General features: G+C 51.1%; 2 protein-coding genes and 1 pseudogene across 2 annotated transcripts; 2 read left to right on the top strand and 1 right to left on the bottom strand.

Annotated features, from left to right (window-relative positions):
* Positions 1 to 261: 261 nt before the first annotated feature.
* ELMO2 (engulfment and cell motility 2) lies at positions 262 to 36,502 on the top strand. Its single transcript, XM_049780518.1, has 22 exons — positions 262 to 305; positions 12,962 to 13,088; positions 13,360 to 13,400; positions 14,153 to 14,225; positions 14,745 to 14,795; positions 17,852 to 18,033; positions 19,692 to 19,791; positions 21,040 to 21,191; positions 24,288 to 24,366; positions 25,286 to 25,321; positions 27,067 to 27,117; positions 27,883 to 28,005; positions 28,380 to 28,502; positions 29,024 to 29,128; positions 29,223 to 29,331; positions 29,582 to 29,718; positions 29,821 to 29,984; positions 30,092 to 30,204; positions 30,363 to 30,470; positions 31,882 to 31,964; positions 33,618 to 33,695; positions 35,807 to 36,502. Exons 2-22 carry the CDS (start codon positions 13,011 to 13,013, stop codon positions 36,005 to 36,007), a joined length of 2,187 nt encoding a protein of 728 aa, XP_049636475.1. The 5' UTR covers positions 262 to 305; positions 12,962 to 13,010; the 3' UTR covers positions 36,008 to 36,502.
* LOC126019434 (uncharacterized) lies at positions 34,307 to 34,422 on the bottom strand (annotated as a pseudogene).
* Positions 36,503 to 44,342: 7,840 nt separating the features above from the next.
* SLC35C2 (solute carrier family 35 member C2) lies at positions 44,343 to 49,884 on the top strand. Its single transcript, XM_049780516.1, has 9 exons — positions 44,343 to 44,724; positions 44,912 to 45,062; positions 45,464 to 45,527; positions 45,839 to 45,911; positions 46,186 to 46,354; positions 46,434 to 46,517; positions 48,259 to 48,434; positions 48,762 to 48,891; positions 49,405 to 49,884. Exons 1-9 carry the CDS (start codon positions 44,605 to 44,607, stop codon positions 49,515 to 49,517), a joined length of 1,080 nt encoding a protein of 359 aa, XP_049636473.1. The 5' UTR covers positions 44,343 to 44,604; the 3' UTR covers positions 49,518 to 49,884.
* Positions 49,885 to 60,948: the final 11,064 nt, after the last annotated feature.

Here is a 60,948-nt window from a genome sequence, read left to right as displayed (position 1 = left end):
CAAACGCCTTACCCCTTGCACCACCGCTCCGGTCCCCGAGCATCCTATTTCTTTAAGAGGCCTCCACCGAGAGGGGCGGGCACCGCCGGCGTTTCCCGGGCATCTGAGCCCGCCCCCTTTGAGTGACAGCTCCATAGCCCAATCGAAGAAGGGGATCTCAGATTGACGGCGAAATGGAGCAATAAGCAGCCGGGCTGACCTACGTGTGGGCGGGGTCTCTGGAAGGCGGGGTCGGGCGGAGGCCGAAGGACCCGCGGCCAGGAGACCCGGGCGCGCGGGAGCTGGGCCTAGGTCGGGGGACCCTGGTGAGTTGGGGCGCCCCGGATGCTGGGATATCGCGGGCTCCGAGAGAGGCCAGGCCCGAAGGATGCTGGAAGGAGGCGCCGAGCCGGGAAGGCGCAGGGGGCGGGGGCCGCGGCCTGCTTCGGTGCTGAGGTCTGGGGGCTGCATGCAGACGGAGGGCGGCCTGGGCTGCACCCGAGGAGGGGTCGCGGCCTAGCTGGGGTGACCGGGCGGGATGGAGCATCTGGCTCCGCTGGGAACGGTGTCGGATGGAGAAAGGGCGGGCCAGGCCTTGAGGAATCGGGCTGCGCCGGGCTGGGGCTTGGGGGACAGAGTCTGGAGCCCAGGGGCGCGGTGAGTTGATGGGGGAGGAATGGGGGAGAGTTTGGGACCCGGTACCCCAAAGCCCGATCTCGGTTCGTACTTGCATCGCACCCCTTTCCCTGCATTCCCTCTGCAAGCCGCCCATCTCGCAGCGGTCCTGTCTGCTACTGGAGAGGGATGGATGGATGATGGCTCGAGCTCTGGAGTCTCCCCCACTTCCCAGCCTTCCCACATGCCCTGTCCCAACCGAGGCCCCGGGGGGTGTTTTAAGATCTGCCCCGGGCCCTGGGCTGCTTTGCACCCGGAGCCCGAGCCCGGAGAGATCATCGCCAAATGCAAATCAGGCTCGCCCCCGCGCTGCTGGAAGCTGACCAGCTTCCCATTCTTTGTGGGTGCACCACCCAGTCCCTGCCCTCTCTGGTGGAGATGGGCCCGCCGACCTCTTCTCTTTGGGCCCTGTCGCTAATTCCTTGCTCAACCCTTTCTGGCAATGACCTTTCTGTTCCTTCTTCATGCCGAGCTCTGCAAGGTCTCCAAGCCTTCACCGGTGCTCCTTCCTCTTCTCCGACCACTCTTCCTCAGTATATTTATTATCTTTGTCCTTCTGACCGAGTATTGCTTTCTTGGCCTTAAGGCAGGCTCTCGGACCCTGTGAGTGTGAGAGCAGAGGAGTATTCTCACTTTCAGCCTCGGTCCTATGGTTATTTTGCAAAAAGTACCTTGTCCAGGATCTAGTGGGCAGGGCGCTGCTTGCCTAGCATGTGGCTGCCCCGGGTTTGATCCTCAGTATCCAATATGCATATGGGATATCTCATATTCCATCCTCAGCATACCCCAGCTCTGCCAAGAGTGATCCCTGAATACAAAGCCAGGAGGAGTAAGCTGTCCTGAGCACTGGGGTACTCCCCTCCTCAGATAAAAATAAAAATAACCCACCCCCCAAAAAGTACAGTTTCTCACACCAGATAATAAGACAGGGAGGAAGACTTGTTTTCTTCCTCCCAATTTCATAATAACAAGATATTAATATAATAATAAGATAATAGGTAGGAGTGTCTGGTTTTGCTTCTTGCCTAGGGCCAGGCACTGGGAATACTCTGGGAGAAATGGGCGGTGAACTGGGATTGTGGGAGGATGGGGGAGTGGCAAGGCGTAGGTTGTCCCATCTGGGGAAGGAAGCTGGCATTTGGAATCAATCCCCTCTGTGCTGGCTCTGCTGGAGTGCAGCTGCCCAACAGAACTATCATGCCACACAGGTAATTTGCAGCTTTTTAGTAACTGCATTTATAAAGTAAAAAGGAGCGGGTGAAATCAATCTTCATAATGCATTTTACCTCGCCTGGTCGTTTCCAAAATAATGTTATTTGGACATGTAATCGATATAACTACGTTGTTTATGAGATTTTCCTCACTTTGTGCGTGTATGTGAGCATGTGTGTGCTCAGTCTTTGCCATCTGGTGTGTGTGTGTGTGTGTGTGTGTGTGTGTGTGTGTGTGATGCTTAAAGCTCATTTAAGTGTGTGTGTGTGTGTGTGTGTGTGTGTGTGTGTGTGTGTGTGTGTGTGTGTGATGCTTAAAGCCCATTTCAGTTCTTGGAGCCACTTCCCAAGTGCTCAGAAGCTGCAGGAGAAGTGCTGTGTGGAGCTGAGCACATCATAAACTGGGGTCTTTAATGATCCAGACAGTCTTTGGAGGTTATTACTGTTATCTGATTATTATTAGTAAAAATAATGAAGCTCCTAAAAGTTAAGCTGCCTATCAGTGATCATCCTAGAGTTTGTAAAAGGAGGAAGCAGTATTATTTAGACCTCTACCCCATCTATTCATCTGAAGCCTGGTCTTGTTATACTTTTTGATAATTTTAGGAGGTATCAGGGGTGTTTGGGGTATTGGGAGTGGAGATTCGTAATGTGGAGAGCTGTCTCATTCCCAGTCTTTTCTAGGACTCAAAAAAACATACTGGATGCTACTGAAGGAGAAAACCTGCAAAGTGAGTGCTCTGACCCTGTCATCACTCCTGAAGCAGTCTATTCTAGCACATGGGTTCCCAGGTGCTGGGGGAATGTTTGGTTCCCCCACCCACAACCCCAGCATTCCTCAGCTGTGAGGAGAACCTTGGCTTGAGTTAACCAAACTATCAGACTGTTCAGTTCAGCAATGAATCCCCGAGTGAGGCCCAGCTCTGTTCTAGGCATCAAGGTGCTGGAGTGATGAGTCCAAGCCTTGTCCTTAGGGTGCCCAAGGGTGCATTTGGAAAGGCCAGAGCAAATGACAGAATCACAGGGTGTCTTGAGGAGGCATGTACATGTCTGGGTGGAGCCAGAAGTTGCAGAGACCACATAGCCTGCTCAACTGGTAATGTGTTAGATTTAAGATTTAGCTCCTCTGGACATGAAATATTTTGCTGACAGTAGCCCCTATAGATTGCTTCCTTACCACTTGCCTGTTTACTTACCTGCCTGCTTAGATCCCTAACGGCATGCTACTTTTATTGTCGACCCTAGAAAACTTTGTCAAGCACAAGTGACCCATGTTTTTTTGTGTGTGTGTTTTTGTTTGTTTGTTTGTTTGTTTTGGGGTCACACCCAGCATCGCTCAAGGGTTACTCCTGGCTCAATGCTCAGAAATCCCTCCTGGCAGGCTCGGGGGACCATATGGGATGCCGGGATTCAAATCACCATCCTTTTGTATGCAAGGCAAACACCCTACCTTCATGCTATCTCTCCAGCCCTGAGGCCCCATGTTTTGCACTGGCCCTTGCTTACCCTAATGCTGACACCAGTGATAGCTCTCCCAGCCATGTGCACTGCACACATCTCCAGTTGCTTTTCTCCTTGCTTGCTTTCAAATCTATCCTCTTTCCTGTGTCACATTGTTGTTGTTGTTGGTGGTGGTGGGGTGTTCCATATTTTTTAGATTGAGAGGAGACATAGCTCAGTAGTATCAGGTTTCTGTAACTTTGGCATTGTGCCAGTCAGACCTTCTGCAGAAGCGCTTACATGGATGAACCATATCATATTCACTTGCAGTATTTACTTGGGGAGTGTGAAGGGGGTTGAACCATACATGATGATGCTCAGGACTTAATTTTGGCTCCGTAGTCCGTAATTACTCCTGGTGGTGGGGCATATGGGGTGCCAGGGAGCAAACCTGGGCCTGTCATATGCAAGGCAAATGGTCTCCTACTGTTCTGTCTCTCTGTCTCTCTCTCAAACCCACCACTTTTGAGATCAGGATTCACTTATATCCCCGTTCCACAGAGAATTTTGTTAGTGCTGGGTCCAAACCCTTGTTACCCCAGTGCAGAACATAGCTCCTGAGAAGCTCCTTCAGTCCCCCACCTCTTTTGGTCAAAGTGGTGCAAGACCTACCTCCCCAAATCAGGGCCTGAGGAAGAAAGTGTGCTGTGTGTAGAGTTGCTCTGCCTAGTGTCCTGTGCTGCAGGGGAGAGTTGGGCCTGAAAGGAGTGGCCTCGGCCCCTTGTCCCTTCTGGGCAGGGCTGCCTGGCTAGCTTCTCTGGACCACAGTTCCCTTCTTTAGAAAACAAGGGGCCTGGCTGCCTTTCCTCTGTGCACAATGCTGGGTTATTATGCTCAGCCCTGAAAAGGGCTCCACACCCTGGGATTTCCGTCCTAACCCGGGGCGCTCCTCAGCTCCCCACACTCCCTCCCAGCAGTGCCTCTGGCAGGGAACAGATCTTCTGTGCTGGGGCACCTCCTGCCTGCCAGAGCTGAGAGCAGAGGGAAGTGGGGGCCAGCAGTCATCTCCAGGTTGGAGGATTCCAGCATTCATCCTCTGTTTTTGTTCACTTGAAAGACAGGTCGCAGGACCTCTTGAGAGGTTTTGGAAGTAGAATTTCTCAGACTCCTCTGTGGGTCTGACTCTGCCCTGCAAACTTCAAGGAAGAGCAAGTAGGGAGCTGTTGGCACAGGTTTGATGAGGCTGCTGACGGCTCTCAGGCGAGCTGATGGGGTGCTGAGATTCTGACCACTGGTGAATATCACCCGGGGGCCCTTTGCAGGCCACTTGGTGGGTGTTGATGACACCCCAGCAGAGTTGAGAAGCCCTGTCCAGAAAATAGCTTCTGGCTTTTACATGCAGCGAACTGCCAAACTGTCGTGGGAACCACAGGGCAGGTCCGGTTCTATACATCCAGGCTGGAGTGAGGGAGGGTTCTACACAAGCACAGAACTGACCAGGGAGAGGTCAGAGTACAAGTTACAAAATGACCAAGAAGTGCTCAGAGTCACGGAACACGGAAATGAACAGGGAGTATTCGGAGTAATAAACCACAGAATGAACCAGGGAGAACCCAGAGTAACAAGCCACAGAGAACTCAGTGTAACAAGCCACAGAAATGAATAAATAGGGAGACTCCGGAGTAATAAGCCATGGAAATGACCAGGGAGAGCCCAGAGTAGCAGACCACTGAACTAACTCAGAATAATAAGCCACAGAATTGGAGGAAGATGGCAGAGTAACAAGCCACAGAACTGACCTAGGAGAGTGAACAGTTAAGGGGAAAGAAGGTGGCCCATGAGGTGCTTTCTATGTGACTGCAGGACTGGAGGAAACAAATGCCCTCTACCTAAGGAGCTGCTCTATTTTGAGGTCTGGGGGACTGGCCAGGCACTACTCAAGGTTGCTAAGTAGGATAAACAGAGTTGTGGGCAAGTCTTAGATGGGGAGAAGCTAAGTCCTGCTCCCCACCCTACTTCCTCTCTGAACTTCTGCCTCTGCCCACGTTAGTGACTTATAATCCTATGTTTTTGCACATGTCCTGTGTTGATTCTCACCAGATGACTTGACAGCCACCTTGTGTGCTCTGAACCTTCTCTGCATTTCCAACAGCAGATGTCCGACCCGGAATCTCTGCCCACCCAGGTCCCCTCTCCTGACACTTGCTCTGTGGTCTGCAGTCACCTCTGAGGTGAGAAGTACTCAAGGGAGATGCTGGAGAAGGAGGGTGCGACCTCTAGATGTCTTCCTGGTGTGGTGTGTGCTGTGGCAGGAAGCACAGACCAGCCTTTCTCATGCCCTCACCCCTACCCCCACCCACACCAAGAATCAAAAGCAAAACTGCAACTGAGCAAGAAGCACTCACATGTCCCTTCACATCCTCTGGAAGGGCCTGGAGCCTGGTGCTTGCATTCCAAATTCTTGCTAACACATGGGAGCATCTTTCACTGCCTTTCTTAGAAGTGCAAAGCTCCCACCTTCCTACCCTGTCAGGAGAAGTAGGTACTGCTGGGGTGATTGGCAGAGCTCCACAAGCCTTTGGCTAGGTACCCATTCCATTTTTTTCCTCCCGTTTTTGTGTACTCAGGGATCACTCTTTGTAGGCTTAGGGTACCATACAAGAAGCTAGGGATCAAGTTCAGGTCAGCCGCAATGCAAGGCAATTATTCTATTTACTGTATTATCATTCTTCCCTACATATTTTTTTGGGGGAACCACACCTACCAGTGGTCGAGGATTAATCCCAGCAGGTGATGGGGAGGCAAGCCCTGGGAACAAACCTGAACCTTCCACATGCAGAGCCTGCACTCACTGCCTCCATTTAGCTCTCCTGCCCAGGAGACCCATCCATTGCACACCTTTCAGAAGCCATGTGGAGAAGGCTCCTTTGGAGACAATAATTCTCTGCTTTTTCTTGGGCTTTCATCTTCCTGCCTGATAAATGGTAGAATTCTCTTCTTCCAGTGTCTGCCCCTGCCCTTGTTGTGTCTGATACTCTGACAGGGCTAAGGCTTGTCTTGTCTGAAAGGGCATATTATTACTTCCTTGCCTCATGGGCCTAGCCGGGAAATTCTATAGTACTGCTGAGTGGTACTGCAAGAGGCTATTTATAACCCTGAGAATTTTGCAATGTTATTGAATTGCTTCGACCTAATTTCCACTTCCTTTCTAGAATGAGAGTGGAAAGAGTAAGCAGACTGGCACTGGGAGAGCTCTCCACAAGCAGAGTCTTTCTATCCTGGGACTATTCTTGGGGGACTATTTCCCCTCTTCTCTTACCTCCTGATGTGTCCACAGGGAGGAAAATCAGATAAATGACCCCTCCCCTTTTAATTAGATTTGGATGTACTCAACCTGATTTTCCAATGAAACACGTTCTAATGATGGGGAAGTGAAAATTCCGGCACTTTGTAGTCCTTGGGGCACTGCCAAGAGGAGCCTGGGCAGCCCAGGAGCAGCACCAAGTGGACCCTCCACAAAAGCAACATTTTTCAGCGATGGAATAAGAGTGTCAATCTAAGGTAGCAGAACGCAGGGTGGATATCAACCAAGGTACCAGTAGCACCAGGGCCCCTCTTTAGACAGGGCCTAGTCTTTAGAGGGAGGCATAACCTCTGGGTTTGAGCAGACACTGGAGCTCACTGGACTGATTGGTTTCCAGCTGATGTGCCAGGGTTCAAGTATAAAGCCTGGTAACTGCCCTCCCTATAGAGAAGATGGATGGATAGGTATATCCATACTATCCAAGAGTATGACATGAGCCTTGGGCACAGAATGCCCATGGGGACACAGGCCCTTATCCCACTTCATTTGCAAGGGAAGAGTATTAGGGAGCTAAGATTGGAATAAGGGAACCTTAGTATGGTGCTTTGCAGATCTTCTGGCAGCCAAAGGGATGGTGTGTGCAAAGGTGGAGAAGCAATGAAAGAATGAATTTTGTTGTCCCATAAAAATCACAGACAGGGGCCGAAGCAATAGCACAGCAAGTAGGACATTTGTCTTGTGCCCAACTGATCTGGGTTCGATTCCTGGCACCCCATATAGTCCCGAGTCTGCCAAGAGTGATTCCTGAGTGCAGAGCCAGGAGTAACCCAGGGGTAACCACACTGCCAGGTGTGGCCCCCAAACCAGAGGAAAACAAAATCACAGTCTGGGGAGTAGAGTCTGGTTCACCAGCCAGGAAGACTCAAGGCCTCCTGAAGAAGCCTGAGCTCCTCATTAGACTCTGGGGTAAGGGCCCTAAGCTCTTGATCTGTAGGACTCTCTACTCTTCTTTAGCTTTGGGGACAGTAAAGCTAAAGTGTCCACTGAGCACCTGCCATAGGTCAGGTGCAGTGAGACCTGTTTTTAGGCACCTTTCAAACAACAGCCTCGTACATCAGCTCTGTGCTTCTATTTAGAAAGAGAGAAACACAGGTCTGGTCTGACAGGTGAGGGCAAGAACGCCACACACAGGGCGGGTGTGGGGAATTACTTGGGACCTACATGTATTTCTAGGGGACCCTGTCCTTATGAGCTGATGTCATTACTTTGAAGGAAATTATGTTTAGTGTGAAGACTACCGACCCTCAAATCCCAAGTCCTGGTTCTGTTTCTTTTTTGGGGAGGACGTTGCAGTGAAGATGAAGAATTTATAAGGAGGATTAACTTCTCAGCCATCTTGCCTGTGCAATCAGGAGCTTTCTGGGGTTCAGAGTGACTAATACAGTGTGTTCAGGGCATTCTATAGCCCATTGCAAAGAATTCTCCAACACCCCTCTGGAACCTCTGCAGATCTATTGTGGGATATAGTGGATATGGCCTCAGTTGGTTCAGCAGAGCAGGATATAGTGGATCTGGCCTCTGTTGGTTCAGCCTGTTCCCATCCTCCTGGGCTGCTGTCTCAGACACCCAGATCTCCACTGCAGATTCCTTCAGAGGTGGGGGTAAATCTTAAAATTGGGTTTGTTTTGATGGGAATGAACAGAAGCTCGAGCCAGTTTATGGAAAGATTTCTCAGGACTGGGATCGGAACAATAGCAAAGTGATAGGTCGTTTGCCTTGCAAGCAGGCGACCCAGGACCAATGTTGGTTTGAATACTGGCATCCTATATGGTCCCCTGAGGCTGCCAGGAGTGACTTTTGAGCACAGAGCCAGGAGTATCCCCTGAGAGCTGCTGGGTGTGATACTCCCCCCCCACCCCCCAAAAAAAAGATTTGGCAGAGGGACTGGAGAGATAGCACAGCGGTAAGGTGTTTGCCTTAAATGCAGAAGGATGGTGGTTCGAAGCCCGGCATCCAATATGGTCCCCAAGCCTGCCAGGAGCGATTTCTGAGTGTAGAGCCAGGAGTAACCCTTGAGTGCTGCCGGGTGTGACCCAAAAACAAAAACAATAAACAAAACAAAAAGAAAAGATTTTGCAGGATTGACTTGAGGAAGCAAGATTCAGGCCTGCCAAGCATGATAAGTGTGGATCCTGGAAACTTGTTGGATTGTGACCTTTTCCGTCTTCCTGGAACCTGGCCTTGAGTTTTGATTATGTGTCTTTCTGTTGTGTTTTTACTTTTGAGCTACACCTGGTGTGCTGTGATGTTATTAGGAATTACTCCTGGCTGTGCTCAGGAGACCATAGGGTGCTGGGGATCAAACTCAGGTTGCCATTGTACAAGACAAGTTCCCTCCCTACTGTCCTATCTCTCCGACCCATTTACTTTGTGCATTTCTGGATTCTTCCTACAGAAATGCTTCTTCGCTGAAGCTTTCTCTCTTGGTTTCTCTGTGGCTTTAGCTTGCCTACCTTCCTGCCTCTGTCTCCCCCCTCCCCCCTGCCAAGTCTGTGCTTTTAGTTAAGGAGGAAAAATGGATGGAGGCTAGAGGTTGCCTTGGTGCAGTGCCTGGGATGGTGTTGGGGTGGGGGTGGGGATTGTCCCTCTGTGCTGAGAGGCTGTCGTGGCTGGAGAGGAAAGACTGAGTTGCTGGAAATGGGGCCTTGTTCTCTCCTATGGGCTCAGTGGTTGCACATTTCCATGCTTCAAAATGGAAGTGAATTTTTGGAACAGCCAAGAATGACTCAACTTAAAAAAAGAGATGCTCAACCTAGGGTTGACACGAAGTGTAACTGTACAACTAATGAGTGTTCGCTAGTCTATCTCCAAAGATAGTATCTGGGAAGAAGTTCAAAAAAAAAAAAAAGTAGGGGGTGGGGGGACTTGTTCCTTAGCAGCGGTGCTGAAACCAGGACATAGATTCTTTCAGTGAGGACTTTGCAAGGCGCAAAGCTCCTCTGTAGAACTCTGGTATTTTCACTGAAGTGGCACTGTGAGAACACACATGCCTTGGGTCAGCACTTACACGTCACAGTAGAAAAGAACCAAGACCTGAGTTAAGGGGCAGGTGCACAGTCCAGATATAGAGATAGCACACTGAGCCTAACATCTAGCTGAGCTTCCTCAGGGAGACCCCAGCTCTCTGTTCAGCTGGATGCTCCATCTGGAAAGATTCCCCCCAGTTCTGAGTCCAGCTTTGTGCTTCATTGGGGAAGGTCCTTCCAGCCTTGGACCCCACTCCAGCACCCACACCACATGCTTATTTTCAAAGGAAGAAACTGAGCTAAGGAACAAATGGCATATAGAATTTGGTCCCCACCCCTCATAAGGAGTACAGGAGTGGGCCTACTAAATGGTGTGGGTGGAGGCCAGAAAGAAGGTATCTCCCGAGGCTGGAGAGATACTACAGCCAATTGCAAGGCAAGTGCCCAACCTGGGGTTGATCCCTGTCACCACTTGTGATCTCCCTTGTTCTGCCAGGAATGATTCCTAAGCATAGAACTGAGAATAAGCCCTGAGCACTGGGCATGGCTGAAAAAAAAAATTAAAAAAGAAGAAAATCTCGTACTGGAGAGTGATTGGAAGGAGATGAGAGTAATTTCTGAGGGGAGGGGAATTTCTTTTGGGGAACAGTGACAGGGAGATATATGTCTGTATATTACATGCATTTTCACATGTATAGACATGTTCATATATACTCTGTATTCTACTAGATGTAAATAGACCCAGGATTGTGAAGGTACTCGCCTTGCATGTGGCTGACCTGGGTTTGATACCTGCCACCCTTAATGGTCCCCTGTGCACTGCCAGGAGTGATTCCTGAATGCAGAGCTGTGAGTAAGTCCCAAGTACCTCCGAAAATGAAAAAAAAGGAAAGAAAACTAATGTACCCATCAAAAAATGGTGAGGAAAAATGAACAGACACTTCCTCAAAGAAGAAATGCAAATGTCCAAGAGGCACATGATCAGGGAGATGCAAATCAAAACAACTATGAGGTACCATCTCATTCTACAGAAACTGGCACACATCATAAAAACCAAGAACCGTCAGTGCTGGCGGGGATGTAGGGAGAAAGGAACTTTCATTCACTGCTGGTAGGAATGCCATCTAGTCCAGCCTTTATGGAAAGCAATACGGAGATTCCCCCCAAAAATTGGAAACATACCACTTCTACAGATATACCCTAGGAACACAAACACAAAACAAAAATGCCTTCTGCACACCTATATTCATTGCAGCACTACTTACAATAGCCAGAATCTGGAAACAACCAAGATGCCCTTCAACAGATGAATGGCTAAAGAAACTGTGGTACATATACACAATAGAATACTATGTAGCCATCAGGAAAGATGAAGTCATGAAATTTCCTTATACATGGAGGACATGGAAACTATTATGCTGAGTGAAATAAGTCAGAGGGAGAGAGATAGACACAGAATAGTCTCACTCATCTATAGGATTTAAGAAAAATAAAAGGCATTATGTAATAACACCCAGAGACAATAGAGATGAGGGCTGGGAGGACTGGCCCATGATATGAAGCTTACCACAAATATTGGCCAGTGCAGTTAGAGAAATAACTACCCTGACAACTATCATGACAATGGTAGTGAGTGAGAGAAACAGAATGCTTGTCTCAAATACAGACAAGGAGTGGAGAAGGAGAAAGATGAGTGGCCTTGGTGGCAGGAAGGTTGCACTGTTAAAGGGAGGTGTGTTTTTTATGACTGAAACTCAAATACAAACGTGTTTGTAATCATATTGCCTAAATAAAGATATTTAAAATAAAAAAAATAAAGTCAAAAGATACTGGTTTCAATTAAAAAAAATAAAGAAAACAAATGCAACAGTGGGATTTTAAAAACTGTATGTACCCACACAGCCCTGTATCCCAAGGTTCCAATTTGTTGGTGTGGATGTGGTCTGTTGTGGCATGAGGAATTTGTAGTTGCCAGCAGCTTCACCATATCACAAGAGCAGGGACTCTTACAGGAGTCACTTTAATGGGATCTTACTTTCAGAAGTTTGTCTGGGCATGTGCAACCCAATTGTGAAAATTTTTGTTGGTTGTAGAGGTGGTAGTCAGTGTCCATCTAGCCTGTGAGGTGGCTTTTGAATTTGGACAAAAGGCCAGACTGGTTGAGCATGATGAGTGGTGCTAGACTCCTGAACTACATGTGGGCTTGGGTGGAGGTCAGTGGCATGACCACGCTCTTTTTCCTGGAAACAAGAATCTTACTTACCTACTTGCCTGCTGGTGGACAGACTTCTTCATAGGATCACCTTCTGGAAATGCCACCAGGTTTGGGGTCAACTGACTTCCGAAGTGGGCTACCCCAAGAAACAGATGGGTGTGTGACCCACCCCACTTTGAGACTTTGACCCTTCACAAAAGACCCTTGGTCTGTCCAGGCTCTGTGTCAGGCACTGAAGAGCTTGGCTTTGCTCAAGTCCAGGTGAGATGGGGCAGGAGTATGTATAGACTATGTAGGAAGGGGGGCCTCTTCATGGAGAGAGGGGCCTCTGCTGCCCTGTCCTACAAGGGCTGTGGTCGCACCTGGAGCAGACTAGACTGGCAGAGTGTACGGCGGTGTTCCAAAGCTTGCCAGGTTGTCTAGATTATGGGTCACATTAGCCTATTATCTGGTCTTGCTCAAGATGGTATTATTTTTCTTGCTTTACAGAGGTATGGGTGAGGGTCTTGCCCCCTCCCTTTGCACTTAGCCCTCAGCAGAAGGGACTAGAATGGCATTTCCTATCCTATCATCATCAGTGCTCTGCTAGGTTTTCTGAACTCTGTACAAAAGAGGTGCCATACTGTGCCCTGGGTTGGCAGGAGTGAGAGATGAGACAGGTGGTGGGGGGCCCAACCCCCCTTGTATTGGTGCGGGTTCTCAGGTCTTGATGAATGCAGAGCGAGACAGGCCAGCCTCACTAGCAGCTTGCCGTGTGCAACCACTGCATGGCTGTCTCTGTCCTCGCCTTGGGCAGATGTGTCTCCACCTGAAGGCCCTAGCTGGGAATTAGCAATAAATATGCTCCTTTACCACTGAATCCTCTTGGCCCTGGAACTAAAGATTTACCCTGGCTGTTGTTCTGATGATAAATCAATTTGTCCCTTTCCTGCTTCCCAACTTAATGTAAAGAGACACAAAAGTACCCAGAGAGGTTGTGGTATGATCTAGAAAAATTCAAGCCAAATAATTCCAGATGGTATTTTGGATACTGCCTGATATCTGATTCTCTGAAATGAAAGAGGGAAGGCTCAGAAGCTAACCCCTTCCTCTTGTCTGACTCTGTCCACAGGCGGTGGTGTCCTGGTGTGTGTCCCAGAGAAGCAGTACTGTAGGGAACAATGCCACCACCATCAGACATTGTCAAAGTGGCCATTGAGTGGCCGGGTGCTAATGCACAGCTATTGGAGATTGACCAGGTAAGAAGGATCTGAGGCTGGATGTGAGGGGCGGGATCTGGGAACTGTGCTGGGGTGGGCCGAGGGATCTGGGATCAGATTGGGTGTTCAAGGCTAATGATGCACATTGGGGCTCATTGGCTTCAGCCAGCTGGGGAAGGTTTGTAGTAGGTGTAGGGGAGATGTTTCCTCCTGCTTACGAGCTGTTGGGGTAGGGTACATATGTGGGGGAGGGGGCCCTCGAGGGTCTCAGCCTCGTATTGCTGACTTAGCACCTCTCTATCTCTTACAGAAACGGCCCCTGGCATCCATCATCAAGGAGGTTTGTGATGGGTAAGTTGGTACTGCCCTTCTGGAGCCCTGACAGACTTCACACTGAAGGGGCCCAACCTGGCCAGGGCCTTTGGAGGATCCTTGGGATCACTGTGGATCGTGCTGACCTTGGATTCATGGGATACTAATGCCAAGCTGTGACGTGGCCCAGAACCTCTGGTCAGTCTCTGGGTCCAGAACTGCCCTGCCTGAGTTCTGGTGGCATTGGGCCCGTGTTTAATGGGACCTGTCACCTTTCGATCTGTGTAGAAGACAGGGTAGATTTCTGTCAGCATCTCAGTCTATAGCTGTGGGTTTTTTATTTGCTTTTATGGGGGATATTTGGATTACACACAGCAGTGCTTAGTGGTACTCCATGATCATTCAATGCTGAGGATCCAACCAGGTAACCAGTTCTGCTATGGGCCAGGAAAACACTGTAGCCCCTGTTCTTTCTCTCTCAGGCCACAGCCTAAAGCTTTATTTATTTGTTATTTTGGGAACAATACCTAGAATGTTCCCATCCAGGCTAGGGATGATCTTGCAGTGTGGGGTTTGAACCTGGGCCTCCTCCATGCAAGTCTGTGCTTTAGCACTCCAAGTCATCTTGTGGGCCTGAAAGTCATGATTTTTCTGTTTAGTTTTGTTTTGCCTTCTCTGCTTTCATCCTCTGCCTCCCACCTGATCCATTCAGCAAATGATTTATTTACAGCTTCTGGACAATGTAGGGGAAAAGCTAGGCAGGCTACATTCTCTCTCTCTCTCTTGCCTAGGTGGTCGCTGCCCAACCCGGAGTATTATACCCTCCGCTATGCAGATGGCCCGCAGTTCTACATTACTGAGCAGGTGTGTGCATAGCTGCCTACCACAGGTAGTTTTCCTCCAAGACCTCACCTCCCTTCTTCCTTAGGTCCGTCCCTTCCTGAAGCTTCCCTTGTCTGGGCAGCAAGCTGCTTTTAGGTGTCTGTTCTCTGGCTCATCTTTCTGAGCACCTGCAACTCCAAAGAAGAGTCTTATGTTGAGCGTTGTCGAGAAAATGAGCCAGTTGTCTTGAGTACAGAGCCCAAAGTGGCCTGGGCTCTTGTCAAGTCAACCTCTCACATGGTTTTGTTTTTGTTTCTGAGCCACATTCTCTCCTCCCCTCTCTCCCCTCCCCTTCATTTCTCCTCCTCCTCTTCATGTCCTATTTTCAAGACTTATTCCTGGCTTTTTGCTCAGGGATCCTGTGTTGTTCCTTGGGATTGAACCTGGGTTGATCTCATCATGCAAGACAAAAACCCTCATGCTGTACTATTGCTTTGGTCCCAACTTAAAATTTTTAAATTTTTTTTTCTCAGTTTCTCTTGTCTCCTCTCTGCTCCCTAGACTCGTAGTGACATCAAGAATGGGACCATCCTCCAGCTGGCCATCTCCCCGGTAGGTGTCTCTCTTGGCTTCTCTGAGCACTTGTCTCCAGCTACACACAGTTCCAGAAACATGCTGAGTTCAGGGAAGTTCAACTCTGCTTTCACAGGCTCTCTAGGAGTTAATAGGCTCTTAGAGCTCTGTCAGGGACAGAGGTCAAATTGCTTAGGGTGTTCTTCACAGGAGGAACCACCTGCCTCTACTGGAGGATTCCTAGAAGGATTCTTGAAGGGGCCACTTGGTTTAAATGCAGGATATGTAATAATGGGCCCAGGAAAAGAAAAGAAGAGAAAGGGGATTTTCCAAGGAGGGATGGGTGACAGGGAGAGCCAGACACGGGCCAACTGTGGGCATGGACTTACTTTCTGACATGTGGAGAAAGTTTAAAGCAGAAGGGTACATTACTTTTAGAAAGACCCTATTACAACATTACAGAAGCTGGTATAAAAGGAGGAAGGCAGGAGGAATCTACAGGAAACTCATGAAAGATGTTGATGGCGTGAAGGCACAAAGCAGAGGAGATGAAGGGGAACCTGAGGGGTGGGCATGCAGGGTGTACAGGAGGGTATGTGCTATGGTGTAGAAGGAAAGGGTTGGACCAGCTTTCTGCAAGCTCAGACCATCCAAGTGTCTGAGGAAGTCCTGGGAAGTCAGAAGAGAAGCAAGCGCAGGAAGTGGTCTCTGAGGGTGCCAGGACCAAGGCTGAGGGGTCTGTCACGACTGAGGAAGTAGTGACTGGACAGGCACATGGAGCGGTCACTGGTGTCCAGGCAACTGGTCTGGGTGGGCATCAGCTTGTATCCATGCCTAGGGGATGCACCCTAGCTCCACACACCATTCAGACACCAGACTGTCCCAGGAGACAGGCAAGGAAGGAATCCTAGGGGTTGGGGGTAGGGGGTGGGAGTGTTTTCACAAGAGCAGGCAGTGGTGGGAAGGACCCCCTTGTCCCCCCCACCCCCTGGGTGTTGTGGCCCCTTCATAGCTCCTAACTCAGCTGGAGCATGTGCTGTGTCCTGGGAAATATGTTTAGAGGAGGCGGAGAATGGGATGGACCCAAGTCCAGGTGCAGAGGTGCAGTCTGCTAGGACACCAGGAAGATGGAGCTGTCAGAAAGAAGGGAATGACGGCAACACACACTGAGTTCCTGGCATTTGCTATATACCCTTTAATCCTGACCAGCACCCTTTGAGGTGGGTCCTTTTACTTTTTAGACCAACATAACTGTTACTGGGGCTGAATTTCCCCGGGAGTGACTCCTGAGTTCAGAGAAAGGAGTGAGTCCTGAAAACTGCTGGATGTAGCCCCAAAACCAAAGACATGAAAAGATGATCGTATTCAATGGTGCTGGAGCCCAGTGGTGCTTAGGGACCTCCGGGGCTTTTCTGGCTGGACTCAGGGACCATGCTGTGTCAGAATGGAATTTATGGCCTCACCCATGTTATGCATGTGGTCCCCCAGCTGAACTTGACTCCTGGCCTTGAGATGGATGTCCTTGCTGGCCTTGCTCAGAGGCCACGAAGTTTGTTTTTGCTCTCTGTGAACAATGCAGAGCCAGCTCTACCCCAGGTCTTTGACCTCTCAGCCTCTCGTCTTCCCAACAGTGCGTCTACCCCAGTCACCTCCAGGTGCCCCTCATTTCTCCCTGAGCTCTCCTGATGTAATGGCACTGCCCAAGCATTTTATGGATCTCGTTCCCTAGCACTTGGCTTACCCAGAAGCTTGTTTCTGGGGCAAGAGCTGGCAGCCTTGACTTGTAAAGTCAGGAGGAAGGTTAGCATTTGGAATCGGAAGTTTCAAAGGTAGAGGCAGCCTTTCAAGTCATTCTCCTCTGTGAATTCTCTCTTTTCTCATGGCATTGCTATGAGAAATCTGTGCTATCAAGAACAATACTGTTAACAACCCATCTTTAAAGTCAGTGTACGAATGTCTGTGTGTGGAGGTAAGAATGGGGATACCACCCCAAGGAAGTGGGGGCTCCTGTAAATAAAAAAACGGGGCGTCTGGAGGCTGGAGATAATAGTGCAGGAGGTGAGGCACTTCCCTTGAATGGGGCTATAGCAGTTGTGCCCCTGGTTTGAACTTCAAGCCCCTGAACACCACTGGGTGGTCTGAAACCCTGTTTTAAAAAGGGATGATGGCCCTAGTAGGGGCCTCCTAAATGCAGGGCTGTTTGCTCCCATCTGAAGAGAAAAAAGGGTCTATTTGGAATTGCAGGTAGGAGCCCTGCAAGATCTTTTTTCTTGCACTGGAAGCAACTTCATCTGAGAGCTCTCTGAAACTAGCTGCCTCTGGCTGGACTGTTTTACCAGGACTATCACTTTTTGGTACTGTGATAAAGTTTTTGAGAGGGGGTTAGGGGCAAAATACTGTCAGGCCTGTTACATCTTCTGGTAGTTTCCTCAGATCAAATTCACCCAGTACAAGAACCTTCAGTAGCCTCTTTGACAGATGACCGCCCTATTCTCCTTAATTGCCTCCAGAGCCCGAGAGCTCAGTACCTCTGCAGACAGCCTCCACTGTTGTCAGGCAGCTTAAATCTAGTGAGGGCATGCCCACCTCGAACCCATCTCCATTCTCTGTAGCTCAGAGATCAGCCACAGTGAGCAGGCTGTCCCCTCTTATCTTCTCTCAGAGGGAAACTCTTTTTTTCTTTCTTTTTTTTTTTTTGGGGGGGGGGGTCACACCTGGTGGTGCTCAGGGCTTACTCCTGGTTCAGTACTCAGGCTGAGTACAATCCACTCCTGGGATTGGGGGAAACCCATAGGGTTCCGGGGTCCAAGACAAGACCCTACCTGCTGTGCTTTTGCTCCAGCCCTCTGTGAGAGTTGATTTCCTCCAAGGAGCAGAGTGGTTCGTGGTTCAGAAAGGATTCATATAACATGCTAGCTATTATTGCTCTGCTAATTCTCAATTGATCCTAATAGAGGTTTCATTTAGCAACTTCTCAGCGGTGTCAGAGTGTAGCTCTGATTCGGACGTGGCTGTCCCCGGTAAGTCCCCTGTGAGTTGGCCTGTGGTTGGGGCCACAAGCAGATGGCAGAGCTCTCGCTCCTGGTCTCTCCCAGTCCCGGGCCGCACGCCAGCTGATGGAGCGGACCCAGTCCTCCAGTATGGACACCCGGCTAGATGCCATGAAGGAGCTCGCCAAGCTCTCTGCAGATGTGACCTTCGCCACCGAGTTCATCAACATGGACGGCATCGTGGTGCTGACCCGGCTGGTGGAGAGTGGCGCCAAGCTCTTGTCCCAGTGAGTATGACCCACTGCTGACCCTTCCTGTATCTCTCAGTTCAACTAGCTTAAGGAGCACATCAGCTTACAGGGCTGTGCCCAAACCCTGGGTTCACCCCTGCTAAGTGACAGTACCAAACCATACTTTGCCAAGTGAGCATGAAGAATCAGGGACAGAGAAATGAGCAAGGTGGTATGCCTGGCCTCCTGGAGGTCCTGTACCCAAGCGGGTATTGTCCTGAGCCACTCAGTCCCCCTGCTACTCCATATACGCATAGGCCTGCCTCTGTTTGTGCCCATAGGTCACACACATCCCCATAGCACGCACGCTCACACACACACACACACACACACACACACACTTTTAGTTGTGCCCATAGGTCACACACATCCCCATAGCACGCGCACTCACACACACACACACACACACACACACACACACACACACACACACACACACACACACACTTTTTAGTACTCCGAGGACAGAGATCAGAACTGTGCATCTGTATAACATGAACATCTTTGAAGAAATGTCAGGGTTAAAATGAATCGGTGGGAACTTGGCCTTGTGATCAACAGTGAGGAAAGAAACAGATGTTTTACTTGTCTCCTAAGCTAGCAGAGAGACGCTCACAGAGGGGAGTCAGAAATCATTTAGCCCATGGCTCCGCTATTGAATATTTCAGCCAATCCATGAATCACAGGTCTTTGTTTTAAGCCTCGGCTTTCTAACTGTGCTGAAATCCTGAAGCCCTTGGCTGCCAGGAGCCCATCCCAGCTTTTTTTGCCATTTCCACCTGCTCCTGGGAGATTGGGGCTGGGCCGGGCTGCGTTTCTTCCTGTTGAAAAAGCAGGGATCATATTTCTCTTGCTGCGGAGTGGCCAGGAGAAGTGTGGCTCAGCACCGAAGTGAACGCGCATTGTCAGTGGGCACAGAGCTTATGTATATGTGGCCGGGCTTCATGTTTAAAGCATAAGCCAAGGTAACACTATTTCTGTACTTATTCTTTGTCTGCACACTTTGTCATCTTGCCCACAACCCAGTCCAACAAGTCAAGTCCAGTGAGTTTTGCCCCAGAAGGATTTCAAGTTTGAAAGATAAAGTTTGACCAATGAATAGTTGAGCAGGAATTGGACACAGAGCCAAAATTTGTCCTTTTTCCTGTGTACTGTGACCCTTTGGCCTAAAGAAGATCATGGTTGGGCCTGGAACAATAATACATCAGGGAGTTTATTTGCCTTGCACATTGCCAACATGGGTTTGTTTCCTGATATCACATAGTCCATCCCTGAGTCCACTAGGAATGATCCCTAAGTGCAAAACCAGGAGTAACCCCAGCATTGCCAGTTGTGCCTCAACAACAACAAAATATATGGTTGTGGCACAGAAACTTCTGTAGAGAACCCCCTACCCCTCAAGAATTGGGTGCAGCTGATACCTGGCTGGATTGGGGAATACTTGAACAGTGTCTGCAGTGCGGTGATGTAAAGAGAATGTAATGCCCCTTCCTCTGAACTAGCTCCATGTGGGGACAGCAGAACAGAGGTTCTGAGCCCCCATCCCGTGGCCCAGGGGTGATCCTATGGAAGTCTGTGCCCTGTCCCTTTGGGCCTACCCCCTAATCCTCTGTGAGTCTGGTTCTGAATCTTGGTTTGTTCTGTGTGTGTCTCAGCTACAGCGAGATGCTGGCATTCACCCTGACCGCCTTCTTAGAACTCATGGATCATGGAATCGTCTCCTGGGACATGGTTTCCATCACTTTCATCAAGCAGGTGAGGCCTCCAGACTCACGCCATTCTCTTCTCCCTTGCCTCCCATTGAGCTCAGGTATATGGGGTTCTGCTGACACCAGAAGGCTTGCTGGGCTCTGGGAAGACTGGTCTGAGTTTCCTCACAGGCATATGGCCAGGTGGGCCCCTATGTGGGCATCCAGCCACGGTAGGAACAGCTGTTCTGCCAGGGAGAATTGGGATCACGCCAGCTAGGCCACTAGCTACATCCTGGGCTTCCACTTCTCTTCAGATTTGCATGTCAGACCTGCCTCCCACTCACAGATCTGCCCTGCAACAGGTTGGGGTCAGTGGGCGGAGCTCAGAGATAGAGGAGGCATTTGAAGTCTCCCCTTCTCATTCTTCTCCAGCTGCCAATTTAGAGAGTTGAATTGAAGCCAGCGAGTGGTGCTCTGTTGGTTGCCCTTGAATTTCAGCTCTCCCTGTTTGTTTTTTGTTATTGTTATTGTCTATTGTTTGGGATTTTAGGCCACACCAGTGGTGCTCAGGGGTTTATTTCTGGCTCTGCACTCTGGAATTACTTCTCTGACACTTGGGAGACAGAAAGGGATGTTGGGGATGGAACCCAGTGGTCAGCAGCATGCAAGGCAAGCACCTTGTTCACTGTACTACCACTCTGTCCTTCAGTTCTCTATGGCCAGGATTTTTTTTTTTTTTTTTTTTGCTTTTTCGGGCCACACCCATTTGATGCTCAGGGGTTACTCCTGGCTAGGTGCTCAGAAATTGCCCCTGGCTTGGGGGGACCGTATGGGACGCCGGGGGGGATCGAACCGCGGTTCTTCCTTGGCTAGCTCTTGCAAGGCAGACATCTTACCTCTAGCGTCACCTCGCTGGCCCCCTATGGCCAGGATACTGAGTTTCCCCGAAGTCAGAGGTGTGTAGGCAAAAGTGAAAGGAGCTTGCATCAAGGGTGTTGGATTGGCTGGTGGACTGGAAGACTTAAAGGGCCTTTTTTCAACCTCTCAGGTCTGTGTTGTGGGTGGCAGGTCGAGTTCGGGGCTTGGAGAGAACGTTTACCCTTAGTTTTCTTCAGACCTCTTTATGAAAAGAAGATTCAGATTTAAACTTGGGAGAGGATACAGGGCTATGGACAGTGGTATGAGACGGAGGCATTTGTCCATGCCTAGGGAATTCCTGGCACTTGAGAAAGGACAGCCACCTGCTGGGTGTCTGTCTGCCTGTGGGTAGCTGCCCATGACATGCTGACTGGTTTTCCCCTCCCAACTATAGATTGCGGGGTATGTGAGCCAGCCCATGGTGGATGTGTCTATCCTCCAGAGGTCTCTGGCCATCCTGGAGAGCATGGTCCTGAACAGCCAGAGTCTGTATCAGAAGATCGCTGAGGAGATCACAGTGGGGCAACTCATCTCCCACCTGCAGGTGTGAGTAAGGCACCGAGGCCCCTGCCGACCTCTGTCCTCTGCACTTCCCTCACTGCCTGCCTCCATCCCCTTTTCCCTTTTCCCTCAGCCTCATTCTTCAGTCATGTTTTACCTCTTTATTTCTAGGGCTGGGCTACACATTTCTTCCCTCACCTTCTCTTCCATGCTCTTGTCAGCTTTCCTGCCCTGATTCAGACCCATTGACCATGCCATACTCCCCTATAAATTCCTTGTGCCTCACCTTGCCACTGGGTTAGAGCAGGTGTGGGACACATCTTGGAACGGGTCTGACATATCTGCTGCTGTACAATGCCCACAGCCCATCAGCCTATACGTTCTGCCTCTCAGTGACCATATAGTAAATCTCCAAACAGCCCTTGACAGAGAGCAGGTTTCTTAGCCTGGACAGAGCAGTTTCCCTTAGCCCTCTGCACTATGATGGTTCTAGACCTGGTTAGATGCTTTTGTCCCTCTGGACCATGTCCTGTTTGGTTGCTTCGGGATTTTATTGTTTGGTTTTGGGGTCACGTTTAACTGTACTCAGGAGTTATTCTTGACTGCACTCTGGCAGTGCTTGGAGGAACGTAAGGGATATTGCGGATCGAAACAAGGTCAGCAGTGTGCAAGGCAAATGCCCTATCAAAGGTACTGCTGTACTATCTCTTTATTTTCTTGGGGGTTTTTGTGTTGGTTTTTTTTTTTTTTCAAACAAATTTTTTGTCAGGTGTGTCAAAGGATGGGGAGGGAGGGAGAGGGAGAGGGAGAGGGAGAGGGAGAGGGGGAGAGGGAGAGGGAGGGAGGGAGAGAGAGAGAGAGAGAGAGAGAGAGAGAGAGAGAGAGAGAGAGAGAGAGAGAGAGAGAGAGAGAGGAGATTTTTGTTGTTGTTGTTATTGGTTTGGTTTGGTTTTTTTGAGGGGAGGCACACCCTGCATCGCTCAGGGCTTACTTCTGGATGTGTTCAGAAATTGCTCCTGGTAGGCTCCAGGGATCGAATCCTGGTCCGTCCCTTGTAGGCTGTGTGCAAGGCAAACACCCTACCTCTGTGCTATCACTTCAATCCTTCTTGGGGTTTTTTGTTTTGTTTTGATTTTGAGCCATATCCATCAGTGCTCAGGGTTATACCTATTCTCAGGAATCACTCATAGTAGGCTCAAGGGTTCTGGGGATCAAATCTGAATTGGCCACATACAATGCAAGTGCTTTGCCCACTATACTATCACCCTAGCCCCTTTTGTTTCTTAAAGAAGCATATATCCTCAAATATCCCACTGAATAATGAAACCAGGAGACAGGAGACCTCTTTAGAGAACTGTTCCTCTTATTCCAAATATTTTCCCTTTCAGCCATTCTACACAATTTTAAGTGCTGAACAGCAATATATGATAACTCTCTGGACTTTTCCCTGGGTCTTGTTACGTGCTAGTATCAAAGACATATAATAGCCAGTTTCCCCTTCCAGATGTGGGGGCATGTTCCTGATGCATTTATCTAGGGGACCTCATCTTCACTCAGCTCTGCTTCCTCCCTCTTTCTTTCTACTAAGCTTAGTGAAGACACAGGAGTTGCATTTCTAATTTCTCCTTGGTACCTGAAAAAGGATTTGGTTTTGTTTGGGGCTTAATGATCAGAATCAATTGGCTTAATTATCAGGGATCTTTGGCCTACTTATCAGTGATCACTGCACTTAATTACTGAGCTCACTTGGGATTGTACCTAGGCCTCCTACATGTAAAGCAGAACATCGGCCCTTTGAGACATCTCTCCAGCCCCTTCCTTCTCATACTTATGGAATTCTTTGTCCCTGACTTGGAAATAATGCAGGGCCTCTCTAAGAAGGGTGGAAGAATGTAGCATTTCTCCAGGCTCGATCAATGAGTACTTTTAATCCATAACTGTGACCAGACATTAGGTCCCTTACTCTTGGGAGCTAGGAAGCCTAGTGTCCTTTCTAAGATTTCTAGACACCCCCCACCCCTTCCTGAAAAGGAAGCCATCTGCTTCTGTGGGAAGAGAGCCACAGGATATACTTAACACATGGGCCCAGGACACACCCACTGCGTAACAAGACAAGTCCTGGAACATGCCCACTACATACCCTTACCCAGGATATGCCCATGAAGTACCCCACAGAAATATCTTGGCAAGTGCCAGAAGTTTAGGATTTACATTCACATTTGGAAGACAAAACTGGGATATTTTCTGTATGCTATGTGTACCATGACTTTCATTGAATGATACATCTTGACCATATCCCCATGTTAACTGATTCTTCCAAAAGGGAGTTTTAAGTCTTGCCTGCACCGGAGGTGCCTTTGGAAATCTAGTAACAGCTCTGGACTGTCATCTTTTTTAGAAATAAAAAACTTATCTTGAGCCCGGAGAGATAGCACAGTGGCGTTTGCCTTGCAAGCAGCCTATCCAGGAACAAAGGTGGTTGGTTTGAATCCCGGTGTCCCATATGGTCCCCATGCCTGCCAGGAGCTATTTCTGAGCAGATAGCCAGGAGTAACCCCTGAGCACCTCCGGGTGTGGCCCAAAAACCAAAAACCTAAAAAAAAAAAAAAAATAAACAAAAAAAAACTTGTCATCAACTACATAGTCACATTTCTGAATCACTCTCTTAGAGCTCATACATATTCTGGGCCACTCCTGATATTTGACCATAAAACATGGTTTTTGATGTGGCCATCTGGATTTTCATGTGAAGAGAGGGGCTATTTGAATGAGTTGCTATGCTTTTCTTCTGGAAGGAGAGGGGCACATCTTATGTTGTTCTAAATTTAGGGATCACTCCTGGCAGTGCACAGGGAACCGACCACGTGGGTTCCAGGACTGAACTCAGATTAGCCATGTGCCAGGCAAATGCCCTACCTGCCATATTAGTCTTAGCCCCTGCACTGCTTTTTTTATCAGGACTTCAGGGCACAGTGGCCATTTGCCCATACACAGCTCTGAGCCCTACATTGGCAGAAATAAATGTCCACTGATGGAACTACCCCTTTTAAGGCTTTGGTGACTCATGCAGTGCTGACCCATCTATATCATTATCTCGCTCTCAGCCTCCTAACCCCATTGCTTTTCTCTCTGTTGTTGCAGCTCCAACCAGGAAATCCAGACCTATGCTATTGCACTGATCAACGCACTTTTTCTGAAGGCACCTGAGGACAAGCGACAGGTTTGTGGTTGTCTTCTCAAGCTTTTTACCTGTCATGCCAGAAGAAATAGTACTAGTTGCCCACAGGGAACAGGCCATTATCTCAATCCTTCTTCCTGTCCCTCTCTGGCCAGAGATCCTTAGGGGGCCACATGGGAGAGGACCAGCTGGGTCTTCAAAAGAGAAAACTTTTTTTAGGGAGAGGACCTGAAGCTATTTTGTGTTGTGGGCAGCTAGTTCTCTTTGCTGTGGAAGCCAGCCACAATCTCTGAGGCTTTCCCTTACCCTGACAATACAAACTGGCCTCAGGCCTCACTGATCCCTTTATGCCAAGCCCTGGCTCCTGGATCAAGAAGGTGAGCCGCTTGGAGCCCCTCTGTTGATTCCAGAGACCCATATTGCTCCCTAGGAACAGAAGTAGGAGAGAGGCCCTGGTGTGGCACTTCCATGTAATGGACTAGGTCTAACCTCTCAGTGTCTTCCTTCCCATCTTTGTGCCCTTCTCCTGCTTCTCCAATCCTGTTTCCTCACCAGTCACCTGTGAGGAAGTGGGTGTCTCTGGACCTAAGCAACAGCTGACCCAGTCAGGGCCCCAAGAGTGGAGTTCCCATCAAAAGGGATGGAGCTCAGTTTCCATCTCTGTCAAGTGAGAGGGCCAGAAGGCATGATCTCAAGGTGCTGGCCATACCAACACCCTGGATTTCTCTGCTGAAAACCCATGTGGCTTCACAAAAGAATTTCCATCCTCTCTCCATCTCATGGGCTCCGCCCCTGAGCTCTCTGTAGATCCCAGTGGGCATCTGTGGTTCTGTGTGTCCTCGTCCCTATCAGATGGCTTTGCTCTGCGAATCTCTTTCCCTCCCTTTCCTGCTTTGAATGTCAGCTGAAAGCTCATTCTTCCATCTGCTTCTCTCTGTGCTTTTTTGCTTCCCGCCGGCAGGACAAGCACCTTAACCCACTAGACCTGCCTGTCACTGTAAGTAGCACTGTCATTTACATATGGGGGTTCTTCACCCTCACCCTGGGAATGTAGCCCAGTTTTTCTTTTGTAACTTCCTTTACATTGGGTTTGTGGTTCTTCCAGGGAAGATCAGATTTGGAAATCTCCCATGATTTTCATGTGGGAAGTCCTAAAGTGTATGGAGTTCTGGCCTGTTGACCCCGAGCTCAGGCTGCTTTTGAGATCCAGGGAAGTTTGAAAAGGCTCAGGCTGTTGAGCAAGGGACGCTTGGATGTTGGTTTCATAGTTAGGTCAGTTTTATGAGGCAGTGAAAAGGGACCAGGGGGTTTCCCACCAACCCCATAGAGAAGCTTCTGGATTGAGGCCTCAGTGTGCCCCAGTGGACACAGTTCTCTACCCACCCTGCAGGACTATTTCCTGGCATGACCTTGAGCTACCAGAGGAGTTTCTCACCACCATACTTCTCTGCCAGCCAGTATGTGCTTAGAGTGCACAGTAAAGCTTACTACCTTATGCTGTCAGCCCTGAATATAGCTGGAAATACAGACTTGAGACTTTGGGCTCCTGGGGAAATGGCAGCGCCTCCTGGATCTGCGCTTCTTGGGATACATCTGTGTGACATTTCCCTCAGGCCCATTGATTGGGAATTATCTATAAAAATTAAACTGAGGCAGTAGTTCAGAGAGTGAAGTCATACTAATTAACATTATAAGGGAAAAGTGATGGCTGACATTCTGGGAGGAGACAGGAGAATTAGGAAAAGCTGTCAAATCCAGGACCATTTTGTTTGGGGGGAAGATAGCTCAGCATCGCAATAGCTCCTCAGGGTGCTCTAGTGTCACAACACAGAATAATAACTGCTGTTTGCTTGGAGGAAGCCACGTCCTAGGTGGTGATTAAATCATAACCCATTGTTGGCTCTTCAGAAAGGAAGAATGCATAGGAAATATTTTTTTAAAGATTTGCATAAGAATGATCTAAGATAATGATGCTGAGGCCATGCTTCAAGCTACACACACACACCTGAGAAGAGCACACTTAAAGCTACACACACACACACACACACACACACACACACACACACACACACACACACACACACACACACACACTGAGAAGAGAGGAGGAGCCTCTATTTCCAGGGAGGAGCCTCTATTTCCAGAGTGCTGCATAAATGAGGTGTTACACCAGGCAGTACACACCTGAGAAGAGCACACTTAAAAGTTACACACACACACACACACACACACCTCTGAGAAGAGCACTCAGGAAGGAGCCTCTATTTCCAGAGTGCTGGGGCCCTCTGACAGCCATCGTTCTCCTGGTCAGAGGTGATGTAGACTCTGTACACAGCTGCTCTACAGTGCAGTGCTGCGGCCCATCACAGGGTATAGAGTGTTGAGCTGGGCCTGGCCCTTTCTTCCAGGTCCCTCTGCCACCCTTCCTTTGGATCATGTCTACAGCCACACACGCCTGGGCTTGGCCATGCACACACTGTCCATTCCTGACATCCTGTGACTTGCCTGTCTTGTCCTCTGCGACGTTCGTGCCCTGCCCAGGGCAGGGTCGCTTCGTTTGCATCCATCAATGTTTTCACTCTGAGAGAGTGAGAGGGCTTTCCTGACTCAAGCATGGGAGTGGCGGGTGGAATGTCCCAGCTTATTCAGAGGGAAGCAAGGTCAGCTCTGATCTCGCCTGGCTCCCTTGCTGGGCAGCCTTGTGCTGGCCTCATGCCGTTTCTCTCTTTTCTTTCTTGTCAGGACATGGCTAACGCCTTTGCACAGAAGCACCTTCGCTCCATAATCCTGAATGTAAGTTCCTAGCACAAGCCAGATTTTGTTCCCCTTGTTCTATTACTATGCCTTAAGTCAACTGCTGCTGTTCCAGTCATATTATTATGATAGAAATTTGTGTTGAGTGTTTGGCCATGAGGTCACTTAATAATCACACCAGACACTGCTTAAGCTGGAGAGGTTTTTGTTTTATTTTTTTGTGGATGTTGTTTTTTAAATCATGCTGGGGAATCAACCCCAGTGCCTCCTCCATGCCCACCTAGCATGACCCTAGAAACTGTGAGTCTCAGAGACCTTCCCATTCTGAGCAGAACCCACAGCCTCTGACTCAGGAGGTGCTCCAAAGTCTAGAGCAGCTGGGGTGGCCAGTGGAGTGTCTCCCCTTGTTCAGAGGGGAGCAGGGTCAGTAGAAGTGCATGACACTGACCTTTGTAGAAAACCCCCAGGAAGCACTTGATGTATCTGGGGGATACGGCCCTGTGAGACATGAGGGAGTGGCCTCCACCCCACAGCCTGTCTGTGGTGTGCAATTTTACCACCTGTACCCCTCTCTTAGGCACAGCCTCTGCCTGTCCTTACACTCTGCTCTGCCTAAAGGTGTGCAAAGAAGTAGGGAGGAGGAGGGTGCCTCTCAGAGCCTGCAGTGAATAGGCACAGTCATACTCCAGCCCCCAGCCCCTTCCAGAAAGGGATGCTGGGCCCTATTCCTTCATCTCCAGATCTCCAGCCAAGTGACCCCGTCCCACCCCACACCTGGCCCTGTCTTTGCTCCTCTCCCCACAGCATGTCATCCGTGGGAACCGCCCCATCAAGACAGAGATGGCTCATCAGCTCTACGTCCTCCAGGTTCTGACCTTTAACCTGCTGGAGGAAAGGATGATGACCAAGATGGACCCCAATGACCAGGCAGGTGCTGGGTGGTGCCAAGCCCCACCAGGCTTTGTGGCTGTGGCACACGTGTGTCTCCCCACTGCATCGCTGGCCTGCATGTTCATTGTAGTGCCTCCTGACCTGTGTCCTGCTGGGTGTTTCCCCAGGACCACCTTGTCCCATCTAGTAATCCCTCCTAGAAGTTCTACTGTCAGGGCTGGGTTCAGCTCAGGGCCTCATTCACTTATTTCCTCGCTCACTCAATCTGTCTCTTCTTTGTGGGGAGGTTTGGATCCACACCTGGTGATACTCAGGGCTCACTCCTGGCAGGGCTCAGTGGACCTATCTGGGTGCTAGGGTCTGAGCCTGGGTTAGCCTCTTACTGTGGTTCGACCCTGTACCCTGTCCAGGCACAAAGAGACATCATCTTTGAGCTGAGGAGGATCGCATTCGATGCTGAGCCAGACCCCGGGAGTGGCACCGAGAAGCGTAAAGCCATGTACACCAAGGACTACAAGATGCTGGGGTTCACTGTGAGTACTGCTGGCACAGGTGTGGCTGGGAAGCCCTAGGGCCCACCCTGTCTCCTCAAAGCTAGCCACAGCAAATAACTGAAAAGTGGGAAGGAAACTGGCAGTTCTCAAATTTAAGTGCCACACTTGGCCTCAAGGTAGGAACCAGGGGTCCAGAGGTTGCTGGTCTTCTTCAAAGCATTGAGAGTCATGGGTCCAAGTATAGCATATAAGGTATTTGCCTGGTATGGGGCTGACCCCAGCACTCCATGTTGTCCCTTGAGCCTTCCTGAGCAAAGCTGGATGTAGGCCCTGAGCAGAATTCCCCATAAGGAGAGCTAGAGCAGCTCATTGTTGGTGAGACCCAGCTCTAGGAGGATGACTCAGTCATGCTGGGTTCCAGGCAGCAGGCCATGGCCCATGGCCCCACCCTCCAGAACAGGCCTGCTGCAGACACCCAATGAGGTGTGCTGGGGGGAACAGAGGAGCTCCCAGGATATGGCACTCACCCTCATCTCAGCTGGGTTTCATTGTTCCTCCAGAACCACATCAACCCCGCCATGGACTTCACCCAGACACCCCCAGGGATGCTGGCACTTGACAACATGCTGTACTTGGCCAAGTTCCATCAGGACACTTACATTCGGGTAAGGGCTGGGCCCAGCTCTTTCCTGCTCACTACCCCCGCCCCCCCCCCCCACCTCCACTGCTCACCTCCTCATCGCCCTCCTATCCCCGCAGATCGTCCTGGAAAATAGCAGCCGGGAAGACAAGCACGAATGCCCCTTTGGCCGCAGTGCCATCGAGCTCACCAAGATGTTGTGTGAGATCCTGCAGGTCGGGGAGCTCCGTAAGTCAGCACTGCCACCCCAAGGAACCTTGGCCATACCATCCCCCAGCCCCCACCCTGTCTTCCCTGTATGTGTGAGCTCATGGCCATTGCTGGATGTGAGGTTGGCAAGCCCAGATGTCCTGTGTGCCCCTGCATTTGAGTCCCAGCACAGTGCCAGGCCAGGAGCCCAGCATTGAAAAGCAGCCTCAGGGGTAGAGAAAGTAGCTCTACCCTGCTTCATCCCTGCCCTCCTTTCTGCCTCACCCAGCCAATGAAGGACGGAATGATTACCACCCCATGTTCTTCACCCACGACCGGGCCTTCGAAGAGCTCTTCGGCATCTGTATCCAGCTGCTGAACAAGACCTGGAAGGAGATGAGGGCCACGGCCGAGGACTTCAACAAGGTCTGGGTGTGGCTGGGCCAGCCCTGGGCCAGCTCTGGGCCCATTTATGGCCACACTCCCCGCACGCAGCTCACCATTTATGGCCACACTCCCCGCACGCAGGTCATGCAGGTGGTTCGAGAGCAGATCACACGGGCTCTGCCCTCCAAACCCAACTCCCTGGACCAGTTCAAGAGCAAACTACGGAGCCTGAGCTACTCAGAGATCCTGCGGCTGCGCCAGTCGGAGCGGATGAGTCAGGACGACTTCCAATCACCACCGATTGTGTTAGTGCCAGCCCTGCGGGTGCCCAAGGAAGAATGGGCAGTGATCTAGCAGCCCTGCAGCCCCATGACCTACACCTTCCTCAGTGCTGTGGTCCCTTCCCTCACAGGGAACTGCGGGAGAAGATTCAGCCTGAGATCCTGGAGCTGATCAAGCAGCAGCGCCTGAACCGGCTGTGTGAGGGTAGCAGCTTCCGGAAGATTGGGAATCGACGGAGGCAAGGTGAGGGCCAGAGGGACACCCACCCCCACCTCCTGCCCTGGCACGTTCTGCCCCTACCCACCTGCAGGCCCATTGCTGTGGGGGACACAGGTTGATATTACCCCATTTCCTAGAGTGCTCCTCACTCACCTCTTGGCCTGTCCCCTGCTGTGTTCTAGAAAGATTCTGGTACTGCCGCTTGGCACTGAACCACAAGGTCCTACACTATGGCGACCTGGACGACAACCCTCAAGGGGAGGTGACATTTGAATTGCTGCAGGAAAAAAGTAAGTTTTTTGGGTTTTTTTTTTGTTTTTTGTTTTTTTGGTTTTTGGATTTTGGGTCATACCCAGCAGTGCTCAGAGTATACTTCTGGCTCTACGCTCAAAAATCGCTCCTGGGGACCATATGGGATGCTGGGATTCGAACCACTGTCCTGCATGAAAGGCAAATGCCTTACCTCCATGCTATCTCTCCAGCCCCAAAAGTAAGTTTCTTTCTTTTTCAGTTTTGTTTCTGATAGTGCTCAAGGGCCATATGGGGTGTCAGGTAATCAAACCCCCATCTGCCACATGCAAGGCAAACCACCCTGCCTGCTATGCTATCACTCTGGCCCTAGTAGGTTCCTGTCACAGTCACTGTCATGAAGTAGCTGGACCCAGCCTGAGGCGGTTTCCAAATGATTGTCTGGTCATGGCCTGATCTCTCAAAAACTACTTGTTGGGGGGCCAGAGAGATAGCACAATGCATGCCTTGCATGCAGCTGATCCAGGACAGATGGTGGTTTGAATCCCATGTGGTCCCCCATGCCTGCCAGGAGCAATTTCTGAGCACAAAGCCAGGAGTAACCCCTGCACGCTGCTGGGTGTGACCCAAAAAACAAACAAATAAATAAAATAAAGGTTTGAAAGAATTCACTAGTGAATACTGGGCTTATGTTTGGGGCCGGAGTGGTGGCGTAAGCAGTAGGGCGTTTTCCTTGCACGTGCTAACCTAGGATGGACCACGGTTTGATCCCCGGCATCCCATTTGCTCCCCCAAGCCAGGAGTAACCCCTGAGCATCACTGGGTGTGGCCCAAAAACAAACAAAAAAATAAATACTAATTGTTGGGGCTCAGCTCTCATGACTGCCCCCCAGTAAGCTGGAGAAGAGCCTGGCTCCTGATAATGAGTGGGTGTTCTAGATCATGGAGGGGACACACACACCCTGGGATCAATGGTCAAGAGCAAGAATGGCTGTGGTTAGACAGTCGGAGTGAACATCTCCCCCTCCCTCCCCCAGCCTCTCATTAGCAGTTAATTCCAGTCAGCTGCAGTGAGTTTACACCTGCATCTTGGATCCTTCTGTGAAGTGGGGGGTTACCGCTGTGTCCCCCTCAGCAGATGACTAGATAAATAGGTCACTCCCATAAAGTGGGATTGGAATGAGATGCTTCTGTTTCTCATCGCCCCCTGGCAGGTGGTCTGCATTTTGACAGGGCCACTGTGGTTGTTGGGGAGACAGCCCAAAGTTCTAGTAGGCACTGTGCAGAGATGGGTCCCAGCTTGTAGGTCAGGGCCTCACTCAGCGAGGATAAGAAGAGAGAACATCACAACTGGAACAGGCAGCAGGCTGGGAATGGCCTCTGCTGGCCCAGCCACCAGCACCCACTTGCAGCAATAAACCTTCTAAGAACTAACATCACCTTGTCCCTCAGTTCCTGTTGCAGACATTAAAGCCATCGTCACTGGCAAAGACTGTCCCCATATGAAAGAGAAGAGTGCCCTAAAACAGAACAAGGTGAGTGGAAGAGAATGGGAACCCGAGGGTTCTACAGCCTAGAACCCTCTAGAATGCTCCCCCACTTGCTCTCTTACTCACTCCTGACTCCTCCCTAGGAATCCTGAACATTCACAGATAAACATCCTCCCAAGCATGGGATCAGTAGCAAGGGCAAATTCTTCTCATAGGCTTAGCTCCTCTCTTTTATTGCTTTAGAAAAATCCTTGGTATTTAGTTATTTAAAATATGTGTCTAGAATATAAGGGCTCTTTTTCCAACTTACAATACCATGATTGCACATAAAAATGTTTGTTTGTTATCAAACATTCCATCAGTGTTTGGATTTCTGCAAATTGTCCTATACACATCCTGACTTGCTGAATAAAGTATAGAGGGGCTGGAGAGATAGCACAGCGGTAGAGTGTTTGCCTTGCATGTGGTCAACCCAGGACGGACCCGGGTTCAATTCCCAGCATCCCATATGGTCCCCCAAGCCTGCCAGCAGTGATTTCTGTGCACAGAGCCAGTAGTAACCCCTGAGCGCCATTGGGTGTGGCCCAAAAACCAAAACATAAAATTAAAAAAAAGAAAGTATAGAATCGTGTGTGCACATTCTCTCTCGTTCTCTTTCTTTCTCTTCCCCTTTTCATTCAGCAGACTGATTCAGGCCTCACATACACTGCCATTAGTCTGTTAGGTTTCTTGATCTATAAACTACCCTCTGGCTTTTCTTTCCTAGCACCTTAGTAGTCAAAGAAACCAGTTTTGCTTGGTACTTTTCTAGAGTCAAGATTTTTGCGTATTGCCTCCCTGGGATTTAGTTTGTTCTGTGATCTGAACTGGCAAGAGATCCAGAGACTGAACTGGACTAGTGGATCTACCATCTTAGCCAGGCCTCCTGGATGGGGACTATATGTTATGAGATCCACATGCACAGACTTTTTCTTCACTGTGCATAGACCTAATGCTGACTGCTCATTCCAAGATGGGTCTGAACACTGGGAGTCTCCATTTAGCTTTTTGCTTGGGTTGTGCTGTATCCTTTGTGGAGAACTGTGCAGACTTCACTCTTGGCTTCCTGGTGGGACTGTTGACATAACAAAGGAAGGTGAATGTTTGGCTCTCTCTTTTAATGGACCTTCTTTAAAAACAACCAGCTATCTCCCAGATAAGAGTATCATCACTGTGTTGGAACTATATCATGATGACCCAGTCTATGTGCTTTAGCTTCTGTACTACAGTTTTGTCTTAAACTCAGGGAGTTAAGCACATTCTGTTTGTTTCTGTCCATGACAGTTTATTGGTTGGCATTTGTTCTGTCTTTGGCCACAATTTGTTGGGGTGGCTTTTTAAGGCTGTTAGAATCTCAGTGCCATTACCGAACTATCTCTTAAAGCCATGGGCAGTCGTGGGCACGATGATCTCCAGGTTCTCTGTGATGGAAAACAATTTTCTTCAATCTTGAAAGTGTCACATCTTGGCCATGACCCACAGGGAGTAGTAGGTGGTCACGGTGGTCATCCCTGAGCCTCTTCTCCAATCACACATAATGTGTGTCCAGGGACTTCGATGGCACCCTATCCCCATCCAGACATTTGGTCCTTTGCTGCAGACCTGGTGCAGAGCTCAAACCATTTGGGCCTTGCTCCTAAGGAAGCCTTTGTTCTTCAGGAGGTGCTGGAGCTGGCGTTCTCCATTCTCTACGACCCTGACGAGACCTTGAACTTCATAGCACCCAATAAGTATGAGGTGAGTGGTAGAGGCATCTGGGGCACATGGAGGATCTGGCAGGATAGGAAGTCTCTCCCTGTCTGCTCCCAGCTCACCACTGTCCTCAGAAATAGCTGTGGGTCCCAACTCTAGCCATAGAGCTTAGTTCAGGGCTTTTGGCGCACATTGCCAGCAGAAGGTCCATGTTTCATCCCCAAAACCGCATGATTCCCTGGAAAAGACGACTTGGCTAAGATTGACTCATTGCCCTGGGGCCAGGACAGTGTTCTTTGCATGTTCTTTATGAGTAGTCACCAGGCAAACCCTCCCCCAGGGCTTCCCCTTTGTGCCCTGGCTTCAGCCTAGACTCTAAAGTCAGCTGCCTGGATCACCCACTAACGAGTCCTATGTCCATCATGTCCCATCTGCCCATTTCTGAGTACGCTTTTTTTTTTTTTCTTTTTTTGGTTTTTGGGCCATGCCCAGTGATGCTCAGGGGTTACTCCTGGCTCAGAAATCAATCCTGGCTTGAGGGACCATATGGGACACCGGGGATCAAACCAAGGTCCATCCTGAGTCAGCTGCATGCAAGGCAAACGCCCTACTGCTGTGCTATCATTACAGCAACTGCATTTTTTTTTTCATGTTCCCCACACCCCATTCACAATGCAGTCCAAGCAAAGGGCCTGGGCTGAGGTGAATATTGGATGATTTTACTGTGCCTCCTCTTTCTACACAGTCACAGCTTGTAGCACACCAAGAGGCCTAAATTGACTCTTAAAACAATTGATATCCCACCATGATTCTTGTGCGTCTTTGCTAATACATGCTTACCCTGCTTTTATGATCCCTTTATTGTATCTCTTTTTTATTTTGGCAGGGAGCTTTGGTTCTCAGGGGTCATTCCTGGCAATGTCCTGGCGATCATAAATTAGAGAAGTTAGGGTGCCAGGTATCTAGTCCATTGAGCTCTCTCCAGCCCTTTAATTGCCTTTTTTTTTTGGTTTTTGGGTCACACCCGGCCAGCACTCAGAGGTTACTCCTGGCTCTATGCTCAGAAATCACTCCTGGCAGGCACAGGGGACCATATGGGATGCTGGGATTCGAACCACCGACCTTCTGCAAGAAAGGCAAATGCCTTACCTCCATGCTATCTTTCTAGCCCCTTTAATTACATTTCTTAAATTACATTTCATACTATCTTATGGAGTTTAAGTCTAAATCCCTTATGAAAAACAAAAGAACAGACCAGAGAAATAGTACAGGAGATACAATTGCCCTACATGCAGCTGCTTTGGTACAGCCCTCGTTTGATCACCAGCACCACAGAGTGAATCCCCTGAGCACCACCAGGTATGGCCCAAAAACAAACTAAAAGCTGGACTTGCGAGAGTATAGTGGAGAAGGCACTTGCATCTAGCTGATGTGGGTTGATAATATATTTGATCCCCCCAAGTATCACCAGGAGTGATCCCCTAATATAGAGGTAGCAGTAAGCCCTGAGCACCACTGGGTGTGGCCTCCCAGAGCAAACAAAAAAGAACAATTGATCTTTTTAAAAATGGAATGACCGGGGCCAAAGAGATATTATGGAGGTAAGGCATTTGCCTTGCATGCAGAAGGATGGTGGTTTGAGTCCCGGCATTCCATACGGTCCCCCAAGCCTGCCAGCAGTGATTTCTGAGCGGAGAGCCAGGAGCAACCCCTGAGCACTGCCAAGTGTAACCCAAAACAAACAAACAAAAAAATGAATGACCCTCCTTCAACTGATATTTGCTGTTCTCCCAAATGTGTTTTGTAAAATACATTTTTTAATTGAATAACCATAAGATACACAGTTATAAAATTGTTCATGGTTGACTTTCAATCATACAACATCCACCCCTTCATTAGTACATACCAAGTGCTTTTTTTTTTTTAAGAGAGATCTATTCTGGGGTTCTTTTCAATTGTTATTGTTTTATTGCGATGGGGGGGGGCTCTAGTAATGCTCTGTGTCCATAGTACATCTGTATGGCAGGAAGGTTCATGGGTGCTGAGGATTGAGCCCCATGGTTGATACAGACAGTGCCCATGAGACTGCTGAGTCCCTGAGGAAAAAGATGGTGCCTGGGCAGGGCCCTTAGTGACCTTTGTCCCTTGTCCCCCAGTACTGCATCTGGATCGATGGTCTCAGTGCCCTCCTGGGGAAGGACATGTCCAGCGAGCTGACCAAGAGTGACCTAGATACGCTGTTGAGCATGGAGATGAAGCTGCGGCTGCTGGACCTGGAGAATGTCCAGATCCCCGAAGCCCCACCGCCCATTCCTAGGGAGCCCAGTAGCTACGACTTCGTGTACCACTACAGCTGAGCCCACGCAGCCATGCCCGGGCTGGGCCCAGGGGGAACTCTCAGTCTGGTGCCTTGTCTTTCGCTTGTACAGAACCTGCAGTGACTGGGGGGGCCATCCAGTGCTAGCTGGCCCACTGCGGCTCATCTGGGGGCTTCCTTTCTGCTCCCCATCCAGACTCCCATGCACCTCTGGGAGTGGGGCCCAAAAGCCCAGTGTCAAGGCCAGGAAACTGCAGCTGCCTCTGGATGTCACCAGAGCCCTCACCCCGCCTTGCGAGCCTGCCTTGCCAGTCCAGACTGGACCCAGGGACAGCTGCCTGTGAGGGGGCAGTGCTGGAGCCTCTGCCAGCCAGGAGATGTTGGTGCCCGTCTCACATCCAAGCAGGGCCTCAGTTTTTGTTTAGCTGATGCCTTGCCTTTGCTTGTGTTCCCACGGAGGGCTCGCTCTTGCCCCTGAAGCTCAACACCCACCACCGTCAGGGTTCTGCCACTCACAGGTCTTTCCTGCCCACAAGTCCACGGGGCAGATACATTCTGCCCTGCAGGCTCTCCTGTCTTTCTTCCAGCAGAACCAGACATGCAAACCCAGTCTGACCTTCTTGTCTCAAGGAACTCTTCAGCTGGGCTGGACTGGACGGTGATCGTTCAGTCCCCTATTCCCCACGCCTCTGCATATATCTTTTCCTTCCTTGGGAAGGGTGGACCTTGTACCTCTCAATGGCCGCCTTCTGGTTTGCTGACCCGGGGGCCCTCCAGACCTCAGGATATTTGTCTTCCCTCACTTGCACCCCTGTGCTGTTGTTCCGTGGATGTGGTTTCAGGGAGCTGCCAAGGCCACAACTGTGCCAGTGGCATCCCCCACCCCTGCACGCATAGCCACTCCCGGGCAGTCAGGAACTTGGGCATTTCGCATTGGTTGCTGGCATGGCCGGTACTGCCTGGGAAAAGCAAACTATTTTCTTCACTTGCGGCCATACTTCTACAGACATGTATATATATATATATATATTTATATGAAACCTGTTCATCTAAGGAGGAAATCTTTGAGGTGAAATAAAATTGGAAGCCAAACTTATTGGTACCCACGTAATAAAGGTACCCTTCCCGGTGCCAAGATGAGCAGCCAGTAGCCTGTTTTCAATAAATTCTCTTTCATGAACGCACTGAGCTGTAGGCACCCATCACTCTGGGCTCTGTCCTGGACAGGCCACATGAGCTGCCGAATGAGCTCTGGCCCCACCTAGAGTATCACTCTCCACTCCCCACACCTCTGCTTATGTGAGGGCTACTCAAGATTCCCAGCCCTACCCACCTGATTAGGGGTGCTTACAATCACTACTCCCTCCACACACACCCCTCCTGGTCAGGGGTTCATATCATCATAGGCCAGAGCATTTTCTGTGTAGCCTTCAGAGACAGTAGAATGTCATAGAGATACCCCCATGAGCAAGCCCCTGTCTTCCCCTGCTGACTGGCATCAAAGAACAGCCTATGCACTGTGCCTGCTGGAATAGTGCCCCTACCCCGGCAGGTAGCATGGCAGTGGAAAAGCACTGGCTTCTGCCTCTGTAAAAAAGGTGGTGAGGACAAGGCTCTCTAAGGCAGAGGGAGTCTACAAGCCCAGCCTTAAGGATCAGAGGGATGCTATGAACTGATGCCATGTGGCATGACGGAACCATGACAGACACCATGGGCCTGTTTATACACTGGCTTTGAGCTTCCTGTGTGACTAGGGTCTGGTACTAGTGAGGACCCAGAGTTTGCAGCCTTGTAGCCAATTACCAGGCACAGCTGAAAGAGAAAGGCAAAAAGCCCCCAAGTCAGCCTCTGTCACCCCATTAGCACTGGCCCCTTCCCATCAGTTTCCAAAGGCTCTGCCTCTTGGTTCCACCTGGAAGATGAGAAGATTCCACGTTCTTAGGATTTTCACCTAGCCTGGTTACTCCCAATCAGAGTTTGGGAGCTACCGACGCAACGTGAGCCTCCCCTCCTCTCATTTTCTCTGGGTTGCCTTGCTCTACCCAGGGAGTCAAGATCACTGTGGTCCAGGTACAGCAAAAGTTGCATGAACAAATATTACTTGTTCCTTTCCTAGTCCTCTTAAGTCCTAAACAGTAAAGGTCCCCCTGGCCGGCAGCAGCTCCAGAAATAGACCCATGCCTGCATTTCTATTCAGTTAAAAAAAAGTGAGAGGGCCAGAGAGGTTAGTGGTGGGGCATTTTGCCTTGCATGAGGCTGACCTGGGAGGGATCTGGTTCAATTCCCAACATCCCATGTAGTCCCCCAACCTGCAGGGGGCTATTTTGGAGTGCAGAACCAGAAGAAACCCCTGAGCACTGCTGGGTGTGGACCAACAACCAAACAATTAATAAATAAAGTTTAACAAAAAAGAGGGATCCAGAGAGATAGCACAGCGGTAGGGCATTTACCTTTCATGTGACCAACCCAGGAGGAACCCAGTTCGATTCCCGGCATCCCATGTAGTCCCCCAACCTGCAAGGGGCTGTTTCTGAATGCAGAGCCAGGAGTAATCCCTGAGCACTGTTGGGTGTGGATCAGCAACCAACCAACCAATCAATCGTAAAGATTAAAAAAAAAAAAAGAGGGGGCCAGAGAGATAGCAGAACGGTAAGGCATTTGCTTTTCATGTGACCGAGCCTGGAGGGACCCGGTTCGATTCCCAGCATCCCATGTAGTCCCCCAACCTGCAAGGGGCTGTTTCTGAATGCAGAGCCAGGAGTAATCCCTGAGCACCGTTGGGTGTGGATCAACAACCAACCAACCAATCAATCAATCATAATTTGCCTTTCATGTGACCAAGCCAGGAGGGACCCGGTTCGACTCCCAGCATCCCATGTAGTCTCCCAACCTGCAGGGGCCTATTTCTGGGTGCGGAGCCAAAGCACCCTGAGCACTGTTGGGTGTGGATCCAAAACCAATCAATCAACCAATAAAGTATTTTTTAAGTGCATCTGTGCCACCGAGGTCTAAATGCCTTTCTCAGCGCCCGGGGCTGCTCCCCAGCCTCCGGGCTTCCCCGTGGGGCGCGCGCCCACCCAGGCCAGAGGCCCGCCCCGGCCGCCCGGCCCTCGCACCGGCTTCCGGCGGAAGTGCTCTCCGGCCGCGCCTCTACTTCCGACTTGGCCGCCTGCGACTGTCCGGGGCGCAGGTGAGTGAGTGGCGCGCGCTGGGCGTGGGCTGGCCCGCAGCGGGGTCGCCGGCCTGCGCGCCTCGGTGGGCCCGGCCTGAGCGCGCCCGCCGGGACGCCCGGCAGTGGTGGGACGGGCCTCCCCGCTCACACCCGCAGCCTGGGCGGGGAACGTCGGGTCGGACCCGCCCTGCTCCTAAATGGTGATGTGGGCATCCCAGAACACGTCTGCAGGCGGGAGGGGACCCCAGGAGGGGCTCCCCCCCTTAGCCCCAAGCCCTGGCCTGTGGGAGCGGGTCCTGGGAACATCCAGTGCAAAGGACAGGCCCGCACAGGGGGATGCAACGGACCCCCCAAAGGACTACTTGGGTAGATCATGCATCTTCCTCGGCCACTACCCGCCTGGTGATCTAGCCAGGTCCTGCAAAACCCACTCTGTGGAAGGCAGCTCCCCTACAGTTTTGTGAACCCCAACTGTAAGCAGGGATTCCCCAACCAGGAGACTGTTGGGATCACCAGGTGACCTGGGCAGGGGCGGTGAGTCCCACAGAGAGGTAGAGAAGTCCTGAAGCATATGGGAGGCGCTGCTGGTGGCTGTGGGGCTGGGGTAAGGAGTGGAACAGCTTCATCACTGATGGAGAGGGGCCCCGGGGGAAAAACACCTGGTTGATGGAGAGGGGCCCCGGGGGGGGGGGGGAACACCTGGTACTTACTCTCTTACCTGTGACTTTGGAGCAGATTTGATTAGGAGTCGGGACATCTAGAGTGGAGCCACCCAGCAGACATTTGGAAGGGCTAATAGTGAAGAATTTAGGAATCCCTGAAAGGGGTGAGTTTGCTCAAGATTCAGAAGACAGGGTCCAGGAGATAGTACATGGGGTAGAGCCTGACAAATTGGAGACCCTGGGTTCCAGCCCTGGTGCTACAAGCTGATTCTTGCCCCGACCCTCCCCCCACCGCCCTGCTAGGTGGCCTCTGGGCACAGGCAGGCTGACCATGGCCATGGCCAGACCATGGCCAATGAACTCTGTGCAAGTAGCCCAATGCCCCTACAGGAGAAATTCAGGTGCCAGGGTACAGCCCTGGAACACCAGGATTTACTGGTTGTGTTGAACCAAGAAGTGTTCCAGAGAAAGAGGATCAAAGCAGGGACACTGTGGGAGGGCCACATCCTGATGTTAACCATGAGGAAGAAGTGATTGATTATGTAAGACACTATGATCAGAGGCCTGCCCTGCAGGGTTAGTGTGGGGAGGAGACACTGACAGTGCCAGGGGATACTGGGGACAGAAATCCTGAAGGGGGCCAGCATCAAGTGCCCACACCCAGTGTCAGGGACTGGCTTCCTCAGGAAGCAGTTGGTTTTGTTATCTTAGGGGAAAACTGAGATCCAAAGGTCGCAGGAGTCAGGAGGTAACCTGAGTTCTTTATCAAGCCACGTCCACACTATTTGCTTTATTTTTATTTTAGTTTATTTATTTATTTATTTTGTTTTTGGGTCACACCTGGCAGCACTCAGGGGTTACTCCTGGCTCAATGCTCAGAAATCGCTCCTGGCCAACCAGGGGAACCATATGGGATGTTGGGGTTTGAACCACCGTTCTTCTGCATGCAAGGCAAATGCCCTACCTCCATACTATCTCTCTGGCCCTTGCTTTATTTTGTTAGGCTACATCCCAGCATTACTCAAAGTTCATATCTGGAATGGCATTGGTGAACTCAACATATGTGGTGTCAGAAATCGAACCCCATTCAACCCTGTGCAATGTCAACAGTTTGCCTGCTATGTACTTTCGCTCCAGCCCCTTCAAGGACATACTTTTAAGCTCACACTGCAGAGAGAGCAGAGTCCAACACCCCACCAATGCCCAGGCTCCCACTGCCCCTGAGGCAGGTACACAGAATGTGAAATTCCTATTCCTGGCAAGTTCTTTACTTCCTGGTGACCTTTATCTTAAATACTGCCGGAGGCCTTGTCTGTTTCCTGTCCATCTTTGCTCGGAGTTGACTGCTTGCTAAGTAAATGTCTTGATTTCAAAGCGCCTGCCTGCATTCCCTTCATGGTTCCTTCTGATTGGTGATCAGAATGTTATCTTGATTCCTTCTGTCTTTAGAGTGGTAGGTAGGAGCCCCATCAGACAACAGTCCAGGAAACTGAGGCATCCTGTCAGGGAGGGGAAGTGGACTTGTTGGTAATGGTGAACAGGGAATGTGATTGTATTGGGAATGTTTTTCTGTCTTTATTTGGGGGTCAGTGATGGGGAATCTCTGTGCAGAGACCAACCAGGAATGTGTCTTGAAGACAGAACTGACAGTGTCTCTTGATGTAACGTGGTCTGAGAGAAAGGACAGGGTTCTTCCTGAGCACCTCAGCATAAAGAGGTAGGACTAGCAGGAAAAATGGAGATGCAGCTTTGTTGTGAGGTAGAAAACCCTTTGCAGGGCAGGAGGTATTGGGCACCAGGTGTCCTACTGAAGAAGGCATTGATTCTTCTGGAGCTCTCAGGGGTCAAGACTGCATGGGGCAAGCCTAGCTTGCAGGAGGCATTTGGAAGAATAGAACAGTATTTCTCACCCCCATGGCCCCAGAACCTTAATCTAAGGCAGTTTTGTTAGTGACCACCCCCTTTGTTTCCCTGATGAAATAAGGCTAGCAAAAACTACCCCTGTGGAATTGTTTCCTTGTTGTTTTAGTTTTTCAGGCCTCACCAGAAATCATGTAGCCTTACTCATGGCTCAGTGCTCAGGGGAACCGAGTTATCAGGGATGGAACCCAGGGCTCATGTACTCCAGTCCATCGAGCTCCCTCCCCATCTCTGTTGTTGTAAGGCATAAGTGGCTCTTCCTGTAATATGAAAGAGAAGTGAAGAGAAAGTAACCTAGCAGATATCTTCTGTGTGGTCCTGAACATTGGACCCAGGGCCTCAGAGGTGCCAGAGTAAGTTGGTGGTCAAACAAAATGGTTTCAGCATGTAAGTTTCTAGACATGGTAGAAATCCTGAGTGCTGTCACAGAGCAGGCTGTGCAGTCACTTCTCGGTAGAACTTTCTGGAATGGGACAGCCAGTGAACTAGAGGAGGACTCAGAAGGCTGGAGCATAGGTCTTACATGCATAAACCCCAGTTTTGATCCCTGTGGAAATGACCTATCCCCAGCACCAAGCTGGGTCTGGCCCAGAAATTAAACCCAAACCCCCATGTACCTTGGGGCTGGAGTGGTAGACCGTTTGCCTTGCACGCAGCCGACCCAGGACAGCCAGTGGTTCAAATCCTGGCATCCCATATGGTCCCCCAAGCCAGAAGCAATTTCTGAGTGCAGAGCCAGGAGTAACCCCTAAAGCCAGGAGTAACTACTGAGCGCCGCCATCTGTGGCCCCAAAAGAAGCAAAAACAAACCAACCAACCCCTATGTACCATTGGTGTAGGTAATGCAGCTTTTCCAAACTGGTGGTGCTGGAGCCAGATAGTACAGCAGGTAGAGATATAATCTTGCATGGGGCCGGCCTCTCTGGTTCCCTAAGCACCGCCAGGAGTGATCTCTGAACTTAGAGCCAAGAGGTACGTAAACCCTGAGCACTGCCAAATTAAGGGGAAGAAAAAGGAAAGTAGGGATGTTTTGAAATGTTTAATATGCAGTTATTACTGTCTTATTAAACCGTTCATCCACCCATGTGCACAATGAATGTCAGTCCTAGCAATGTGGCACATGACTGTATTCATATATAACAGCTTCTCCGTGTAAACTGCATGGGTGATATAGAACAGTTCTGTGTGTGTGTGTGTGTGTGTGTGTGTGTGTGTTTTATGGAGTGTGTGGGCGGTGGTGGGGGTTGGAGGAGTTTGTCCCCACAGTGGTGTTCAGGGCTTACTTGATGCTGGGTTGATGCTCAGGAATCACTTCTGGAGGTATCTCACCCAGGGCCAACTGCATGTCAGGTAAATGCCCTAGCCCTGTACTATCTCTGGGTCCCAGAACCATTGAGTCTGTCACCTGGGGTGCCCTTTGAGCAAAGCCTCCCTCCAACCAGCTTCCCCTTTGCCCTAAAGAAGGGGAATTGTGATAACCAGCTCCAGAGTGCAAACTTCATTTCAGCAGTACGAAGAGAAGAGTCTTTGTGACCTGGAGCTAGGAAGGCTTCTGGAAGGAGGGGGGCGTGTCTCAGTGAGGTGAGACTCCTGGAGGAGGACCCAACAGGAGGGAGAAAGGAGGGTTGTACTGGGGAAGCTGTGGGTGGCTGGAAGGCCTAGGCGTCTGTTCCTAAGCAGAGGAAAACAGGGGGGTCAGTCCCCCTGGGAGTGGCTGTTCCCTGCTCCTTGTAGAGCACCTGTAAGATCAGCTTCATCCCCTGGCCATCTCACGCCCAGCCAGGACACTGACTCACCTGTGGACAGGGCAGGCAGAATGGGGCCCTGTCTTTACAGCCCTCATAGCCCCACTGTAGACACAGACATCATCCAGATGCACAAGAGTGAAAAAAGGGAACATTAGAAGCTGGTATTTCAGCCCCCTGCCCCCCAGTAGATGCCTCTGAACTGAAGGCCAGGAAGGGAACACTCCCTCCGCTGGACGGGGAACTCAGGGGTCTGCCCCTAGCAGCATGGAGAGGCAGCTGTGACTATCACTGGTGGAACACATTGGAATGTGGCTTAATTAGCATAAAGTGCCTGGGTCTTTGTTATCAGGAAATGTGTCTTTTCCTTCTTTTTTAGCTTCCCTGTGTTGGTTTTGTCTATGACTCCAGGAATCTAACTCTGGGCTTTACGTGTGTGTGTGTGTGTGTGTGTGTGTGTGTGTGTGTGTGTGTGTGTGTGTGGTGTGTGTGGTGGTGTGTGTGTGTGTGTGTGTGTGTGGTGTGTGTGGTGGTGTGTGTGTGTGTGTGGTGTGTGTGGTGGTGTGTGTGTGTGTGTGTGTGTGTGTGTGTGTGTGTGTGTGTGTGTAGTTAGAGATGTTACTCGGGAATCTAACTCTGGGCTTTATGTGCAGTGTATATGTGTGTGTAGTTGCATACAGGCCTTACATAAACAATTCAAGCTTTCCCCCTGAGCTCCATCCCCGGGTCAATGTCTTCTGATAATGTCCCTTTGATAGCAGTTCACGGGCAAGAGAGAGCGGATGGTTGCTGCCAGCCAGCTGGCGCTCCTTCCTGTTGCCCTGCACTCTCCCCCCCAAATCCAAGCCAGGAGATTGTGTCCGCGTCCCCTCTGCCTGAGCCTCCCCAGCTGCCTTCTCATCCTTCCAGCCTCACACCCGGAGCCAAGAGCCCTGTGTCCAGGTGCCATGGATGGGGCCAGTGTGGACCAGGTGGCCCTGGGTGAGGGAGCCGCGGTGTGGCCACTGTGCTGGACCCTGGCAGCGATGTGTGCCGAGGCAGCCCGGAGCCCGTCCTGCTGAGCCCGCCTCTCCCTGCCCCTCACGGGTGTCTCACAGGCGCTGCCCACAGACCCAGAGCCGGGGCACAGCCTCCCTGGATGGGGCGGTGGGCCCTCGACCTGGCCCTAGTGTGGAAGGCGGGCCTGACCCTGGGGCTGGTCCTGCTCTACTACTGCTTCTCCATCGGCATCACCTTCTACAACAAATGGCTGACAAAGGTGACGGGCGTTGGGGGCCCTGGCAGGCCTGGGTGGGGAATGAGAAACTGGGAGGGGAGGACACAGAGGGGTGTCAGGGCTCTCAGACACACCCCTGCGACATCCCAGGGAGTGATGATGGGGGATGGGGTGTTCCCAATGTGTGTGGGTAACATCTGAGTCTCGCTGGCCTCCCCCCACCCCCCAGAGCTTCCACTTCCCTCTCTTCATGACCATGCTGCACCTGGCCGTCATCTTCCTCTTCTCGGCCTTATCCCGGGCGCTGGTGCAGTGCTCCAGCCACCGTGCCCGTGTGGTGCTCAGCTGGGCCGACTACCTCCGCAAGGTGGCACCCACAGGTAGGCCAGGATTGGGGTGCCCCCAGCTCAGCTAAGAGGAACCGAGAGTCTGCAGGGAGAAGGGAGAAATGAGAGCCAGGGTCTGTGTTTGGAACCAATCATCGTGTGTGTGTCTTGGTGCCAGGGTGTCCAAGTATCAGGCCAAGGGTGTGTGTGTGTGTGCGCGCACGCGTGTGTGTGTTGCACATGACCACACCACTGATACAGAAGTAGGACACACACCCTGGATTTATTGGGGGTGAGTAAGTCAGGAGTTGCTTTAGTTGCTGGATAGAAAGGAAGGCCTGGGATCCCAAGAAAGAGCAGTTGCTTAGAGTAAAAAGTGAATGCCCTCCAATGCCTGAGGAGTCTTAGTGGCCATACCTAGTGCAGCGGTGACCACCTATCCCTGTCCCCTGTAGCACTTGCAACAGCCCTTGATGTGGGTCTGTCCAACTGGAGCTTCCTCTACATCACCGTCTCACTGTGAGTGCCAGCTGTGCCCTGTGCCCTACTTGTGCTCCCTCATCTTTCTCATCCCTGCTTTCCCAGGCAGCCCCCAACAGGACAAAGACCCAGTGGGTCCTGCCCAGTGTCATGCTGGGGTCACACATTCTTACTTCCCTCTTCCCAAGGCCTGTCCCTGTCCCCAAGGCCTGAGTTAGAATGGGCATCCCTGCCCACCTCACTCCTATCCCTTTACTGTCCTGCATCTGCCGTTGGGACCCACTTCTCCAGGCCTGGGGTGGGAACACGGTCACTGTCCTCCCTCTGCAGTGTGGCCCCTTCATTTCTAGATACACAATGACCAAGTCCTCAGCCGTCCTCTTCATCCTGATTTTCTCTCTGATCTTCAAGCTGGAAGAGCTGGTGAGGCCCCAGACAATAAAGAATGAAAAGGCATGTGCCAAAGGAAGATGACCCCCAGGCTCCACTGAGTCAGGAGTGTGGTGGTTAGGAACTGGGGGTGCCCAAGGAGAAGGGGTTCAGGGGTTCAGATTTGGACCAGTGCCCTGATTTGCAGGGCAGTGGCTGCTTACTTGCTAAGGGCTGGGCAGGGGCCTGGGCTCAGCCTGCTTGCATGGAGGAAGCCCAGGTCCCCCAGGTTGGACAGACCCCTGAGCCCCCCAAACCATGCTCTTAGCGTGCAGCACTGGTCCTGGTAGTACTCCTCATTGCGGGGGGCCTCTTCATGTTCACCTACAAGTCCACTCAGTTCAACCTCGAGGGCTTTGCCTTGGTGCTGGGTGCCTCGTTCATCGGCGGCATCCGCTGGACACTCACACAGATGCTCCTGCAGAAGGCTGAGCTAGGTGAGAGGGCATCTGGGTGCAGGGGGGAGCTGAGGGGAAGCCTCTTCTAACGCCACCACCCCCTCACCCCACCCCGCAGGCCTCCACAACCCCATCGACACCATGTTCCACCTGCAGCCGCTCATGTTCCTCGGCCTCTTTCCGCTCTTTGCTGTATTTGAAGGTACAAATACGGGGTTGTCCCTGAGGACCACCAGGCCCTACTTGGAGCCCAGCCCTGTAGCTGTGACCCCCACACTTCCCCAGCCAGAAGTTCCTCTGTGGGCGCCACATAGAAGCAGGAACCGAAAGGCCAGAATCATGATCAGGGATGCTCAGTGTGTGGGTGCAGGGGGACCGATGCACAGCCCTGCAGAGTATGGGCTGGCCACGCCCTGTCCCCTGTAGTTGTGTCAGCTGAGGACTCCCACGCTGTGGATAGAGAAACTGATACCTGAAGCTGTGTAGAGATTCTTATCCAAAGCCCAGGGCAGAGCCCCTCAGGGGCCAGGATTAGGGGGTCAGTGATGGGCAGAGGAGTCAGGACTTCCCAGGCCTGTGTTCAGTGGGGAGGGATATGATCAGGCCCTTGGGTAGCCCAGGAAGTGGGCAGCCCAGGAAGTGAGGACAGTGAGTGCAGATGGGCCAAGGGGCTGCCCAAAGGTGTGGCCTGATACAAGGAGGAAGAAGCCCCTTGACTGAGAAACCAGTGTCCCTGTCCTTCCTCCCTGTGTCTTGCTGGTCCCGCTTTTGATCTGTCTTTGATCTGTGCTCTCAGCCTGCTGCCCCGGGCCCTGCAGAGATTCTGTCCCTGCCTCTGTGTTTCCAGCAGCGAAGCATCTCGAGCCTGTCGGGGAGAATTATCCCCGCAGCCCTGTTGTCCAGGAAACTTCGCTTCTGCAGCTCTGTCTTATTCCTCTTTTTATTTTTTTTTTGGTTTTTGAGTACCTCCCCATTCCCTTCATTTTGCCCCCCCCCCCCCCGCCCAATGCCGCACTTCCCCTCCCTGCCCAGACATTTCCACAGTGCCCAGCCCAGCAGCCCTGTGCCGGGAGCCCCTGGTTGTTGGCACTTAGCAGAGCTGCATGGATTTAGCGCCTTTAATCTTTCCTGGTAAATTAATCCCCCAAGCGCCTTCATTACTTATGTTGCTCTTCCCCCGAGTTCCCATCCATTTCCCGGCTCCTGCCTGAGCAGCACTGCTGACCCCTGCACCAGGCCATGTAGCCTGCACGGAGAGACTCTGGGCTGGGAACCATCACTTGGCACGTCTTTAGGGCTTCCCTCTGGCACTCAGCCACCTTTGCTCTCACAGGGGGCTCTGCAGAAATGGGGTTCACCTCTGCCCTCCCTTTCACCACCCTGGGACCTTACTGCAAGAGCCACTCCAGAGAATCTACGACTCTTTGGTGATGGGGGTGGGGGAGGGAGAGAGGAGAGAGAGAGAAAGAAAGAGAGACAAAGAGAGAGAGAGAAAGAGAGAGAGAGAGAGAAAACAAGGTGTGCCCTTGTTTGGAACAAGGGCCAGTGTGTCTGTGTATGTTTGTTTTTCGAAACTGCCCTTGCCCCAGCAGCATCGTTTAATCTTGGGAACAGTAGATCCAGCAGGGCCTCATCTGCCCCCTGAAATGTGTGCTAAGGTAAAGAAATCCCTATGGACTTGGGCATTCTTACTGGGACCCACAGTTAGCATAGCTGCAATCTCTCTCTCTCTCTCTCTCTCTCTCTCTCTCTCTCTCTCTCTCCCCTTCCCTCCCTTCCTCCCTCCCTCTTCCCTGCAGTCCCCCCCCCCCCCCCGTGCCTGCACACCCACCCACCCACCACCCATCTCCCACACTCAGGCCAGCTGTGTTAGCCCTGGCTTAGACCCACCATCCTGCCCTGTGGGTCCTGGCGTGGCCTCCCACATCCTCTCTTGCTCACAGGCCTCCACCTGTCCACGTCAGAGAAAATCTTCCGCGCCCAGGACACAGCACTACTGCTGTGGGTGCTGGGCAGCCTCTTCCTAGGTGGGATCCTAGCCTTCGGCCTGGGCTTCTCTGAGTTTCTCCTGGTCTCCCGGACCTCCAGCCTCACGCTCTCCATTGCCGGCATTTTCAAGGTGCAGACTTGAGATCTGACCTGAGGTTCCATCCTGGGCTAGGGACCCCAAACCCCAGCACGCACAACCCAGGGCCAGGTGGAAGAGACACTAGTTCCAGGGTGGGCTGCGCTCCATGTCATTTAAGGGGACCCCACAACCTCCCATGGTAAGAGCTGCTACTCCCTGCAGTAAGCAGCTGACCACTCTGCTGGGGCCTAGCCCTGCCAGTGACCATGAATGTGCCCTCGTGGGGAAAGTGGTAGCAGGCCTGGCCCCTCCTCTGCTGGCTGGGCTCTGAATCTCCCGCAGCTCAGCAGCTCAGGGCTGTCCTTGCTCTGCCCACAGGAAGTCTGCACCCTGCTGCTGGCAGCCCACCTGCTGGGCGATCAGATCAGCCTGCTCAACTGGCTGGGCTTTGCCCTCTGTCTCTCAGGCATCTCCCTGCACGTGGCACTCAAAGCCCTGCACTCCAGAGGTAACCCCCTTTCTAGACGCATGCACTCCCCCCAGACTCTCATTCACACACACACACACTTGCATACACACACTCAGAACTGGTCCAAGGGGGCCTCTTGGAGAGGTTGCCAAGACTATGACCTGCATACTCAGAATACATGCATGCCTCTAGGCCTGGCTCAGGTGTTCCTTTAGGGGTGCCTTGGGTCTGAGGTTCTCAAATTTAAAACAGAAGACTTAGGTGTCATTTAACCTGTCCTCACCCTGACTCCACCTTCGTGACACATCCACAGAGGAACTCCCCGATGCCCTCCCACTTGGAGACACACAGACATTCTCGCAGACACTCGAACACTCTCATACAACCAAAACCTGGAAACTGTGGGCTGCTCCCTCAACTAGAGACGCTTAGGTGGTCTTGCCATCTTGCTGGGAAACCCCTGAGACCCAATTAGGAGACTAACCAGAGAGCCACAGACAAGGCTGAAGTTTGTTCTCTCCCTCCCTTCCCCTGCCTCTGTCCCCACTCCAGGTGATGAGGCCCCCAAACCACCAAAGGGCCTGGGCTCCAGCCCTGACCTGGAGCTGCTGCTTCGGAGTGAGACACAGGAGGACGATGATGGCGCGGACGAGGAGAAGGAATGATGTTCTGCAACTCTGGGCCAGCAGCTCAGGAACTAGGAAGTCTCTACAACAGCAGGGGAGTGGGAAGCAGGGGCAGGGGTCTGAGGGGTTGACTCCCCCCACAACCCACCCCCCGGGCTTGTTCATCTTGAGTGTCACAGGGCCTGGCTGGGCCGGGTGAGTTGTGCAGAGGCCTGTGCAGGATAAAAGCAACATCCATGCTGCCGCCAGCTCCTGTGACAGCAACGGGAGCAGCTGGGCTCTGAGGACCAGTCTGAACTGCAGAGCAGTTGGGAAGGGGAGGCAAGAGGCTGAGGCCTTGCAGCTGGGGCGTTTTTTCTCGGAAAGCAAATCTATTTATAGTTGAAAATAAAGGTTTTCTGGTCCACTGGTGCCTGTGCTGCCTGGAAAGTTAGTGCCACCGTCCTGCTTCCTAAACCTTCCTAAACCTCTCCATAACCCTCATGACTCCAACTCAGTCTGAGGGCTACCCACTGACCCATGACTCCATTTGTGCAGGCAGGACAAAGGACACCGTGACAGTAATGAGATTTCAGTGGGGCCCCAGCCTGGACTCAAGATTGGTGTGACTTGGGAACTGGAGTAGGGATAGTGGGTAGGGTGTTTTCCTTGCATGCTGCCAACATGGGTTCAAGTCCTGGCATATTCCTGAGCCTACCAGAATTGATTCCTGAGCACAGTGTCAGAGGTAACCCTGAACACTGCTGGGTATGGCCCAAAAACAAAAAATAAAAAGGATTGGTGTGACAATAAGCCACTCAACTCTCTTCCCAGCTGCAACCTTAGCCCTGAAGTGAGGGGGCTTTGGGGAGTCCTTCTGTGGATGTGCCATGAAGGTGGAGCCAGGATGAGGACAGGTTAAATGACACCCAAGTCTTCTGTTTTAAAACAGAACCTCAGACCCTAGGCACCCCTAAAGGAACAGCTAAGCCAGGCCCATAGCCGTTGTGTGTGTTCCTAGCAAGCAAGTCATAGGCTTGGCCACCTCTACTTGAACAAGTCTCATAGCTTCTCTAGAGTCTTTAGAAGGGGAGACAGATCCAAGAGATAGGCCTGGGGTAAAGCGCTTGCCTCACATCCCACCAGCTCTGATTTGATCCCAGCACCTCCAGGGATCACTCCTGAGCACTGCCAGGTGTGGCCCCTTTGAATAAAGCAGGGGCCACATTTTACTGCATTGCTTGAGTCTCTGGACTTGGTTCCCCTACCACCACCATGGCGGGGCTCAAGGAAACATATGGTGTACTGGGGATCGATACATGAGTCAACAAGTGCCCTGCCCTCCACGCTTTCCTTTTTTTGTTTGGTTTTGGTTTTAGGACCACACCCGGCAGCACACATCTTACTACCTGGCTCTGTGCTCAGAAATCACTCCTGGCAGGCTCAGGGCACCATACCTGGGTCGGCTGCGTGCAAGGCAAATGTCCTTGCTATCACTCCAGCCCCTCCCCTTCTATTTTTTAAGTGAAGGGAGAGGCAAGACTGGCTCTGAAAGGGGGAAAAACTGTCCATTGGCCCCGTCCTGAGCCGAGCCGCTTTCAGCCCTTAACAGCAGATGGCGCCATTGCTTCAGGCTCCAGGCTTCTGGGATGTCACCACCCCAGCAGGGACCTTAGAAAGACAGTGGGTGTCTGCAGGTAGGAGGGGCCTTCTGCGACTGCCCCAGTCCGGCTGGAATCACAGAAGCGACCCTATTAGGGCAGGAGAAAGTTGATCCCTTAAAATTGGACCCACAAAATCTTTGCTGAGGGTCGGGCAGTAGGTACCTTTCACTCTGGGTTCTTGTGGTCTCCAAAAGTCTCACTGACCACAGACAAACAGAAACAAGGACAAGATCTCACAGGAGCTGGGGGGAGAGAGCCCCCCCCCCCAAGAGTCATCATGTCCAGTCTCGGACTGGAAAACAGGATCAGAAGGGAGCAAAGTCTGCGCCCCTCATCTCATGGATGGAAGGCAGGGATCTATCTGCTTGGGAAGGGTTAGCTCTGCCGAGTGTGATTCAGGGGCAAATCCACACACACCCAGGGCTCATCTGAGGGGCTGCTGTCTCTGGTACCTGGACCCCTGCTCCCTTAGGCTCCACAGGCTCAGAGGTTGGGATCAGGAGGGGGGTGCTACTGGGCGCGCAGGATGCTCAGGTGGGGGAGAGATGTACGTGCACTCTGCTCCAGCCCCCTCTCCCATGGGCACACACACGGGAGCAAGCTCTGTTGTCTGGTGCAGTAATTACAGGGTGCACGGAGGGGCCCTTGCTGGCCGTACGTTTGTTCAATGACAGCCCCTCACTTAGCAGCAATTACCAGCTGAGCCTCGAGGAGCCTGCCCTCTCCTCACCAGCCCACCCCCTTGCCTGGCCTCCAGACCGGATCTCACCCGCCCTCTGCACCGAGCCCCGGAGCACCCATGCTGTCTGCAGCCACTGCAGCGCTGCGCTGCACCGTCGTCATGGCAACCCGCACAGGTTGAGGGAAGCTGAGGATGTGACTTGTCTCTCCAAGGCTGTGGTGTCTGTCCCCAAGCAGCCTCCTGCCGGGCAGCAGGGGGAGGAGCTGGGAGGAGGCACACTGCCCCTGGACAGACAGACCCCTGGCCTCCCCACCAGAACCTAAGGTGTTAGGAAGGTCATGCCCCCAATATTGCAGGGCATGTGTATATGTGGGGCCTGTGGGGGGAACCAAGTCTGTCTGGGGAAGAGACCAAGAGCAGCCCCCAGAGTATTCCCCTACCTCTAAGGGATTTCTCCCATGTTTCTTCTCTGTTCTGAGAATCTTCCCCAAATCCTTGTGACTTGAGATTGAGCTCAGCACCCCAGGAGAATTCAATTCGTGGCACTTCCACAGCTTTCCACATCCCAAACCTGTGATGGGCAGGGAACTGGCTCCCCAATATGCAGTTCTGAGAACCAAGTGGCATTCAGACCTCTCATTTGGCTTAGCAGCATTCAGGGGGATGGGCCAGAAACTGAGCACTGGTCATGGGGTCCAAACATTGTCCTAGGGACCACCTACTACCCATCTGGAAGGTGCTGGAGCAGACACATCTGGGCTCCCTCCTTTGGCCTTTTGCATGGGTTGAGTTCCCAGCACTTCTGACTCTGTGGTGGACTCCTCAGCCTCTCAAGGTAAGTAGGACTCCACCGGACATGCATTCCCACCGAAGCACTCCCATCTATCACTGTGCATTCCCACCTATCACTGTGCGTGACTTGGGGCACCTGGTTTCCTTGTCAATAAGGTTGGAATGATGACGCATCTCTCTCTCAGCTCCATGATGATAGGCTCTCACTGCCTGCGGGGCAGTTGGCACAGTGCTGGATGCTGAACACTTACACTCATGATGTCGGCAATGAGGGTGACCAGGACTTGTGGAGAAGACAAATGCTTGTGAGAGAAGAGCCACATCAGTGTCCAAGCCTTCCTGGGGCCCCCTCCCTTGCTGCAATGCCTGGCACAGCAGATGTTCCTGATGGATGTTTGTTCAGGGAAAAAATTTCCAACTGTGGAGATGAAGAGGGATTTGATATCTCCATGAGAACAGTCTTAACTTTGTTGGTCCTGTGAGAAGTGGCTGTCTGCACCCACCACTCCTTTCCCTACACCTTCCATTCTCTGGCCATCACATGGGCACTGCACTGTCATCACATAGCCCAGACTCCCTATTGGGCCCTGAGCCTGCTTTTTGAAGCAACCAATTGTAGTAACAAATCTAGCCTGACTTCTGTCTCCAGGATCATCCACAGACTTGGTGGTTGGCAACTAGTGCAATTGCCAGAAATACCCAGCCCAGTTCCATGGGTTTCCTTCTGCAGACTCTGGCCCCTTGCCTGCAGGGGTAGCAGAGGGGAAGGACAAATGCCCAGAAGCCAGTGCTTCCACATACAATGTTTTGGGGCCTGGACAAGGCACCCAGCCCAGGGAGGCTGCAGAGACAAAAAAAAAATAGTTTGGGGGTCAGGGTGATATGATAGCACAACAGGGAGTTTGCCTTATACATGTCCAATCTGGTTTTGATCCCTGACATCCCATATGGTCCCCTGAACCCACCAGGAGTAATTCCTGAGTGCAGATCCAGGAGTAACCTCTAAGCACTGTTGGATATGGTCCAAAACCCAAAATAACTGAAATTTGCAAAGACACTCTTCTGTCCTCAGGAGGCCTTTGTGGGTTCCTCTATCCTTGGAAGCGGAGTCCCCAGAAAGCAGAATCCCTGGGAAGCACATTCAGGTGGAGATGAGTATGAGAAGTTTGAAACTCAGTGCATGTAGGGAAAGTACCCTGGGATGGAAGGAAGAGGACATAGGTATGGGCAAGGGGGAAAAGGGAGGCTTTGACTGGGACCCTTCAGAGCTGGTCCATGTTGGAGTAAGAATTTCAGGCCTTTGCCAGAACATGTTCGCAGGGGGGAAAATGACTTTGGACAAAACCTTTTCTTCTCTTTGAGACCACTCCAGAGAGGACTGGCTGCAGAGGGCTGTTTTCCCACCACACTCCCAGTGTCAGGTCAGGGTATATCGATCTTTCATTTACTGGGGATGATCTTAGCAATCCTACAGCATCCACCAGGCCCAGGGTTCAACAGCCAGTCTTTGGCATGGAGAGGAATAACTCTTGGTATCATTTGTTCATGTGTGCGTTTTTCTGGGAGATGGTGAATTCCACACAAACCACAGGTCTAAAGAAAGTCAGACAGCCAAATCTCAAACATGTTCATCTGAACACAATAGATGTTCAGTAAACAGGGAAAAACTTATGCTGGATGATGGTGGAGGAATGGCTGGTGGATAGAAAGTGGGTGGAAGAATATCAGATGGATGGAAGATGTATAAATAGATGGAGATGTGGATAGATGATGGAAAAGTGGATGGACATAAAGATGGATGGGTAAATATATGGAGTGATGGATGGATGATGAATTGCTAGTGGATGAATGGATGGGTGGATGGATGGATGAATAGATGGATAATGGGTGGGTGGATGATAGAGGGCTGGGTAGGTACATAAAAGGAGAAGTGGATGGATGGATGATGGATGGGTATATGGATGGATGATAGATGATGGGTGTCGGGATAGATAGATAGGTGGATGATGGGTTGGTGATGGGTGGAAGATGGAAGATAATGGGTGGGTGGATGGATGGATGAGGGGTGGATGGACAGAGGGATGGATGGGTAAATAGATGGAGAGGTGAATGAATGAATGATTGGCAATGGAAAAGAACATATGGAAAATGAAGAAAGGAAAGGCAGTTATGTGCTGACCCTTTGAGCTGAGCCCCAAAGGCTGATTCTCGGGTTACCATGTTGAGGGACTAGTAAACACAAAAGCATAATCCTTTCAAGAATGAGCTCACTGGGATGGACACAGGAGCACCTTGGGATCTATAAGGGAGCCTGTGTCTGGGGCAGTTCCTGATAGCAAACCTGGCAGGTTTTGACCAAAAAGCAGGTGCCTCCCCCCATACCCTTCCTTAGCTTTACTCTTACAGCACACCTGGGGGGTAGGAATCTTTGCCCTCACTCTCCCTGCCAGGCTCAGTGACTTGCCTGAGATGACTCACCTCTCTACCTCCTAGTAGGAGCAAGCCCCCTGCCTCATGGGACCCACCCTCAGGTACCTGCTCCTTCCACATCCCTCCGTGTCCGTCCCCACCTAGTGGGAAACCCTGGGAACTTGGACCCCTGCTAGGAGGAGCACCTAACTGGGCAACACCCCCGCCAGGGGGCGAGATGGAGCCAGTAAAGAACCCACCCCCGCCCCCCAAGCTGGTCCTGTTTCAGGGCTGCCCCATGAATTAAACATGCCCCCGTGGTTAACTCAGTAATGCTTTTATTAATAGTTAATTACTCAACGTGCACTGGGGAAATGAGACTCACCCAGGCCTCGTAAATTACAGCGGTGATCTGGAAAAGGGAGCCAATGGGGGTTCATTACCCTCCTGTCACTGCACCTTGGGGCTCGCCATTTAGCAGCGCTAAAGGAGGGGCGGGCCCTTAGGGGAGAATGGATGGGGGGGAACAGGCTCAGGAGGAAGTGAGGGGCGGGAAGGGAGTGTTGGAGGAGGGATGGGGCAGGGCCCTGGTCTCTTTCTGCTGTGGCCCGCTCCAGACAGTGGGCTGGTGGGGCTAGCCAGACTACCCCCTCTCTCCCTTCCCAGGACTTATTTTACATGTGCAGAGACTTGGCCCCTGGGCTCTGCTGTGGCTGAAGACAATTTCCCAGCCTCATTCCACTGCTGAGGCGGCTGCGCTGGAGAAGGGGCTTGTTCTAACCTGGTTTGGCTCTTCTAAATTTAACTTTCTCCCATATTGTGTTTCCCAGGAGACAGAGCCTCCCTGCCCCCACTATAGACCCCCAGATAACCCCAGCCCCCTTCCTGGGAGATGAGAAGCAACACTTGCTGGAACCTTCTATGGGCTAGGACCTAGCCCTCATAGTGGGTTCATGTCAGCCTGGGGGTGGGGGGTGGGGGGCATGGCACCAGCAGCCCAGCCTCCCCAGGTCTTCCTTGCTCTTTCTGGACACGAGAGGGCACTTTAAATAAAGTCACAGTAAAGTCTCCTAGGGTGGCCTCCCCACAGTGTCCATGGCAGAACCTCCCCATTGCCTGCTGCCATTTCTCAGAGAAGCAAAAGGAACATTGAAACCCTCCCTGGGTTTTCCTGAGGAACACAGAAAATCAGAACTTTATCTGTCCAGAGTTCATGGCTTTCCATGAGGACAGAAAGGTTTAGAGGGGTGAAGGGGAGCGAAGCATCAGTACAGTGGGTAGAACATTTGCCTTGTATGCAGCAGACCCAGGTTCAATCCCCGGCTTCCCATACCTTCCCCAGAGGACCTTCAGGAGTAATCCCTGAGCATAGCAGGAGTGGCCCAAAAACCTAAGAAATGGGGGTGGAGCCAATGACCACTTCGCTGTCTGGGGTCCCCAGTCTGGCTATGGTCATTAGTAATTGTCTCTAGCCAAGGGGGTGAGGACCTCAGTTTCCCCTTCCCACAATATGGGGTCAAGGAAGCAGTTCAAGGCCCCTTGGGCATGGATCTAGAAACTGGAACCCTGAAGCACTGAGCTCGAGATGATGGACTCTTCCTCTCCCAGACAGGTCTTGTAGGGATTCCCCTGGGGGTCAGCCACTGCCCCCAGCAGACCTCAGGCCCTCTGGCTAGCAAGGGTGCAGAACTTAGGGACGGGTCAAACCCCCTGAACTCTCACTAGTCACCAGTGACCTGTCCGTTGGAGACCAAGCTCTGTGCTGTGACCTCACCAGCTGCGGGCACCCCAAAAGAGACCAAGAGTCTAGGCGGGAGATGGCAGCGTGCCAGCCGGGCACCCCAGCAGCAGAGCAGTGCGGCTCCGGGTTCATATATAATGTGGCGCGTCAGATTTAAATGTCACTGCTGCCGGCGCTGACCCGGCTTCCCGCACGCTGGGGCCGTGAGGGGCGCCCACGCCGCCTCTTCATCTTCCTGGCGGTAGCTGACCAGAGGGAGGGAGATCCGGCTTCTTAAAGAACCAAACAGTTGTTGGGCACCCGGGCGTTGCCTGGGTAACAGCCAGGGGGAGCTGAGAAGCATCTTATTGTTTAAAGTTATTCTTGCTCCATTTCAAAGGGCGGCTCTGAAAAGGCCGCTGGGTTCTCCAAGAGCTGGGCTCTCTTCTCCTAGTCCCCTGCTGGGGTGGGGTGGGGGACTCCTACCTCTGTCAGCCCCCACCCCACTTCCCTGCTTGACAACATGGAGCAACTTCCCTCTGTGCCTGCACCTCAGGTCCAGAGTGGGGTCAGTTCCTCCAGTCCGGCTCCTTCTTTCTGCAGCCTCCCCAGCATGGATTCAGAACTGTGTGGATTGGGGGGCACACAAAAATACTTAAGCCTGCTGGGGGGACCCCCCTGGCCATTTCTGTTCTCCACGTGGGCACCTCCGTTTCCAAGCCCATACAAGGCTGCGGAGGTGGGAGCGGGTGGGACCATCCGCATCCCTCTAGCCCTCCGGTGACACTGAATTGGGATTGTTTACGCATGTCTCTTCCCCAGGAGACTGCCGGCTTCCTGACAGCAGGGCCGCCTCGATTCATCTCTGTGTATTCTTGTAAAGCTGCCTCAAATCAGGAGGAAAGCAAATGCAGGGAATCCGGATGAGATGTACATATATTTTTAATTTAAAATGTTTAGATAGTGAATCCAAACAGATGCTACAAAATTCAAAGGGTTCTAAAAGAAGGCATACCCATGACTACTGGAGCCCAGTCTCCCTCTGTGCGGACAAGCCATGGTTTCTAACTTCTGAGCTATCCTTCCAGAGACATTTCGCTCTGACAGAAGCAAACGGAGATCAAATATTATATATTATTCATATCTCTAGCGGCTTTGTCTAGCATAGGGCCCAATACTTAGTAGATGTTTGACAAAAGCTTATAGGGTAAATGGATTAAAAGACAAACAGATGAATGTAAGGATGGATAGATGATGGGTGGGTGGATAGGTGGATGGATAGTTGGATAATGGATAAATGGGTGGGTGGATGATGATGGGTGGGTGGATGGATGGATGGGTCAGTGGATGATGGATGAGGGGTGGTATATGAATGGGTAGGTTGATAATGGATAGATGGGTGGATGGATAGATGGTGGGTAGGTGATGGATGGATGGATGGATGGATGGATGGATGGGTGGGTGGGTGATTGATGGGGTGGATGAATGGACGGGTGATAGATGGATGAATGGATGTGTGGTTGATGGGTGGTGGATGGATGGATGAATGGGTAGATAGGTAGGTAGATGGGAGGATGATGGATGGGTGAATGGGAAGGTAAATGATGGATGGGTGGATGATGGATGAGTAACTGTATGGTGAATGGGTGGATGGTGGATGGATAGTGGGTGGATGATGGATAGGTAAGTAGATGGTAGATGGATAGGTGTGGTTGGATAGATGGGTGGATGGATGATAGATGAATGGATGGGTGGGTTGATGATAGTTGGATGGATGGGTTGATGATGGATGGGTGTAAGGATAATGGATGGATGGTTGAATGACAGGTAGATGATGGGTGGTAAATGGATAGATGGATGTGTGGGGAGTGACAAATGAATGGGTAGGTAGATGATGATGGCTGCATGATGATGATGATTATAGATAGATAGGTGGAAGGATGGATGATGAATTGATTGGTGGATGATGGATGGATTGGTGGGTGATGGATGGGTGGGTTGATGATGGATGGATGGATGGATGGATGAACGGGTAGTAGATGATATGATGGATGGGTGGATGGATGAGCAGATGAATGGATATGTGGGTGGGTGATGGATAAATAGATGGTTTGGTGGATAATTGATGGACAGGCAGCTGGATGGATAGATGGATGGATAATATGGGCAGATGGATAAATGAATAAAATATTGGTGGGCAGTGGATAAATGGTGGTTGGAGGATTGAGTGGGTGGTGAACAGGTGACTGGAAGGGTCTATCTTACTGGATGGGTGATTAGTTGATGGACAAATGGGTGGTAGATCCAAAATCAGAGTCTCTGCTATTTCTTTTCTTGTCTTTGCTTTTTTTGGGGGGGGGCACACCCTGCTTTGTGCTCAAAAATTGTTCCTGGCTTGGGTGACCATATGGGACGTTGGGGGATTGAACCATGGTCTGTCCTACCAGCCACATGCAAGGCAAATGTCCTCCCACTGCACCACCATTCCAACACTTCTGCTATTTCTTTTCTCCTGGATGAGATTATTTTCAAAGGAAAAGTTTCATGAGAGAAAAGTGACATTAGCCATATAGTGGGCCTTTGTTAATCAGATGAGGCCTTCAATAAGCATCTGACTTGAGGTTGCATTGGGAAGGAATTGTTAGGGAAAAGGCAGAAACCCATTCTGCAGAGCTCAGGGCTTGTTCTGGTACTGTGCCCGGGGGTCACTCCTGGCAGTTAGGGACTGGAGCACCCTATGCAGTGCCAAAATTAAACCTATGCCAGCTGCATGCAAGACAAGTGCTTAACCCCTGTAATATCTCTCCCACTTTTAGGATTCTATTCAACCACTATTAATTGAGATCCACCTATAATAGTATGAATTCTTTTTTTTGGGGGGGGTCATGCCCAGCGGCGCTCAGGGGTTACTCCTGGCTCTCTGCTCAGAAATCACTCCTGGTAGGCACGGGGACCATATGGGATGCCAGATTCGAATCACCATTGGTCTTGGGTCTGCCACTTGCAAGACAAATGCCCTACCACTGCGTTATCTCTCCGGCCCCAATGGTATGAATTCTTAAAGGCTTATTTTTCTTGCTATGAAACACTTTTTTATGATGATTGTTCAGGGCATCATCTGTCCCACAGACTGATTGCTCATCCCTCCTGCAAATGTTCCTGTAAAATGAAGCTCCACAACCTCTCCAGGAATGCCAGTCCCCTGCTGGCCAATCCTTCCATCCTGCCCTCACTATGCTTCCAGCCAGCATGGCCTTCTGCTTCTGCCAGCCCCAGAGCCCAGAGTGGTTACTCTCTCAGCCCCAAAATGAATTTCACTCCCCACCTCACTGGTGGCTTCTGCTCCTGCAGGTTGCTACTCAAATATCACTTCCCCAGGGAAACCCCAGATCACTCTACCTGAACCTCAACACCCTCTCTCCAGCTCCTTAACTCTTTCAGACCCTGAACATCTGGTGAAATCTTCCAGGTCCTTCTCAGAAGACTTTGAAGCAGGTAGCAGAAAACACAGAATAACAAGGAAAGACAATTGTATTAAATACAGTTTTCAAAATATTTGCAAAACACATGTCTGCCTTAGTGGTATCTGTGCCTCCCTCCTAGCACTGGGAGTAACAAGATCGAACTGCAGCTCTGTTAATTTTGAAGCAGCGAAGAGTGCCAGTGATATTTTGAAATGATTGTAATGTGATAGCAGAGATTCTGATTTCTGCAGGTGACAAAGTCACAGGCATTGCTGAGATGACTGCGGTATGTCGCCAAGGCTTCCAGCGGCAAAGAAATGTTTCAGTTAGAGTTTAAGGAAATGAAACCTAGAAACTGCTTGATTTTCTTTCTTTCTTTCTTTCTTTTTCTTTCTTTATTTCTTTCTTTTCTTTCTCTTTCTTTCTTTCTTTCTTTCTTTCTTTCTTTCTTTCTTTCTTTCTCTTTCTTTCTTTCTCTTTCTTTCTTCCTTCCTTCCTTCCTTCTTCCTTCCTTTCCTTCCTTCCTTCCTTCCTTCCTTCCTTTTCTTTCTTTCTTTTGTTTTTTTTTTTTTGGTTTTTGGGCCACACCCGGCGGTGCTCAGGGGTTACTCCTGGCTGTCTGCTCAGAAATAGCTCCTGGGAGGCACAGGGGACCATATGGGACACCGGGATTCGAACCAACCACCTTTGGTCCTGGGTCGGCTGCTTGCAAGGCAAACGCCGCTGTGCTATCTCTCCGGGCCTCTTTCTTTCTTTCTTT

This window comes from Suncus etruscus, chromosome 9, assembly GCF_024139225.1.
Source record: "Suncus etruscus isolate mSunEtr1 chromosome 9, mSunEtr1.pri.cur, whole genome shotgun sequence".
NCBI lineage: Eukaryota > Metazoa > Chordata > Mammalia > Eulipotyphla > Soricidae > Suncus > Suncus etruscus.
The sequence above is the reverse complement of the archived record's forward strand: the minus strand, read 5'-3'. Positions and strand labels throughout refer to the sequence as shown.

Excerpts from the sequence above, each read along its gene's own strand:
- ELMO2 (XM_049780518.1), top strand. The coding sequence starts at position 13,011 with ATGCCACCACCATCAGACATTGTCAAAGTGGCCATTGAGTGGCCGGGT. Across the intron at positions 29,129-29,222 it reads ATCAGGACACTTACATTCGG|ATCGTCCTGGAAAATAGCAG; the intron begins GTAAGGGCTGGG and ends CTATCCCCGCAG. Across the intron at positions 29,332-29,581 it reads CCTGCAGGTCGGGGAGCTCC|CCAATGAAGGACGGAATGAT; the intron begins GTAAGTCAGCAC and ends TGCCTCACCCAG.
- SLC35C2 (XM_049780516.1), top strand. The coding sequence starts at position 44,605 with ATGGGGCGGTGGGCCCTCGACCTGGCCCTAGTGTGGAAGGCGGGCCTG. Across the intron at positions 46,355-46,433 it reads CCTGCAGAAGGCTGAGCTAG|GCCTCCACAACCCCATCGAC; the intron begins GTGAGAGGGCAT and ends CCCACCCCGCAG. Across the intron at positions 46,518-48,258 it reads GCTCTTTGCTGTATTTGAAG|GCCTCCACCTGTCCACGTCA; the intron begins GTACAAATACGG and ends TCTTGCTCACAG.